Consider the following 72089-nt stretch of genomic DNA (forward strand, 5'->3'; position numbering starts at 1 on the left):
AACCTGCCCATGTCTGCACAGGTGTGAAGTGTGCATCTGATACTAACATCTACGATTGTATGTCACACATAGCAGGTGACAAGTGAATGTATGTTCAATAAATCAATCTCACTTTTGGAAAAGGTGATTCCTCTGATGTTTTAGAAACATTTGCCAAGCCAACGATTAGTATAAATTAGGTTAAAAGAAGAATAATTTTTAGATCATAGCAAGAAATACTTTCAAACACTTCAGAGATAATTGTTTTTGTGAGAGAAAATTACTTAGAATTCATTCAACATGTAATTTTTTTTTATAAAAAAAGTATGTTGTGTGTTCATGTGTGTATATACACTAGAACATAGACTCAAAGATAATATATTACCTGTGGTGTTATAGGACTTTTCTTTAAAAGTTCTCAAGTTGAGACATCTGTCATCACACCAATAGACTTTCATATTTGAGAGGTTTGTTAAATCCACAGAATTTGCAGGGTCAGATTACCAGGCAATATTAAATCACTAAATGTTTTCTGAATTTACGTTTACTCATTAAAAATCCCTTAATTTCAAGCTATGGAAAATAAAAAATGAAAAAGACATATTCTGATTTGACAGAGGGCTGTGTGGGTGTAGTGGATTGAGGAACCAGCATGAACAAATATTTGTACAGATTAGGGAAGGGCATGGAGTTGTATGAGAACCATGAACAGCCTGTATTGCTGAGTAGTATTCCATGGTATATACTTAACCAGTGTTGGTTAATTCATTCCTGGGGTGACTCAATGCTAATAGTAATCCAGCAGATGATCTAATACACACCCATATAAGAGAAAAACTCAATTCAATTTAAGTTGGGGTGAGATGGAGGATGGGAGAGGAAGAGGGGAGAAGTGGAGAGAGTTGGTGTGCTCCCACTCAGTGGGCACAATGTAAAGGTATATGGCACATCTCTTAGGTGTGGGACACAACTACAACAGGGACACTACCTAACAAATGCAAATATTATAACCTAGTTGTTTGTACCTTCACAATAACCCCAAATTAAAAAGAAAATGGAAAAAAATAAAGAACAGTCTGTGTTGTAGGCATGCAAGTTTTTTAAGAATTAAATCACTCTTCACGAATGTGTCGTGTATTTGAAAAGAAATTGTATAACAACCAGTCTTGGAGACGCTACATAGGAAAGGCTCCTTGTGGGTGGGCTTCTAACTCCCAACTTGTATTGACCCCTTTGGAAAATGCATACTAACAATGCACTCTGTGAGCACCAGAGAATGCAGATTTAGAAACCTGAAAGTCCTATGGGCAGAAGTAATAGATACACATCTGCTAAGGCACTTTATAGCTGGACAGCTGATGCATTATTAAGTCAAAGACCCCAGTGGCTGTAAAGGCACCTCCCAGATGAACCATGGGATCACCATGAAGTGAAAAGAAGAGCTAGACTTTCATGTCAATGATATCAAAAAGTCTGAGGAGCACTGAGATTTATTATTCTTCAAGTCTTCAGGTTACCGAATATGTAATAAAGATGAGTCATTATGTTTCTAGCCCCGCTCTATGAGCAACAATGTCATTTTTCGTTACCGAAATTAAGTTGCTCTCTTTGTAAGGATCCATTATGTGCAGCATAAATCTCTGACTTCTTAGAGCTATCATTTTTGTCAAATTTACCAAAAGAAAAGCAAAACCTTTCTCTGGTTTTTTCTTAAAGTAGCTTTTTTTTGCTCATTTCACTTCTTTTTCAGTACTGATTCTGTTTGCAATACATAAAGCCTGCACAGATTTGTAAACATAAAAATTAATACAATAAATCAGAAAAAATAGTTGAAATATCTCAGCTGTATTATCATTTTGTTGTAACATCTTTCCAGTCTTTTTTGTTATGCAAATAATGAATAGTTAATGTGAAATAATAGCACGGACAAACACACATATATACAGGCACCCAAACCGAAAAGTCTATATAAATTATTTTTTGCTTGAAATATATTATAAATATTTCCACATCAATCATGTCGTCTTCAGAACAGAATTTTTAATTGTTGCAAAGAATCTTCCTATACAAATATACCATCATTTAGTTAAATACCCTCTATTCTTACCTAGCATAAATAAATGATAATGGGTATGCTAAATAAATTTATGTATATCACTTTATTTTTCATGTAAAGATTTTTCTAATTTTTCATATTAAAAATGTAGCAATATGTTGTCCATAAACATTTAGCATGCCCACTGTCATTTCTTTATGATAAAATTGCGGATAAAGGGTTTGAAAAATGTTCAGGATTTTGACACACATGGGTAAATCACATTTCAGCTGAGTGTGAATGATTATCTCCTCAAATAGTTTTCAACATTCAATACAGTAACTAAAAAGGGGAAAAATAATTTTTAAATATAGCCCATTGTCTTCGTGATATCTTGACTAGCATCTTCATGACCACCAAAGACTAAACATTTTATTATTATTTTTCCTCCAAAGGTGGGAAGAAAGAAGATGGAACATTTTGAACCTGTTTATGACTCATCTGCATGTCATTTGTAAGGTAGGTGTCTATTTGGGGACTTGTCTTTTATTGATTGGCAAGAACTCTTGAAATGTTGGGGACAGCCTTTCTTTGACCTAGGTGAATTCTTACTGAGATTCACAAAAATGCAGTTCTCCCCATCGAGCATGTAGTACAACAGGGATATATTTTGACATTTACATCAAGCAAATTATTTTAAAAATTAATTTCTAGAACAGGAAAAATTCAATTCGGAAATAAGACAGATTTCACAATTCCGATGAACAAACAGGTCTTAATTGCTATGCTAGAGATTTTAATACCAGTCTTTTAAGTTATAGATAGCAATAAAAAGGATAATTCACTCCATAAGCCTGCTAGCAATCAGAATGCAAATCAGAGGATGAGCTACTGCTGCGTCAGGCAAGCACCAGCGAGGTTTTTAGTTGTCACCCCAAATTTCTTAGCACACTGTACAGGAATATGACTGAGAGCACATGGAAAGCATACACAACAGGGAAACCAGGGTTTGTGAGGATGCAATCAATTTCATTTTTCTTTCAGACTTCTGATCAAGATCGTATTGGTATAGAAGAAAGTCATAAATTAAAAATTATTCTGATAGCTATCCTAGAACAGATGTAGTTAGTACTGAACCACCAAGATTTTTAAATTAGATTTGGCTTCGTGGGCTTAAGTAAGTGTTTCCTTTATCTTTCCTTTCTGTGTGCTTGGATCACTTCAGTGGCTCTTTGGGTGCTGGTACTTGAGTAAAATTTGACTTCTAGGAACAAGGTATTCAAACAGAAAATCGGAACCTAAACCATCCTCCAGAAACCCCGGTTCCACAGTGTTCTTTTATTCAACTTGAAAACTGCATTAATTGGGCTTAGCTTTTATCTTTTCTCCTCATCAATTACTTCTTTCATATGAACAAAACCCAGAAAAATACCTTAGAAGTTCTTCTTCATAAGCATTTCTGAGTTTAGTTCATACACTTGGTTAAAAATATTCATCCTGAGTAGATGCCTAGCAGTGGGATTGGGGGGTCCAATGGGAGGTCTAATTTGAGTTCTTTGAGGATTTTCCATACTTCTTTCCAAAAAGGCTGTATTAGTGTGCAGTCCCACCAACAGTGTAAAAGTGTTCCCCACATCCATGCCAGCATTTGCTACTTTGGGACTTTGTGAGCTGGGCTAATCTTATCGGGGTTAAGTGATATCTCAAGGTGGTTTTGATTTGCATTTCTCTTGATAATCAGGAACAATGAGAATTTTTTTCATATGTTTGTTAGCTGTGCATCTGTCTTCCTCAGAGAAGGTTCCATTTATGTCTCATGTCCAGTGACAGAGGAGATTGTTTGCTCTTTTTCTTGATTAATTTGAGTTCTCTATAGGTCCTAGCTACCAAGGTTTTGTCAGATTTGTAACAGGCAAATAGCTTTTCAAGGATTAAAGGTTGTCTATTTGTTTTAATTGTGTCCTAAGCTGTACAGAAGATTTTCAGTTTAATTAAGTCCCAGTTGTTTATTTTTGTTGTTGCAACTGCTGCTAAAGTCCTCTTCATAAAAATCATTCCCCAGGCTGACATCCTCAAGCTATGCAGAAGAAAAAAATCATTTTATCATAAGAAAGTTTGCACTAGATTGTTTATCACAGTTTAATTTACAATCACCAAGATGTAGAAACAACCTAAATGCCTGTCAACTCAGGAATGGATTAACAAACTGTGGTATATGTATACCATGGAATACTACTCAGCCATTGAAAAAGATGGTATGGTGATTTTACATCTTTTATGTTTACCTGGATTTACTGGAAACACATTCTTTTTAGTAAAGTATCACATGAATTGAAAAGCAAATATCCAGTGTACTCAATAATAATATGAAGGCAGTAGATGATCTAATTCATGCCTACATAGGAGAAAAACTCAATACAATTCAAGTTGGGGGGAGCAAAAATAAGGGGGAGATTGGTATGCTCTCATTTAATGGGCACAATGTAGGGGTGTAAGGCACACCCTTTGGGGGTGGGACACACTACAACAGGGACCTTACCTAACAAATTCAAGTATTGTGAATTGGTTGCTTGTACCTTCACATTAACTTGAAAAAATCATTCGCCCTGAATGATTAACCACATTGTGGTACATTTATACCATGCAATACTATTCAACAATAGAAAGGACCTATTGGTACATGTAACTTGAATGTATCTCAAGGCCATTATGCTGAATTAAAAAAAAATCCACTAATATAAAAGTCACAAACTATATGATTTCCTTGATATATAATTATAGAAATGCAAACATAGAGATGGAGAACAAATTGGCCAGGGGTTAAGGATGGTGGGGAAGAGCAAAGTGGCATCAGACACATTGCTGCAGTTCTATATCCTTTTTTTCTGAGACAGAGTCTCACTGTGTCATCCTCGGTATATTGTCCTTAGTAGAGTGCCATGTTGTCATAGCTCATAGCAACCTCAGACTCTTGGGCTTAAGTATAGCTCACAGCAACCTCAAACTCTTGGGCTTAAGTGATTCTCTTCCCTCAGACTCCCAAGAAGCTAGGACTACAGGCACCCACCACAAGGACCAGCTATTTTTTTGTTGTAGTTGTCAGGCCTGGGTGGAGTTTGAACCCACGTGCCTCTGTATATGTGGCTGGAGCCCTAACCACTGAGCTATGGGAACCCAGTCAAATGATTCTATACCTTAATTGCAGCAGTGGTTATATGAATCTACAAAGGTGATAAAACGGCATCAAACTAGACATTACACATAGTACCAATGGTAATTTCTGGGTTTGATGTTGTTATCATAATTGTATAACATGGAACTATTAGGAAAAACAACATATACAAGATTTAATACTATCTTTACAACTTTCTGAGTCTATAATTATTTCAAAATAAAAGATCTCTTAAAATCCACTCAAATGGGGGAGATAGAGCCTAAGCAAACGTTTACTAGTTTAGAAGCCAATTCTATTTTTGTAAATAAAAATGAGATGAACAAAACAACTATATGTAGAAAGCATTTACTGTGCCTTCAATGGTGTATGTTCATAATTCTCATATTTGGGTTCAGAAAAATATGTACATTTAGTTTTCCCTATCAATTCTATAACATATGCTTATAATATATATATATATTTTTTTTTTTTTGAAGCAAGGTCTTCCTATGTTGCTCAAGTTAATCTCAAACTCCTAAGCTCAAAAGATGCTCTTGCTTCATCCTCCCAAGTAGCTAAGACTATAAGGCTTTTACCACTGTCTCCAGCTTTTTAATACAATAATTTTATAATATATGCCTTTCAATATATTTTAGAAATTATATTATATATTTTTTATGTCCTAGATTCTCTTAGAAAATACATATTATGCACATCTTAATCTACTTAATATCTAATTTTTTTCAGCCAATTTATCTCTCTAACTTTAAGAAAAGTTACCATGGTAACCATGGAAATCTATTGAAATTCCAAAAGGTGTTACCTACACATCTCTGAATAGAATCAACAACCCTGAAATTACTTATACCCCAAATTTTGATTTGAATATAGAGTTCAGCATGTTACCTTTTGAGTAAACTGAATTTAAATTAATTTGATAAGTTGATTTGAAGATATAGATTAGGATGTTGGTTGGCTTTTCCATAAACTAAACTTACATAAATTTGAAGTCTTAATTTAGAAATATACTTAAGCATGTCAGTTGGCTTTTGTGTGTGTATTGTGTTTAATTTACATAATGTGTCCAATTATACAATTTGCATATTCCATCACTTAATAGTTGGATAACCTGGGGCAAATAACAATAACCTCTCTACATTCTGGAATATAGAGATGATAATAATACCTGTCTTATCTTCTTCACAAAGTAAAACACTAAACAAGGGTTATGATTGTTACTAATAAGAATAATTGCAGCAGGGCTATTATGTCAACCTTTGGAGTGTGATTTATCGATAAAGTATGTCTTTCTCACCTCAGAAGAAGAATTGAAATTAAGCATAAACCAATAATTTCCCTAACTAGATCCTAGTAAATATCATCAAATGAAACTCCCAAAATACCAGATTTAACAGAAATTTAAAAAGGCATTCTCTAACAATGACATGCAGCCTGTATGTTCCTGCTGTTATGGTAGCTATAATTTCCCACTCCCATTCATGAATTTATATTCTTCCTTCTGGTACCTAAATTTTCAAATAACTCACTTATTTGAAAACTGTTTGACTCTAGTCTTAGAAAATAATGGCATCATTGCCTATAATATCAATAAAAAGTAAATATTCTAAATATTCAACAGGTAGAGAATGGATAAACAAGGTATGTCTATTATAATCATATGTATAATAATTTTAGAAAAAATAGAAACTAAAAACAAGATATACATGCTCTCATTTCAACTACATAAAAATGGGCAATGCTCCATACAGATAGTTTCTTCTTCTTCTTTAAAAAATTAGTTTTCAAATTTTCAATAACAATAATTTATTACTTTCATTATCAGAAAAAAAAACCCTATTTGATACTGCTAATTGCCATTGTGGTTACCAAGACAACCTCTAAGATGACCTCTAGTGATTCCTTACCTCCTGGTACACCCACTCTTGTGCAATCCCTCCTTGACTAGGGGCTAGTGACTTAGTGACTAATATTAAGACCTAGTGACTTAATAATAATGAATAAAATATGGCAAACATGATGGGGTATTATCCCATGATTAGGTTACAAAAGATCAAGTATTTTATCTGGAGAGCCCATCTGTGTTCTCCTCTCCACTTACTCTGTAAGGAACCTGGCTGCCATGTTGAAAGCTGCCCTTTCACTGGGGACAAGAAGTTGACACCTCTGGACAACAGCCATTAAGGACCTGACACCTGACAATAGCTCTGCGCATGAATTTGCAAGTGGGTTTTCCTCTGCTTGAGCCTTGAGATACTGTAGTTCTGGTCAGCACCTTGGTTACAGCCTGGGGTGAGGTCTTCAGCTCCAGGCATCCAGCTAAGTTATGCCAGGAACCCTGAATCTGACAGATACTATGATATAATTATTGCTTACCACTTTAAGTTGCTAAATTTGGGGGCAATTTGTTTTGCAGCCACATTTAGCTAATATAGGCACCATTGAAAATGAGTAATTATTTTATTATGCTAAGGTTGGTAAAAGTCTATAGGTTTTTCTCTTCAAACATATACTTAGTTTTCATTTCTAGCTATATTTATTCATCATGTAAATATTATTTTCAGCTTTTTACTATATCATATAGGTTTGTGCTTGTGAACTCAGTATCCAAAAATGAACAAAACAAGTTTATGTTACCAAAGATTTTGTAGTCTGGTGGGGGAGAGGGTAGAGAGACACATAAGCAGGTGGTAATTGCAATGAAATGGAAATGCAATAATAGAGACATAAATATAGTGCCATGGGAGCACAATGGGAGGAGAGACTGTCTTTCTTAGGGAAAATCAGAAAAGAATCCACAAAGGATGCTATGTCTGAGCCCAGTCATACAACGTGGTAAGTACACGAAGGGTAAAAATAGCTCGTAAAGTAGTATTGGAACACTGATTTTCAACCTGTGTGCCCTGAGAGGATCTTAGGTGTGCTGTGAATTAAATTTTTTTCAAAAGAAGTTCAAAGCACAGTAAGTATATATATATATATATACACACACATATATATACATATATACTGTATGTGTGTATATATGCTGTATATGTGCATATGTATATATATGTGTGTATATATATACTGTATATGTATATATCTCTATGTATATGTATATATGTGTGTATATATTATAGTGTATATGTATATATCTCTATATCCATCTATATGTATATATACACATCTCTAGGTATATATACATATGCATTACTATAATGGCCATGTTGAGAAACAGCAAGTGAGGGGGTGAGTTTGGAAAATCAGGGGAGTCAAATAATTAAAATATTAGAGGTCAAATAAAGAAATTAAGATGTTACCTGTAAAACATTTTTAACTCTCTCACTTATGGGAGATAACTAATTTTTATTCTATAAAGGTAAATTCAACATAAAGTGGAGAGTGAGTTAAAGTAACAGTGGTAGTAGAGACTAGTTAGGAGCAATTAAATTAATCTACTGTCATAATACCTGCTATTGTTTTAAGACACTGTGTAGAAAATATTACATGCGTTGAGATATCACAGTTAGCTTGCCCAGTAGCAAGATTTCTGTCTATTTCACTTATAAACAAAGGAAGGCTCAGATAAGTTAAGTGATTGGCCCATATCTAACACAACTAGTAGGAAAAAGAAGAATCAAACATAAATTTTAGAACTGAAAAATACAGCATCTGAAATAAGAAATGCACTGAATGGTATCAACAGGAGAATGAAGAGAACAGAGGGAACATACGAAGATGTTCTACTCTGAAAAACAAGGAGAAGATTGAAAAACGTAGGAGGTCCTCAGAGACCTGTGGGAAAATATCAAAAGATCTAACACACATGGAAGTGGAGTCTCAAAGAGAGGGCAGAAAGAGCAAGAGGCAGAAAGAAAATGTCTAAATGATGGCTTAAATTTGTACCACATTTGGAGAATGACGTAAATTTGCAGATTCAAGAAAAACCTCAATAGACACAAGGCAGACGAAATGCAAAGAAAATCTCACTGAGGCACATGACCATCAAACTACTGAAACTAAAGCTGAGGGGAAAAAATTGAAAGCAAAGAGAATGACATGCACGAGGGAAATGATACAAATAAACCATCAGAACCAATGTCGGCCAGCAAACAGTGAGATGACGTTTGTGAAAAGCTTCTAAAATCGCTGGGAAAAAGACCTTCGGGATTTTTTTTCCTGAGAATGGTAAGATAGTAGGATTAAACCTCAGGATAGCACTATGATTTTTCTAACAAGTGTGGGGAGCCTACCTGTAATGTAAACACACGTAGAGAAGGCAGAACACAGAAATGGTAAATAGAATTTGGATGGCTTTGCATGAGTGATTCGATCAAACCATCAAACGTGCTCTCACTCACCGAGACTGCATTTTCTTTCCGTATAAAGCATTTTGAGTTCGGTTTCTGTTACTGAAAACCAAATGAGAGCCTGTTAAAAGAATTATCCTTTGAGAAGTAATCCAAGTATCACCTCCTCTTACAAAGTCTTTCTAATCCTTTCCATTTTTTAATCTCTTGGAACTAGTTTCTCCCGTCCTCAGTACAATACCCGAGTTACAAACACCCAACTGACTATGACTTAATTGCACTTACAAGCGAAGACTACTGCAGGTAATTGGTAGTTGTACTTGTTTCAATTTACATACAAATTCAACTTAAGAACGTATCTATAGAACCTATCCCGCTTGTAAGCTGAGGACTGCCTATGCTATATTACTGTGTCTTCACTGTTGTACCAATCATATTGCATTTTCAAAAATATGACTGTGGACTCCTGGAGGGGAGAAATTGAGTTAGTTTTCCTTGGATCCAGAGAAGAGTTCTAGCATGTAGTGAACCATAAATTATGGTTTTTCAATTAGACTTTACCTTAGGTGACACAAGAGTGTTTCCTAATTGAATGGACCCGTAAAGATACCTTTGATTGAAAGCAACAGAAATCTCCAAGAAATCTCCAGAAATTGCCAATCTTGATCAATGTTAAACAAAGGGGCCAGAGAAGGACAAATACTAAGAAGCCTATGAAGTCGACTCATTAGCAACTGGAGGAATTTTGGTAGAATTAGCATACATGGTCCAAGTCTGGATGAAAATGTGAAGAAAAATATTCTTATGCCTCTTGGTTTCCTCGAGTCTAATCCCAGTGCTGTGCTGTTGTGCATAGCTCTCCTACCATGACTAAAAAAATTACCCAAACCTCTCCTATGCTCTCTTTTCTCTTGCCTGCCTGGGCTTCTGTGATTCTGCTTCTAGTTCAGCATCTGAACCCTGATCCTTGACTTTGCCCCTTCATGTACAGCTTTAGTTTTCCACTGATACACTGATCTTCACACTTACAGCCACCACAGTGGGATGAAGCAGAGTGTCTCTAGCAATTGTGCAGAAGGCATGTTGTGGCTTGGCCTACGACTCTCAGGGGTTAGTGCAGTGGACACCATCCTTACCATCAGAGAATTACATTTACTTATTATGCCATGTATATCACAAGAGAATGGAGCATCGTGAGAAAAGTCAGAGTTTAGACTTTACTGACCATCTCTTCTCATTTTAAAATAATTTCTGACTTTATCACCAGAGAAGAGAGCCACATGTAAAAGGCTGCTTCAAGACCACCTCACTGTTCAAACAGAGACCCGATCTTGGTTGTTGTAATGCCTGCAACTGGTCTCCCACCTCCCATTCCCTGGGAACATCCATTAAACAAACAAAGTTGTTTAAATTATGGTGGAAAGGGTTAGTAGCACAATCTTCTTAAATTTCACTCTCAACCCAGCCAAAATAAAGGGCACACGCTTCTCACCAATGCCATTTTGATTACACAAATCCAGACATGCCCACTTTTAATAGCTAGCAAGGTAAATCTACCCTGTCCATTAAGATTGTAGATGTCATTACAAAATTATATTGAAGGGTATGACACACAGCACAAACATTTACAGGAGGCTAAACTATTTGTCGCCATACTTATTTCTAAATGAATTACCTTGTAGGTGACAGGAAAGCTGAAAACTAAGAAATAAGGGTCAGATTCCTTCTGTGAGATCCCCCTTGTAAAATTATCCCAGGTGTAATAATACCACATTATTGACTTAAGGACACTTCCCAGTGACATGCCATAGCTGACCTGTAATTTTTATTGTACATGATGCCAGCCCTAATAAAATGACACTCGTGAATGTAAATTAAGCCCGCAAAGGGGACAGATTGCATGATTCTGGTTTCTCTCAGATGCCTGTAGGCTATCACAGGTTCCATATGTGAAGTAATTATGTTCACTGAAGGAAAGAATAAATGCTGTCAAATTGTGTACTGAGAGAGAAAGCAGCTATTATATTTCAGGAGTTGCTAGAGCATTGCCCCCAGACAGTAGCAAGATGTATAAGAAAATGAAACGGTGCCAGCCATATATTACACATCTGCCTTTACATTTGTAGTTCCCTTTACATGTATATCATACAAAGACAATAACTTAGCGGGGAATGTTTCAGCTGTCTTCTTCCATGGATTTTCTGTGGAGCCATTTTGGAATACGTAGCCTGGTCGTTACTGAAAGGATAATGAACATAGATTCTTCTCGGTTCCGGTCCCCTTATGTTGTGCTGAGAAGCAACATCCCTGTGGGATCTCTGATGTTCAAACTTCCCTTTTTTTTCTTGAATGGTATCTCAAGTTCAAGCCCTGCCCACAGCTGTTTTCTTTATTTATAGCTGGTGGAAATGGGAGTGAGCTTTCTTCATTCCAAAATCCCCTTTCCCACAGAAGGCATTTATTAAAATGATTTTGGATAGTTAGAATAATGTTTGGTACTCACTGGACCCTTGTATGGGATTTATTAGATGAATTCTCATTCTTTCCTTGTTTAGCATCTCAGGTGAAAAAATGAATGACACAGATCTTTTTTGTAAAAGTGTAGGGTTTTCAGCATAGAGCTAATGGACCTCTCTATACCTTGTGTCCTTGCCTAGAGGACGCATAATGAAGACTAAGTAGCACAGACAACGTGTAGTAGGTCTTGATAATCACTGGAGCAAGAACTTCTTTTTTAAAATTTTAATCCTACCTCCTGAGAAAAGTAGGTACCTCTCAGGATTGGTGACCACTCACCCCTTTTCTGCAGCCCTCTGAAAAGTCCACTGTGCTTCTGGCTAACCTGAGTCTCCCAGTCAGGTTCCTAAACTTAAACTTAGCTTATTCTCCAGTTTTATTCTATAACCACTGAAAATAAAACAAAACAAAATCTAGCACAGCTCCCCAGAAAACTTTATTAAGTCTGGTATTAATAAAATAACAACAAAGAACCAATGCATAATATGATGTTAATAGGTAAGGAACTGGTTATTGGCACTATACAAAGTGATGTTCATTAAACTATACCAGCAATTCCAGACTGGGTAATAAAATAAGCTGTGGAATCTCAGGTGGAATTGATTTAATGTCCTACATCATTTAAGAGATGAAGTTTGGCCATTTCAGTGTGAACAATTCCTGTGCTTGGGAATATGAAGCCTTAAAGATGTTCTATTTCATGCAGTATTAGCTGCTAAGAGTTCTTTATAATGAGGTAAAGTCAAAACTGGCATTGTTAATATTTACCTTGTGATACCAGTTTTGCTTTTAGAACTACAAAGAATACTCAAGTCCCTTGTCCACAACATCCCAGTGTCTGAAGGCAGTAGCCATATTCCCATTACCCCAGGGATTCTCTTCATTAGGAAGCTTTTCCCATTCAATGCTTCCTCTTACAATGTTGTTTAGAAGCCTATCCATTCCTTGAATATCTTCTGGAAATACGAGGGACGCAGTGTTTGGAGAACTTTGCCTCTTTTAAATTGCCCTGCAGCCATGGTCTCTACCATGGCAATACCAGCATCTTGTGTTCTTGGGTGGTTATCAATGAGGCGAAAGCCTATGAGAGTGATATGAAGAAATCGTAACTATTTTCTTAATCAACCTGTTGCTTCTTTATTTCTTTTATTACGTATGATTAGACTAGACTACCAGGCTAGAATTTATGAAGAAATCATGACTGGGATGTCCATAAAAACATCTATTCTCTTGTAGTCAGAAGAGATGTCTTTAGAAAATATATTCTGGCCTAAAAACAGGGTGGAGGCTAGAATGTCTCTGGTTAAAGCAAAATATTTTTCCTAGCTAATCAAATACTGTATCTCACCTCCTTGAAACTAAAAAAAAGAAAAAAACAAAAAAACCCCTAATGGTCTGATTTTTTGTTTGTTTGTTTGTTTTTTGTTTAGCAGGCCCAGGCCGGGTTAGAACCTGCCACCCCTGCTGCATGGGGCTGGCACTCTAAGCGTTAAGCCACGGGTGTGGAAATTATGTTTTCATTTCTCTTACAGTTGCTGGGTCATGTGGTAACTCTCTATTTAACCAATTTTTGACCCCATACTGTAAGAAACTAAAAAATAATGAGAAAATATTTTCCATGAGACAGAACATTAAAAAGCAGCAGATCTAATGCTGCGTCAGGCCTGGGGTGAGGTAAGCAAGGCAAAGTTTAAGTACTTAGTACTTAAATACAAAATAAATACTATTTTAAGGCACCGTTTTAAAAATTCACTACTGAGGGAAAAACCTATGATGGCCAAAATTAAAAATTTAAATAAAAATAAAATCAATATTACTTTTTTTTTTTTTTTTTGCAGTTTTTGGCTGGGGCTGTGTTTGAACCCACCCCCTCTGGCATATGGGGCCAGCACCCTACTCCTTTGAGCCACAGGCACTGCCCAATATTACCATTTTTAAATTTTTCTTTCCTTTTTTTTGTTCTTGAGCTCCACAGCACTGCTACTGATGTCTTTCTTAAACATTTTGTTCAATGTTGCCAGGAACTGTAAAAAGAATGAAGGAAAGAAGATTGAAAAAAAGAAAGAAGAATGAAAGAAAGAGAGAGGGAGGGAGGGAAGAAAGAAGGAAGGGAGAAAGGGAGGGAGGGATGAGGGAGGAAGGAAGGAAGGAAGATATTTAATCATTTTGGTATGACTTCTTGCATTAAAGTCGATTTACAACAATATGGCATCAACATATATTGATTTCGATTCCTGGCACCACCTTTCCTCCTTAAATTTTGCACTGAGATGAATGCCTGATTCAGGTGACCTTGCCCTGAGTCTCAGCTCTGTTGACAACTACAAACATCAGCTTTACACCCTAAACTTGAAGAACAAGTTGCCTTGCAAGCTTCATTATCTAACCACAGCAAATGTTTATTCATCTAGTTGACCAGGAAAAATGTCCTTTCCCTACTTAACCACAGAAAGTTATTTATATTGCATAATGCTTGTATCTATTGGTCAAAATGATGTTCCATACTGTGATAGCTAAATCCAGTTCATGTGAGTAAAATTTAACATTAGGAAGATCAAAAGCAGAGAGCCTAAGTTCAGTGTCTGTCCTTGACTAACTGTGCTCTGTCGAACTTCAGTGCTTTCGTCCTTTACTAACTCTCAATGTTGGCTGGTCATCTGCTGCTCTGTGGAATGGCCAGTGCAACACACATGATGAGAGTGCAAAGCTCCAAGGGACAGCGATGCCTGACCCAGAGCACCACATGGCAGAGATGTGCAGAGGATTCTGCAGCATTAAACGTGCACGATGGGGCGTAGTTGACAGTGTGGTTAGGGTGGGCCAGAGAAACGCCTGTAAGTAACAAGACAGGATAGATGAAATAGGAATAAAAAGACATGCTTGGCCTGTAGGAGTCAATTCTTCCTCCTTTTTCAGAGTGACATTTAAGTTTTTTGACTGAAAATACTTTGGTTTTATATTTGAGCTTAAGGGATAATTCTTTTCACTATTGCTTTGGGGCTCAGTGACCAATAGTAGTTTCTAGTGGCTACTAATGAATATGCCTGATTACCTTTCAAATACAAATAATGATTGGCTTAGGAGTAATAATAGGACAGTTCAGACAGGGAGAGGCTGAGGAGAGAAATATTAACATGAAGGAAAAGACCTTCCAAAGAAAAGTGGTTATGAAAACAAGAATTGCCATAGAAGAATGTGGCATCTCCTTTAATATGGATAAAGACATGGTTATGTATAAATAATTACCTCCTCATGAGGGAGATTGTCATGCCATGAAAGCTTCTGCTGTCTGAAAGGTCTTCTTCCTGCTGCAAGCTCTTCCGGAGCAATGACCCACCTGAGACACCCACTTTTCCTTATAACTGCTAATCATGTTAAGGTGGTTTGTGGTTAGCCCAGTCTCAGTTTGGTGGGACTCCCTGCCCAAGGTTTTTTTTAAAGGGTGTTCTGGGGTGGCGCCTGTGGCTCAAAAGGGTAGGGTGCTGGCCTCATATGCTGGAGATGGCAGGTTCAAAACCCAGCCCCGGCCAAAAAAAAAAAAAAAAACTGAAAAAAAATAAATAAAGGGTGTTCTACTGAACTCTGTTCTACAGTTTGATGGTCAAATTATTTTTGGAAAATACATATGAGCTTTCTTTTTTGGTTTTATTTATTTTTATTTTGTTTATTGTTTGGGATTCATTGAAGGTACAAAGAATTAGATTACACTGATAGCACCTGTTAGATAAAGTCCTTCTTATAATTGTGTCCTGCCCCCCAGAAGTGTGGCATACCCCATGATCCCACACCCCCATCCATCCTATTATATTTTTTTTAATGGCTACAAGGGTATCTGGGAAATTTGGCAATATGTTGTGGTTGATGGTAAGAAGGATGTATACAATGTCCAGCAACAATATTTGACCATAAAGCTCTTTTTCACGATCATTGTGGTGATTTTGGTGAGAGTGAGGTTAAGGTGGGTGAGGATATAGGATACCATAAGTATTCCTTAGCCACAAGTTTGAGAAAATGTGTTCAATCCATTTTCTTATTTCCTTAATTTTAAGAGAATGTGAATGTGCAGAAGTTGGAGGGGAAACCACTAAAATTCCCAAACCCAACCCCATTCCCATTCCTAGCCTCCTTTATAAGTAAAATACAAATAACTCTCCCACATGCATATGTATGATCCATATAAAAACATTCTGTTGCTCAGCTGTATTCATTTTCTTTTGATGCATAACAAATTATCACAAACTTAGTCGCTCAAAACAACACACGTATATTAACCCACACTCTGTCTCATCAGCTCAAACCCAATTTCTCATTTAAGTGTAATTTTTGTTACTTGAAAAATTTTTTCACCTATAAAATAGTTTATCTATGCATAAACTATCAATTATGGTAACCGGCTAAAGCCACACTCATGCTAAAACGAAGTCTTGCATTAATTCCTGTACTTAATAATTTATGCTAAAACTTGAATTGAATTCTTCAAAGCTTGCAAACATTAAAAGCTATTTCTGTACTTGAGTGTCAAGATAGAGTAGTGGTAGGGCTCAGGACATGACCCTCCCCCACTGAGAGTACCCGGTGAGCCACACATGCAGGTGGAGCTGTGGTACCCCCTATGACCTGAAAAGATCAGGAGTCAGACCCCCACTTAGATATAATTAATTGGTTATTTATTTTACCTGCCACGGGGGCTGCTGCTTCAAGAGGCAGTCAGCAGCCAAGTGGGGGGGTGAGTCGTCTTTTATAGGTTTTGCGCAAGCATATTACAGAAGCGAAACATGGCTGGCTAAGGGGGGTTACAGCTTGGGTAGTCACGGATACAACAATGGTCACCGTAATGTAACAATGCTTAATACAGCTTTGGTTGACAATGGATACGTCTCATATCACAATGGTTATGGTTATATAATAATAATTAATCAAGTCTCGGTGAGTTTTCCACCATTGTTCATCTACTGAGAACTTGGGGGTTTTGTGAAACTTGGGACTTTTCTTCCTTGTTGTGAAGCTTGTTCTTGGCAACCCTAGGGGGAAGGAGGGAGCCTGGGAACGTGGCTGGGAAGGCCCATGGGGGGGGGGAATGGGAGAAAGCAGGGGCACCTGTGGGGAACAGGAGCTTAGGACAGAGCTTTATCTGAAGTTCCTTTATCTGATAAGGGAAGTTCCTCCAGAAGGAAGGCAATTGTCTTGTGCCTCTTCCCCATAATCCTACCAAACAAGGAAGATTAATTCCTAAGAATGGAGACTGAAGGGCAATTCTGCCTATTCTGAGGACTGATGCCCAAGAAACTGTCTGCATAACTAGATAGCCTTGGTTCACTGTGTGTTTCCTTCCCGTCCTGAACTTTCCATAATCATTGCACCCCAAAGTCCCCAAACTCCTCATTTCTTTATGTAGTTCAAAATGCTATTTAAGCTTCAAGCATCTGGTCCTCCTTTGATTCTCATACTCTGTGAGATTCACATGCATACACATGTAATTGTACACCTTTTCTCTTGTTAATCTGCATAGTGTCAGTTCATTTCAGTAAATCTGATTATTGAACCTTTAGAATGTAATAGAGAAAGAGGCCTGAAAAAAGGAGAAAAATATTTTCTGTCTCTTAAAAACACCCTTCTGAGAACTCAAACCACAGGACAGTGGTCAGGAGAGGCAGGGGAATACCCTTTGTTCTTTGTGCCTCAGGGGAGGAGATGGATCCAGAAGGTTCCTGATGTTGTCTCAGTTGAAGATGGGATTAATTGAAACCTTTAAAAGCTCTGTAATTCTGGGAAGCACCTGTGGCTCAAAGGACTGGCCCCACTGGCCCCATATACCACAGGTGGTGGATTCAAACCCAGCCCTGGCCAAAAACTGCAAAAAATAAATAACTAAATAAAAAAGCTCTGTAATTCTCCTCAGAGGCAGGATGCTGGTACTTTGAGATGGGAGTCTAACAGCCTCCTCATTTGGCAGCAAATTAACAAACTTTTGTTCTCATCTCTTCAGACCACTTGTACTTATTCTTTGGGTCAGGGACAAGTGCCCAACTTTTGGTAATGAGAGGGTGGAAGGGAAAGTTTCCCTTGCTCCTATGACAGATATGAAGGAGAATCTCCAGTAAGTTACATAATTATGATGAAATTTGATATGCTTAAAAGTTTATATTAACTTCTGATGAAAATTTAAAACACATGGTGACCACCAGCTCTCATTTCCTTTTGGTCACTGTGAATGTCTGTAAATCGGGAGAACCACAGCTAAGATGACGTAGCATTAAAACACATACTTAAACGGCAAAAATCACCTTTGAGCAAATGACCCGTGGACTCAAATTATTTACTGTATTATTTGTTGTTGTTAATCTCACCGAGACATTTACATCAGAGGAGAAGGCCTAAATAAATACTTGGTAATTGTATGTATCTCCAAATTAGTGATAAAAATAATTATTTAATGCTTAGTTCAAAACCTACAATTATTGAAAAGATTTTTCCTCCAAAAGAGAGGAATTCTGCATCTCCATAACATTGTTTGTAGCCAATTCAGAGCAATAGCTGGTCAAGTGGGCAGAGTTCTGTGCTTATGACCGTACACACACATGCCCACACACATTATGAACAGTGGTGTGAAAAGACAAATTCCTGGTCACTGCAATGACATCTTGTTTTGTGGGCAAGAAACTTTTCTCGGTTTAAGTGCTTGTCATAGAGTCACAGGGCAGGGCTTGAGAAATTTCATTTTAAGAATGGATGCTTATGTCTAAATGTTCAGATTTTCTGGGTATTTGTTTTAGGAGCTGAATCCCTGACTGTAAGAGCATTCTTACTTTTCCGACAAGAGAATATAATTTAGTTCTTTCAAACTACAAATAAATAAATACATAAATAAGGCTGCCACTGAAATTTATGTGGTTTTAGCCCTTACTGTTCAAAAAAATAGAGACAATAGTTTAGTGAGTTTCACTGAATGAAACGGTTGGAGCTAAAAAAGAAATACCAGGAAGATTAACATGGTAGCAAATACGGGAACAAAAAAGATAAGCAGCCAGGCTATTGTTCATAATTTTAGGAAAATAGTGGGGTACTCTTGTTTAAAGATAATATAGTGAGATTTTAACACCAGTTACTACAACTACCTCACTATATTAACTGACCTTTAAATATGATTGTCCTTTTCATTTGACCAAATGACATTTACCTCATAAAAGAAGCTATTCATTCATTTTAGAAAACCAATATATGAAAATATGCTAAATTGACATTTAGAATTATCTCAAAACACCTTTATGATAACTTATGTTATTTCCATATGATTTAAATTTGAGATTTCGAAAATGTATTTTAAATCCATTTAAAATAATAGCCAGATATCGGGTAGCTATTAGGGTCATCTGATAATGAGATTAGGATTTTTCTCAACAGCTAAGTAATTGCTTCTTTTTCCCCTGCTGCAGGCAGGTTGAGCTTTCTGCCCTCTGCAAGATTTACACCTGTAGCGTGTGAGGTAATGGGGCAGCAGGCTGACATTCTATGCACTGCACCATTGTTTTATTATAAGAACTGCGTTTCTATGTTGTCCTGATAATTTGGGAAATAGTAGGAGCAAAGTGGCAGAGTGATCAGATTGTAGGCACTGGCTGACCCGTGATCCAGAGCTGTGGATCTGCCAGCTAGAGTTTTGCCTTTAGGATGTCTTTTTGTTTGGCAGGAACACAGCCCGCCTTCCTCGTAGCCCCCTCTGCTTCCCTAGTCTTACAAGTCACGTGGAACGCATCAAACAGAACCATTTCAGCGCCTTAATCTGACATAAATAAAAAGACTTCGGACACTTTGTGGTTATAATTATATCAAAGAGAGCACAGGCAATTTTACTTTCTGGTCTCATGGACGTTGAAAAATCTAGTCCTTGTTAGGAAGCAGAATTCAATTGGCGGTGTATTCGTGAATCTTATCCTTTTGGAGGAATTTTTTTTTTCCTTTGTACAAAGTTTAGCATACTTCGCATTCGTAAAGGAATCTTCTTCTCTCCCTCCCAACACATTCAGAAATAGGAGATAAACAAATATTAATAGATAGGGTTCAGATTAAAAGTCTACTAAAAAAAAAATCAGACATCTAGTCTCTAGAATCTAAATGGATTTAGTTATATCAATCACTGCTCTATTTTGGTGCTGAGTATAAAATCTGGGCTAACAGGTACAGCCAAGGAGGCCTAGTGAGCACTTTTAATGTACTTTGTTAACCTAACAAAGCCTCGGGGATATCTCTCTCTCTCTCTCTATATATATATATCTATATATATATCTATATATATTTATATATATTTATATCTGTGCTACAGGAAGAACTCCTGTTGCTCTTCATGAAAAGAATGTCTAATTTTAAACACTTAATGAGCTTGGTGGGGTGATCCAAGGTTCTAAAGATTTCCATAGACTTGGAGCTAATGAGAGCCAAGTTGCGGGATGATTTGTATCAGTGGGAAGCTCTGCTTTTCGCTTGTCTAAGGGATGGAAGAGAAGTGTATAATGGCTTTTGCCTTGAGGCGATTCTCAGGCTAGCTTTTCACTTAAGTAAAAGTCTTCTCTTTGCCCCCGGGGCTTCCTACAGAACAGCTATAGATAGATAGAGGCCTCCTGAAAGGTAAGACTATTTTTAGATACACAAACAACTGCTTGAAAAGAAATACTTTCGTCAAATCTTTTTATTTGGAGATAGACAACTACAAATTTGTTTAATTTCATTCACATCCCTCATTGCCATCTCTGTCTTTTTTTTTCTATTAACTGACTTTAGTCCAACTAGTGGAATTCAAAGACAGGGCTTTCTTTCGTAAACATTAAACGTATTCAGTTGCTTTTAGCTTTCACTGTAATGTATTATCCAATTTATGATACCTAAATTATTTCCTCTTGCCCTTTGTTGTGAGTCATTTCTGTGAGTTATTTAATATCCAATTGGTACAAATTGGAACCATGGAGTTTTCATGAAAAATAACCAGAGCCTCTCGGTGGGGGTGGGTGCTGGTATTAAATGTAGTGATATTAACAGTATAATGACAACAGGCATAATCAGAATTACTTTGAGCAGAGCATTATCCAACAAGACACTGTAGGATTAAGTCATTTTAGTGGCATTAAATACTTGTCATTTTATTTCCATCACTTTGCCGTTGGTGGTTGATTAGGATTAGGAGATAGATTAGTCTTTTTATGGAAATGTTTAAATGCATTCAAGAAGTCCCTCCTAAACGATGGGCTGAGTGCTACACTCATTTGTCTTTAATAATGATGCAATTATTGTGCCAACTAATTAAAGGAGATACTGATATTTTTCAAATATCAATAAATGGTATAAAAAGATTGTGAACTAAAATAGAGGCTCAAGCCCCCCAGCTGACTGAATGGATCCACTCTTGGCCAAGGGGGACCTCAGGAATACCCTGAATCTGAGTTGCTGGCCCTAAGAAGAGAGGTTAGACAGGCCTCCTCAGAACCCTTTCTCTTCTTGGAGACATCCTTTGTAACTCATTAACTGGCCTAGGGCTGTAAAAGGTAAAGTTTAAACCATACCTGCAGGTCATCAGTCTACTCCACAGATGACTTGAGTTTTAGTAAATATCCAGTGCCTTCTCTCTGCTTAACAGACAACTTTATCTTAAGACATTCCAAACCTTTTTAACCAACTACATATCAAAGAATATTCAAACCTACCTGTAACCTATGAATCCCCCCTGTGTAGAGATGTGCTGCCTTTCCTGGCCAAACCAATGTACCCATTCATGTATTTACTTAGGGTTTTCAGTGGAATTCCTGGGTCTGTGAATGTATAAAATCCAACTGTAACCCAGCTAATGTGGGCACATTTTTTCAGGACAGCTTGAGGCCATGTGCTCTGGACTGGTCACACATATTCAGCTCAGAATAAATGTCTTTAAATTATTTTACAGAGGTTGGGTCTTCTTCTAATAAAAAAAATTTAACAGGCAATGACAGCTGAAGAAACAGGAGAGAGAATTGGCCCAGAAAGAGGCATACTTGCCCTGCAGACCTCCAAAGAGCTCAGTCTCAGAGATGCCAGATATGAGGAGAAGGCAACCAGCAAGTGGTGGGTTAATGAAAAGCCCGTTTACAGAGTGTTTGAACTCTACACCAGCAACAAGCCTATCCAGGAGTACATAGTAGTTAAGGCTTTTGCCTAAGAAAAAGATTGGAGGCTTCTTCTCAAAAGAAATTAAATGAGCTATTTAAGAAGAACTAATACACCTACAGTGGACACTGAACACCAGAGAAGAGCCCTGGTGTTTGGGTTTCCTAGGATACCCGTCAGCAAATCCTTCCCATATGCATTGTGTTCTTAAATAAGATTTATAAACTTCATTCTTCAGTATGAAGTCAAAGATCATCATTTTAAGAAAACCAGTTCCATGAAAGTGAAAGACTAAAATAAACACCTAGGGAAAAAAAAAAAAAAAACACCTCCCTAAAATAGTCTTTGTAATTGTCACTACCAGCTTGGCAGCCTGTTCTCGGTTCTTGGTGTCGTGCTCTTGGTGGAAGAATAACCAGACCCAACCAAAGCAAAGAAGCATGAAACAAAGTGTGTTGAGAAAGAGTGAGCTAGGTTTTTAAAGAAAGAGCAAGATATATTTGCTACAGAAGATGAAAGGGCCCTCTGTACTAACAAGAGGCCCTGGTTAGGATCTGGGATCCTGTTTTACAGCTGTCTAGATTAGGCTCTCCTCATGGTTCAAATGTCACCACCACTTTGTTGGACAGCTAATGACATGATAATTAGCCTTAATTGCTTTATTTAAGATCCTTTTCTGGGCCTGACTGTGTCTGGACTGCCTGGCCCTCCTGGGGAATTCTCTGCAGTGACTTCAAGGAGGAACAGCACCCTAGGAGGGCTGGAGGGCTCCCACTGTCTACCTTACAGGACTTGAAGATATTTAAAAAGAAACTGGTAAGTAAAAAGGAGAGGTATGAGATGATAGGTAAAAAATAATCACAGAATGAGAGATCTCTTGGGAAGCAAAACTATGGCTCTGAAGTACAAAATACAAAAGAAGTGTTGGGATTTAAATACACATTACTTCCCCAGAACACAGAATGAGAAAAAGAAACATAAAACACATCAGAAAAGGTAAAAGACATAGAAAACCAGTAGAAATTGTAGAGAGAATAAAATAAGTGGACAGAAAATTATCAGAATAATAGAAAAAAATTATCATGCGTAGAAGGATGAGCTGGACACAGTGAGTACTCAGCACAGATAATGCAGAAAGACCTAAAGTCAAGCGTATCATTTCACAGCAATACTTACAAGAGAAGATTTTAAAAGCTTCCAGAGAGAACCACTAGGTCACAGACCAATGAATAACATCAAATTGGTACAAAATCGATGACAGTGTATCTGAGTAGGAGTCCCCTTGCCTCACTTCTCCTCAATGTAGAATTACATATATCCCATCAAGCCATGGGTTAGATGGGAGAGAAAGCTAATGATAGTTTTCAATATTGGAATACGGAAGAGTTGACACCTCACATGCTTAGGGAGTTACTTGAGAATGGGTAGAGCAAAAACTGTACAAATCCAGGGGAAAAAAGTTCCATGGAAAATCGGGAACTCAACCTAAAACAAAACCAAACCCTGACTTTGACCTAGCCTTTCCACCTCTATAATCATATATCATCTGTACTTTGTAATAACATTAAACTTTTTTTCTTTCCTCACTCCACTTCCCAACACATCAGGAAATCTCATAGACGCTTAATAGATCCAGAATTTATCCGCTCCTCCACCCTTTCCGTGCTCTGGCCACGTTATCTTCTTTGCAGTTTGGGGGGCAAACGAATCACGGTGTCTTCTCAAAGCCTTCACACCAGCTGTTTCCTCCGCTCTTCCCGCCATTACCCATCTGATGCTGTCTTCTCTGGGGTATCTTCGAGTGTTATTTTACCAAAAAGCCTACCCGACCATCTTATTTAATAGCAACTCTTGTTGTTCTTTCCATTCCTTTTTTTTTCCTTCACAACATTTACCACCCCATGTACCGTACTGTCTTCCCACCTGCATTTCAGTGTAAGCTTCATGAAAGCAGGGACTTTCGCTCTATTAACTGTTGAGCCTCTAGCACCTAAATATATGCTCATTGAATAGTTATTGAGTGAGGAAATGAAAGACATTTGGGAAAGGGATGAAAAGGAGAATCCATTGCCATTCCATTCCAGGAAAATTTACACAGGATTGTGTCATTAAAACTGTGGAGAAGGGATATAATTGCTGTAAACTCCCTGACTCTGAAATGGACAACACTTACATACAAACAATGTTCCAAATGGTGGTCCATTGTTTTTGTTAGGATCTACCCACGGACAAATAACAAAAGACTTTCCTATGGGTAAAAGCAGAATCTAAAGAAAATCCACCTAGCTGCTGTAAAAGTAAAGATAGATTGTGAGAGATGTTTGGATTGGAATCAGGAGGAAAAGAGAAGGGGGGTGTAGCAAAGGTAATATCATTGCTTCAAAGATGTAGACTCAAGAGCAGCTGGTGTGGGATAAAAAATAGAGGTTACAAATACTAATTGACCTTGCAAGGATGAATAGGAACGAAATGAAGAATCACATTTTAAGTATTTTGCAATATTGAGTAAGGGGGATGTGCTAAGTGGTATAAATACATTAAATTCTTATCCATCACAGCCTGAGATAAGAGATGACCAATGTTTAAAGTAAGTGAGTAAAATAATAATAATAAAATAAGATGGCAGCCTGAGCATTCAATTTACTGGGCAAGGTAGATGTGAAAAAACCAAGAGAACAGAACTCAGGAATGGTTATATACAGAGACTGGGAACAGCAGAACAGGTGTGAGGAGGGGAGGCAAGCTGAGTGATATCCTCTCTATCCAATAGGCTTGGCCCAGGCACTCTGGGAGGCCATGGCAGTTGTATTGCTTGTGCTCAGGAATTCCAGACCAGCCTGAGCAAGAGCCAGACACTGTCCCTGTAGCTGGGTGTTATGGTGGGTGCCTGTAATTACAGCTACTGGGGAGACTGAGGCAAGAGGATTGCTCAAGCCCAGGGGAGTTTGAGGTTGCTGTGAGCTATGATACAGTGGCACTCTACCCAGGGTGACGGAGTGAGACTCTGTCTCAAAAAGCAAAAAATGCTTGTATTAATTTAATAGACATGAAAATAAAACTTTATTTTAAAGAAGCTTTCTGTAAGGATAGCATGATGTGATGGAAAACATACGACTTGGCCACTCAGAATGCCCAGAATCAGTGTTTTAGTGAATCGGCTGCTAACTTTCTAGGTGACAGAGGTGAGTTATTTAACAATGTGAAGCCAGTTTCTTCAATGAGAAAAAGACTCAGAACTATTTTTCCATAATTCTGTGAATTTTTTTTTCCCATTCTTGCATCTGGGAAGCTCCACAGCAAATAAACATGACGTGAAAGAGACCCCCCAGGTGAACATTTAACCCTTTGGTAATTGCAAAGAAAGATGCTCAGAGTTTGACACTCCCTTTGAAGCTTTTGCAGGTACCTGAAACCACACTTTGGGGGCAAAAACAGGTGTTTTTTGTTTTTTTTTAATAAAATCATGCAAATCTTTCATCATGTTTTTCCCTTTTAGAAATGTAAATCTGTTGTTTATTGTTTGGAAGTGAAAATGTGAACTCAGTAGCTCAGACTAACAAGGTTAATTTTTTTTTTTTTTTTTTTTTTTTTGAGACAGAGCCTCAAGCTGTCCCCCTGGGTAGAGTGCCGTGGCATTACAGCTCACAGCAACCTCCAACTCCTGGGCTCAAGCGACCCTCTTGCCTCAGCCTCCCGAGTAGCTGGGAACCCACCACCTTAGGTGTACGTGGCTGGCGCCCTAGCCGGTTGAGCTATAGGCGCCGAGCCAACAAGGTTAATTTTGATAAACAAGTTTGCTTATTTTCTAAAAGGCAAAATATCTCTTGTTTTATACCACCCGCCACATAATATTCTGTATTTGGCTCTCCAAGAAAGAGACAAACCATCTATCCTACCTACCAAAGATCACAACCCAGAAGGGCGACACCTCCCTCTCCACACCTAAAAACAATTAAGAATTGAATTAAGGATTATATTTGGTGAGAGGCTCAAATAATGGTGTCTATACAGTGTATCTAATTTTCCAGCTTTTTTATGGCTTCTCATTAAATCAGCGGTTCCCAACCTGTGCATTGCGACCCCCCAGGAACTGTATTAAAGGGCCGCGGCATTGGGAAGCTTGAGAACCACTGTGTTAAATGCTTTCCTTTTAAATTCTATTCCAAATCTTGCTGTTTTGTCAGGCCATAAAGTAAGTTGGAGAGACACATTCGTCCTTGTGAAATACTTTGCAAGAGTGATGATTTCCAGTGGCTCTATAGTTAAGAGATTTCTTTTTCACACCCAACAACAAATATCATACCACAGTCTAAACTACTGCCCTGTGTGTTGGAAGTTCAAGATTATTCACAAATACGTTCTTCCATTTGTATTCCTTCAAGATGACAATAAAGATGAATGCCGTGCATTTTAATGCCAGATCCCAAACAACCAGTATGACTACGTGATGTGTAGATCTCACGCTGCTTGACAAGAAAGATGGTATTTGAAGATTCAAGCTAAATATCTAATTTAGTTACTACTGAAAAATTTTGAAGTCTAGCTGGTGCTCAGTTTTCAGTAGATACCCTTTTCATTTGACTTTGCCATCATATAAGCTGATTGTAGAACAAATAGCCAGCTAATTTTAAAGAATATTTGTTGCTTTGTCTACCATCTGAATAGCTCAGATGGGGTCCACAATCCTGAGACCAAGGGCCACCCTCAGACACGTATACTTCAGAGGCACAGTGTTTTGGTAATGACCTTGGAGAAGTAAATAGTAATCATTCAGAACCTCTCAGAAGAAAAGCAGCAGAATCTCTCCTGTAGGTTTTCAGAATTACTAATGTCTTCATTATTTCTTTTCTGGGAAGGATCATACTGGAAAGATTTGATTAGCAAATGAGCCATTTTGAATTTATAAGGATATTTCAGAACTTTCCACATTCCAAATGGCTTTGAGATATTAGATTGCCAGTTTTATAGTACATTATAGGAAGTATAATACATCATCATTATAAAAGTACATTAGACATTTAAATGCTTTGTAAATGAAAAAGTACTGTTATTTTATTATTACAGCACTAAGAGTCATGTTCATGTGGACACATAATATACTCATAAATGGATGTAACCCAGTGATACCGTAAAAAATGGTAAGCCTGGTGGCAAATTTTCTATTCCTCAAATCAAATCAGGAGGTGGTGATTTAAGAATATCTTTTTTATTATTATTTCTTATAGCATAACTGTGTACATTAATGCAATCATGAATATCTTGAATACATTCGTACTGAGTTATTGATTAAAAGGCAATGAGGGTTTTTCACATAGAACACTGGCTAAGATCAACCTTTCATCAATTTTGGCTGCTGTTACTTGCGATTTTTTTTCTTATACTTTTTATATTGGACATTGGTTGTGGCAGGAAGAGTTAGGTAAAAAACCCTACAAGCTCCTATCCAAAAAGTAGTCCATTTAAGTTGCTGAAAGTTAGTAAATATACTAATCTGAAATTACATTACCTTTAGTAAAAAGAATTATTTCTGCAGGGATTTCTTGGTTTAAAGAGTTTTATTTTATCTCAATTTTCTACCCCAGAAAAGATCTTTTGCCGACCAAGGAATAATTTTCGTTTTACTTTCATATTCCATGCATGTAGAAACTATAAATCAATAAAAGAGATACATAAAATATTTGTTAAAAGTTAGTAAATATTGCCGGGCGGTATTTCTGAGTGCCAAACAGTGCACGTGCTCTGGGGCTTTCCCTCATTTTCCATTCCGTTTGCTTATCTCTCTTCAGCAAAATAGCATTGTTATTAAGGATGACATTATAATGGAAAATTATATTAGCCCTTAAAACTCTGTTCTCCTTTTTATGGGGACATAAACAATGACATTATGATTATGTGATGGTCTCATCTGTCTCCCATTCTACACGGAGGGTGTCCTCTGCGTGATGTCAGGCTGCTCCGGTGGCAGCAGCCTGTCAGGGCTCGGTGGTTAGAAACCCCGGCCTGAGGCAGCTGAGTTTGGGAAAGGACAAGACCTGCCCGCGGGAAGGGGCAGGTGCTGTCCTTGTTCACCTTTTCACTGCAAGAGTAGACGGAGGGCAGCTTTGGTGTGTGTGAGACAGTCTTACTCTGATGCTCTGGGTAGAGTGCTGTGGTGTCATAACTCACAGCAACCTCAAACTCCTGGGTTCAAGAGACCCTCTTGCCTCAGCCTCCCGAGTAGCTGGGACTCCAGGCACCTGTCACAATGCCTGAATAGTTTTTCTATTTTTAGTAGAGATGGGGCCTTGCTCTTGCTCAGGCTGGTCTGGAATTCCTGAGCTTAGGCAATCCACCTGCCTCAGTCTCCCAGAGTGCTACGATTACAGGGGTGAGTTACTGCACCTGGCAAGGGCGGGAGGGCAGGGCAACTTTTGGTCATTGATGTCACACACATAAGGTATCTGACTGTTCCCTTCTAACCAATAAAGGTGAAGAATCCTCTACTGGGCTTAAAATGTTATTTATCTACTTTTTTTTTTTTAATGTATATAGTATGTTGTTTGTTTTATTCATAATTTGATTTAAATTGTTCAGCATTTTGACTTTTTGGGAAGTTTGTGTAAGATGGAATTATACAGAAGTGGGGTAAGTTTTTGTTATTACATGTCACATATATGCAGAAGTTCACTTCTTTCTGTTTATTTATAAAACCCACCATTATATTTGACTGAAAATCTAAAACTACTTCTTTTAATTTTTTATAAATTATTGGACAATAGGAAAAAGAATCAAGAATACATTTCAGTCTAATATATAAAATGTCCTATGTTGAATTTTGCAACTACAGATATTCAGAGTTTAGGGTTATTTCCTTAGTTAAAACTAGTACTGCTGAAAACTCTACATACCTTTTTGGAAAATCCAGACAGTGACAATTCACTGGATTAATGTTTTATCTTCTGCTAAGTGAAGATATAGTATGATTTTTTTTTTTTTTTTTTTAAGAGAAATGGGCTCTCATTCTGTTTCCCAGACCAGCCTCAAACAATCCTCAGCCTCCTGGATAGCTTGATTATAGGCATGTACCACTGTACTGTACTCAGCTGCATTTTCTTTTTTTCTTTCTTTCTCTCTCTTTCTTTCTTTCTTTCTTTCTTTCCTTCCTTCCTTCCTTCCTTCCTTCCTTCCATCCATTCTTTCTTTCTTTCATTTAAACATAAGGTAAGTACAATGATATGAATGTATTTAAGAATACTGCACTGTATGCTTAAAAATGGTTAAGATAATAAATTTCATATTATGTCTATTTTACCAAAATTTTAGAAAAGTGAAGTAAATGCTTTCAGTATTATAGAAAAGGTACTGCGGATGTCACAGGGGGCAGGCATTTGGGAAGGTCTCCTCCTGTAGAGCACTGATTTTCAACCAGTGTGTTGTAGGAGGATCTTAGGTGTGCTGCAAAAATTTCAAAGATTATTAGTTAAATTATTTTTAAAAGAAGTCCAAAGCACAGTAAGTATATTCTCTTTTTTACTCTTTTCTTTTTTTGACCAACATAATTTAAGTGTGCTGCAGAAATTTAACTATAGGTTCAAGTGTTCTGTGAGATAAAAAGGATAAAAAACACTGGTGTAGAGTCTTAGAAGCCAGCAGCTGCAAGGCGTCTTGGCCACCATGCACTGAATCCTTCCTTTATCATCTATGAGAACAACTCAGCCCCAGACGTAGACGTAAAGTGAATGGTCCCAAGTGGGCCCCTGGTCACATCACTGGTAGAACAGCAGGGGACTAGAAACCAGCCTCCTCGCTCCTAATCTTGGCTCTCTCTGGTTCATCGGCCTGTCTTTGTCAGTAAAATAGGCACTTGCCCCTTTTCTTAAAAAACAAGAACAGAATCACATATATACTCGCTGTATGTGCATTTAATCTCGTCAATTTGATCATCTCCACTTTATCTTCATTTCCTCTTTATTTACTTTTCCCAATAACTTTTCGTTTATTCTGTTCTTATACATATTTTCTATTCCATTTACCTCTTTTCATCACCCTTAGAACGCTAGGCCTTGTAAGATGGCCAGCTGATTATTTGTGAAATAGGCAGGACAAGAGTGTTAATAAAAGCCATTGTTTTATAGTCATTATAACTTATGGATGGCATAAAATACACTGTAGATCCATGTGATAGTTTATAACAAACTTTCATATATATTTTCCATTTCATTTGAGAAAGTAAGACCCATGAAGGAGGAGAGTTGGCTGATTTTATTTACATTGCTGTGTCCCTAGTTCCTAAAATAGTACCTGGAACATAGTACTTGTTCAATAAACGTTCGGTGAATGAAGGGAGGAAGGAAGGAAGGAATTTGCATCAAGTTCATTTTAGAAAAAGGTATTTACTCAAGGACATGTGAATTAGTGACAAAGCCTGGATTCAGGCCCAGAGCTTCTGGTTTCAAATCTCCTGCACCTTGTAAATCATGAAAGTTTGACTTGCAAAGTATGGAGAAGTGATACGAACAAGAGCAGGTGTAGGAAACTTCTGGGAATACTGCAAAAAATGGCTTAAGATTATTGCATCTTAAGTCATAATTTTGCAGGCACCAGTGAAGAAGGCGATTTGGACAGAAGCAGGGAAATTGTGAGTAGGAGGATGGGAAATGAAAAACTCAAGACAGGGGAGTCAGAATTCAGCTTGCAGGAACGTGTCACTGAGATGGGCTCAGTAAATTGGACGAAAGGGTCTTGATTCATGCTTTACCCCTCCCTGTGTGATTCCTCTGCAGAAGGAGCTTAGACACCCAGGTCTAATTTCAGCCATAAATGAAGTCTGAACAAAGAAATAAAACAACAACAAGAAAAAACAATCCCCAAGCCCCTATGTAGTTCCAAAATATATATTTATGAGGCTGCTACATCAATAACACTAATTATACTGTAATTGACAAGAACTGAAATTAATGTGATTTTGTGGAAATCTACAATCAATCTCAGGCCTCATTTCTGTGAATGAACGCACTCTGAACAAAATTTCAGTTAGGGAGCATATTTCATTCTTAGAGTACTTGGCAAAATGGCATTGGGGAGGAAAACTGTAAGATGTAATAGTATACTTCAACCCTCAACTATAAAGGCAATAAAGCCAGTCCATTCAGCGCTGCCTGCTTATAAGGCAGCTTCTTAATGGCCATCCAGTGAAACTGGTTCTGTGAGTTATCAGGTCTTACTTCTAACCATGAGAAAATTCTCAGGACGGCAGCCCGAAAAGTTCAGTGATCTCAGCATCATTGTAATATTTCCCCAGCTAAACATAGAGGCACAGTAAAATTGAATTATTTTCTGTTTAGATAGCAGGTGTAAATGAGAGAGACAAAGGACTTTTCTCCCGATCTGCCTCGGCGTATGGAAACGAAATGGATCTTGCATGGTGCTGAACGTGAATGTTACGTTCCCTCTCTGTGTGGCTAATTTTGAACAACCTCGTGCTCTTGCTTCATGTTTTCAAAATCTGTCTCACTTTCATTGTGTGAATTCTTATCTGGAGCGTTGTTCTCATATCGTGGAACTGCGATGGAGCTAGACCTCTTGTTTGTATTTCATAGACTAAACAAGAGCTGCTGAAAATAAGGGACCATATTCTAAACATTCAATTTTAGCATGGAAAATACTGTTTACGCAGTCCACAGTAATGGCAGCTGTTTCAGCTATTTAAATAGTATAATTACACATTTCATTCTGGAGGATAACAGGAACAGTTAGTTTACTAGGAAATCTCAAATTGAATGTACCAGTTCCTATATAAATATGTACAGGTAACCTATCAATAGTTACTGCCAATTATATCTGAACTATAATTTGGTCTTTATTGGAGCAGCGCTGCTTGAAAAGAACACTTTTTTGTCGAGAATGTTGAACCTTTCTCAACCCCCCCTCACCCAAATGATGAAAAAAAAAATACAGTTGTCAGCATAATGTCTTGACATTCATGGTGCCAGCCTGTCTTTACTGGTGTCAGATGTGAAAATAAATAGATATTAAACTGTCAGTCAATGAAATTGCGAAGTCAAGAACAGCTCTAGCTGTGATCCTGTGTGTTCTATTTGATGGACACAGGTGTTTAAGTGTTATGAATTCAACAGGGCCAGGGAACAAGAGAAACATTTTCCAGCAGTTTTCTATTTGCTAAAACATCTAAGATGAACTTCCCTTCATCTGGGAACTTCAGTAGAATCCAAGAAGCTTGAGGAAGTGCCAAGAATTCCCACATTGTTTTTAGTGCTAAAATGTGAAAAAGCCTGAATTCCTGGAGGGACATTCTGCTGTTGCCTGGGTATGGAAGGCCTCCAAAGCCACGTAAAGGGCAGCTTCATTGGCTTTGAATACACAGTTGTGACAGACACCGGACACCCACCTGCTGTATTTATTATTCATAAGACACTTAAATCTAATCATTTGTCACTAATAAACATTAACACTATTAAAAATTAACAATCATCTTACAGCATGCTGAGACTAACTCTTCCTTCTCCTTGATGAGAGCTAGAGAAAAGAATATCACATTCACTTACAGCTGTTTACCTTTTGTTGGTATTATTATTATTGTTATTATTAGCTTTATTGTGATGTTGGTCCACGTGAGAGATCTTATCTACCTGATGATAGAGAGTTCTCAGTATCATTAAACTTGCTTCTCAATAGGTATCATTCAATCATCCCATAAGAAAGTGTTGCTTTATAATGGCATCATAAAAAACCCACTATACTTGAATACTAACCAGTATTAGTAGCAGGATGGAGAAAGAACTGAATGCTCATACTCTAAGATGCCTACACTCTGTCACTGGCAGTTCACAGAATAGCGTTCTCAAAAATTCAAGACTTGTAGCAGGTGATTTTGGCATGAATCAGCTGGTTTAAATATCTACACTGATCAGATTAAAATGTTGCTGAAGGGTGCTAAAACACCATTTATGCACCTGTGATCATTAATTAAAATTATGTGTAGAAAATCCTAGGCGAGAGTCTGATACTTCTCTTGTACTTATAATTCTGTTTTGGTGTCTGCTTCTCTAAGGATCTGAACCAACACAGTAGAAAATGCAGTTTAGGACGATTACTCCAGTAATTAGCATTGGAAAATGGAATTCGACAGAAACAAGCCTTACTGGATCAGACAAAATGCTTTACTTTGATTTATCTCTTTAAACCAATGTTCCTATTCAGGCATTCCCCAAATTGGGAATGGATTATGTTTGTAGTGGCTTATAACTGAAAGCAAGATGACTGCAGATGATGGAGCCGAGCACCCAAAGAAGGTGGCGATGCAGGAATCTTAAAGATGAGCCTTAGTCTCCTATTTATGGGAATAAAATCTTGCAATGCATTTCCTTTCCCATTGAAGTTCAGCATCATTATCTCATCACCTCCGTCACCTCTTCTTTGACAACAGCCGCCCACAGTTCTTATTTTTACCTCCTCATCTCCCTCTCTATGGTTGACTGCAAAAATGTCCACAATTCCTTACCAGCCTCTGCACCCTCTTGCAATATGCTGTTATTCCTCTCATTAGGAGGTAAGGCCATTTCCACTCCCCTTGAATCTAGTTTTCTTGGAAGTGGTGATAATGTGCCAGTCCCATGCCGAGATCTCGAGTCCTTGGATGCTTCACCAACTCTCCTGAAACCCTGCAGAGATGCCACATGAGCAAGCCTGGGCCAGCCTATTGGTTGATGAAAAACACATGGCCCAAAGGCCATCACCACACCAGCTGACCACAAGACAACTACTAGAAGCTGATTGGCAGCTGACTAAAAATAGCATGCACAAGTCCAACTGAGTCTTGAAAAAGCACCCAGCTGAGCCTGGCCTAAGTTACTGTCCTGCAGAATTGGTTAAATTATACCAATAACTAACTAATGCTTCCTTTTTAACTCATAGAAATGTAGCATTGGGCTTCATCAACGAACTGGTTTTATTGTAATCACTAGCTAGCTACTACTATTGTCAACTTAAATTACCTGATTATAGTTCTCATCCTGTGCCCCTTCTCTGATGAACGGTATCTCCCTTTTCCTGAATCCTGGCAGGACAACCTTCTTCCCGCCTCCCTTTGATAAGTCTAGTTGTTCCCTTGCATTGCTCTGACATCCTGGGGTGTCTTAGGGATCTAACCTTACTCATTTTCTCTACCTTTATATGCCACCCTGGGTGATCTCATTCCCTTGGATGTCCTCAGCTTATACATATCGCAACTGTATCTAAATATGTATTGAGACAGAAGGGGGTACAGAAAGATGGCTGAATAATATTTTCTAGTCATTGTTCCTTTGCAGGATCACCAAAAATCACCTTCCATGTATGCAAAAGAGCACTTTCAGAAAAACCAAAAGTCAGGTAGGCCATCACAGTACCTGGTTTTAACATTTATCAAGGGAAGAGGCCTTGAAGAGGGCAGAAAAGGCCTCAGCTCCTCCATCTCTTGGCAGTGCTGTGCCAGCACCAGGTGGAGAGAGAATCTGTGTGCCAGAGGGAGGGAGACTGAAGTGACTGTGGGACTTTGCACTGGAACTCAGGGGAACATGGGACCAGCAGGGGAGAATCAGACCAGCCTGGCCAGATGAAAATTCTCCACCCCAAGTGAAAGAAACTTGAGTTCCTGCTGTCCTACCACCAGTTGACAAAAGCTGCCTGGGCCCCAGAATAAATTTGAAAGGTAGTCAGAGCACCAAGCCTGCAGCTCTGGGCCACATACTACAGCTGTGCTGGCTCAGAGCCAGTAGAGCTTGGGGTGTGAGTGACCCAGTGACACCACAGCAGTAGCCATCAAGCTAGTGCCAATGTCACCTCCCCCCTCCTCCAGGCAGTGTAGCTTGGGGAGCATCTTCCTCAACTTGGAAAAAGGAAAGCCGTGCAATGTGGCTACCAGCTCAGCCACAGTAAAACAAAGTACCAAGCAGACTCCTGAAGCCCCTGATTTTAGACCTTTCTTCCTGGATAGCATTTGTAGAAGAAATGGGCCAGAAGGAAACATGCCATTCTGAAGGTTCATTTTGGTGTATAGTGCAGTTTAAACGTTCTGGTTCTCTGTTGATTTTCTGTCTGGATGATCTGTCCAGTGCTGAAAGTGGAGCGTTGAAGTGTCCAACAATTATTGTGTTGGGTTCTGTCTCTCTGTTTACCTCAGATAATATTTGCCAGTCACTGACTTCTCCTCTCTAGCTATGAAAGTCCTAGAGGCCAGCTTCCAATATTAATTTGCTGCAGCTTCTACGTCAGCACTTACTGCTTCACCGTCCACTTGCCTTAAAACTCATGAATCAACTTCTCTATCATTAAACTTTTCTTCTTCACCTTTCTCACCTCTCAGCCTTTGTAGAATTGAGAAGTTAGAGCCTTGATCTGGATTAGGCTTTTGCTGTCTTAAGGGAATCTTGTGCTGGTTTGATCTTCTACCTAGACCATAGAAACTTTCTCCATATATAAGCAACAAGGCTGTTTAACTTTCTTAACATTTTTCGTGTTCACTAGAGTGCCACTTTTAATTTTCTTCAAGAAGTATTCTTTTGTATTCACAACTTTGTCAACTGTTTTGGGCAGGATGCCTAGTTTTCAGCCTTTCTTGGCTTTCTTAGAAGCTTGATAATATGTAGCTTTTAATTTTAACTGAGAGATGTATGACTTTTCCTTTCACTTGAACACTTAGAGGACATTGTAAGGTTATCAATTGGGCTAATTTCAATATTGTTGGATTCGAGGAAACAGAGAGGACCCAGGAAAGGAAAAGAGATGGAGGAATTGCTGGTAGGTGGGTCAGAACACAAACAAAATTTATCAATTAAATTTATTCCCTTATAGGAGTGCTGTTCATTGTGCCTCAACACCATTATAATAGTAGCATCAAAGATGACTGATTACAAATCACCATAATGACAGAATAATAATTTAAAAGTTTAAAATATTGCAAGAATTACCAAAATGTGATTATATATACAAAGGGAGCACATGCATTGGAAAAATAGTGCCAATAAACTTGCTTGATGCAGGGTTGCTACAAATATTCAGTTTGTAAAAAATCTAATTTTCTGTAAACAATATAGAGTAATGCAATAAAAGAAGCTATGCCTGTATTAAATGTAATGACCATGCTTTTTTAGCATCAATTCCTAATTTGTCTGCCTTGTATCTTTGTTGATTCTAAGATACTTTTAATGTCTCTAACATGAGGTGGTATCTTACAATTAATAGCATATCTTAGTTTAACTGCTAATTTTGTTTTGTTTGTTTGTGCTAGCATTTAAATATGGTGTGTGTTTAATTTAAATGTAATATTTGTTTCCTGATCCCTTACCTTTGCATGTGCTATTAATTTTTTCTAGAATAACTTTCTTTTGCTAACTTTTAAGTAAATTTTAGGCTTTTCTGAGTTGCCCAGACATTTTCCTTCTCGCAGTTTCCTATGATCCCACAGCTCATTTTTTTATAATTCTCTACATTCCTTAGAATCAGCCAATTGTACGATTAGAAAGGAAAATGTCCACACAAGACTTCTGACACCTAGAACTTCATGTTCTAGGGGGTCTCAAAACTACCCTCCATTTCAAATATTCTCCAGAAGGACAGACCAAACTCACTAAAAGCTATGACATTTGTGGTTATGATTTATTACGGGGAAAGGTTCAGATTAAAATCAACCAAGGGAAGAAAAGCATAGGGCAGAGTCCAGCCAAGAACCAAAGAGGTTCTGGTGACTTCACCCCATGGAGTTCAGGCACGTTGCCTTCCCAGCATTCATGTCTGGCAATACATGTGGAATATTGTCAACTCAAGAAGTTCCTGTGAACTACAGTGTCCTGAGTTTTAACTGGAGGTCCACCATGTAAACATGATTGATTCATTGCCCACACGGTAGATGTCAGTCCCCAGATCATCTATTGACCCAAAGTCCCTACTCTAAATAACGTTGGTCTTTCCATTATGGTCAGCCCTCACCCTAAATTCTGTCTGGTGTAGCCAGCCCCTATCTGAAATAATACTGTTACTTTGTTCAGCATGACTTCATGCAAAGACACTCCTCTCAGGAATAACATTCCAAGGGGTTAGAAGATTACTTCCCATAAGCCAAAGACAAAGGAAATTCTCCTTTGGGACAAATTTAGGTTAAATTCTTTACTATACTTATGACATACTTTCTACAAATTATTATTTGTTGACACATACTTGCTCTGTGGACTGTATGTTGCCAGAAATGAAGAGCACCTGCTATAAAGCTAGATGGATCTATACTCAGATTCTAGATCCATTGCTTCCCTGAAGTGTGACCTTAGGCACTTTATAAACACTGGTTTTCTTATCCAAAAAATAGATGAAATTATGCTAACAGTATAAGATTATTCTAAGGATTTAATTAGGTAATATATATGAAATATTTATCACAAAATATGGCTATGGTAATTACTTAATAGACAGCAGCAAGTTACGTGATGATTATTTTTTCTTTTAATAGCCACATGGTTTGTAATCAACACCCTAATCCTTTTATTAGAAAAAAGGAACAAAAATAAAAGAGGAATAAGTAAGTTTATCTAGCTGAGGGACTGAAAACATTTCATTAAACATCATATTTCTGTTATCTGATGTGTATTTAATCCATGAGCAACTAACACTATGTTTTAGATTATTATTTCTTTTCTTAAAATTGTTTTATTTTTTTGAGAGAGAGCCTCGCTCTATCACCCTGGGTACAGTGCCATGGCGTCATAGCTCAGAGCAACCTTGAACTCTTGGGCTTAAGCAATCCTCTAGCCTCAGCATCCTGAGCAGCTGGGAGTACAGGCATCTACTATCACACCTGGCTAGTTTTTCTATTTTTAGGAGAGACAGGAGTCTCACTCTTGCTCAGGCTGGTCTTGAACTCAGCAGCCTCAGCCTCCCTTGTAAGCCATCTTGCCTGACTTAGATTATTTCTAAAAGAAGGCACCTATCCTTATTAGGATATTTACAATGCTATAAAAGGAAAACTCTAGTTAACATGTATTACCTTTATTAAAGAAAATTAGTCCTTAAAATTAAAACAAGAACATTTATAAAAGCCAACTGAAATTCTGGAAGAAGTGGTGGAGTATAAAAACAACTCACAGATTTTGGATGATTTTACAAAATATCTCTTCCATCTTCTCCCCTCTCCTAAAGCAGAAACTTCCCAAAGACCTACATCAAGGGCATATCCAGCTCTGCTTGAGCACTTCCAATGCAGACAAGGAAAAAGAAGTTTTGTCTCAAGATGGATTGGGTTTAAAATATTACTTTAAAAATCTCTTCCTATTTTTCAATTCCAGTAAAACTGTAAAGGAGGTAACATGAAATTGTTTGTTACTACAAAACCCCACAAATCCTTGCTAAAATGTAACAATTGTGATTGTAAAAGCTGAATTTTTCAGAAAGCTGGGGACAATCTTTAGGGACAAGAAATGTGGAAGAAAAACAAACACCGGAGTTGAAAGCAAATGAGCTGTTGCTGAAGCTCCATTAAGAGATATATTGGGTAATCTGCAAATTCTTGGGTTAACATCTGTGTGGAAACGAAGACCAGAGATGGACCTATCAAGGTAGAGTGGACACTGAGACCCACCCCAAATTAAAAATCATTTAATAAAAGGAATATAAGAAAGTTAGGGGAAGGGAAAGAAATTTGCTGCCAGCACAGAAAATGTGTAAGGAAAATTGAAACTTGCTCATTTTGGCCTAGGATCTTGGTGGAAAGAAAGTGTCCTCTGAGATTTCTTACTGTGCACCTACCATCTTCACAGTGTGGAATTTTATTTAGAATATGCCCAGGAATCTAGAAATCCCTAAACTTAAAAAAAAAAAAAAAGTAACACAAAATTATTTTCAGTCTTATCATACTTCTGTGTCACCAGTAATATATGCATTTAAATTCACTCTAGAGGGACATGCATTTCAACCAGTCAACACAGACAAAGTCCAGCTAAATATGACCTTGCAATTCAGTACTCTAAACAAACAAGGAAATAATCAATTATGAGAGAGAGTCAGCAGGCATAGTATACATTAGTATTAAACCTCTACACTTTTTGGATATAGAGCTAAGAAAGTATAATATAAACATTTTAAAATTTATCGAAGCATAAAAGAAGGACTTAACATAAAAACACTATAAGAGACCATACTAAGAAAAGAAGGCCTATATGAAAAAGATCCAAATAAAACCACTAGCAAAGAAAAATATAGCCAACAAAATGATGAATTTTGGAAGGGAAGAGTTAAGAAGCATCTTACAGGCTGCTGAAGAGGGAGCAGAGAAATGAAAAACAGAGCTGATGGAAAGTCAGGAATGTTACAAGTGTCTTTTGCCTTATAACATTCAGGGGTTCCAGAGATTAGGGATGTGGATCCCTTTAGGGGTCATTACTCAACCTACCACAAGAGGTAATAATTTTCAAGATTTCATGAACTATAATGATAAACAAGTCCTGAGTGGAATTAAATCAATGAATTAATAAATAAATACATATATTGCTATAGATACATCACAGTGATACTGCAATACATAAAATGAAAAGGAACAATAATAGTCAAAAGATGTTAGAATAACAACAACCTTATAGGTGCGAGAGAGAAGTAACTGTAAATGTATAAGTAGGTTCTCATTTAAGAGTTAGTGTGGCACAAAACATTTCTTGACAAAAATTGTTAGATTTATTTCCCTCATGGATCATGAAGGAGGGGATTGTAAAAGAAAAACTTTAAGAAGAAGAAACTAAAAAGGAAGGTGTGAAAAGACAACCTAGGAAGAAGAAACTAGAAATAAACAGTGGCAGGTAAACAAATTAGTGAGACGCAGGCCCATGTAAATAATTATTGATGGTATAATAAGTTCAGTGACTATGGGGAAAATAAAGTATCAAGCAACTATCCATAAAAAACTGAAGGGTTCTAAGTTAATGCATTAAGATCTTAGTATTGTTTGGTGGTAGATAAGGATTACACTTCAATTTAGAATAATCACACATCAAGGTATAGTAAAGTTTGAAGAAGACCACTAAGACATCGAAATAAAATGTGCATCTTCTCACTCAGCAGAGGAGATAGAGGGAAAACCATAAATGTTTAGTAGCTAGAATCCAGGAAAGAAGAAAACTTCTGCCCTCTCCTAATAAGTCATGATAAATAGGAAGCAAAATGTAAGATGACAGAAATATATCTAACTATGTCAATAAACAAATAAATGTAAACAAACTAAATTTAACAGTTAAAATGAGATATTTTTCAGATAGATGTACTATTAACTTCTTGTTATTTATATAAGCCACACTTAAAACATATAAGCATAAAAAGTTAAAAGTAAAGAGATGGAAAATATAGAACAGGCAAATTCTAATGAAAATAAAAGCTACGGCAGCTCTAGTAATATTAAACAGAGTTGAAAACGTTATTAGAGGTAAAAAGGGTCACAATATCACAGGGAAAGGAAAGATTTACCAAAGAAATAGAAAAACTCTGAACGTTCCAGTGTCTGGTAAGAAAGCCTTCAAATACATTAGGAAACAAAATGATATAATTACAACAAGGGACTAACTAATCTTCAATTGTATTGGCCGAGTTTAACAAAACTCTCTCAATAACTGGTAGGTCACACAGAAAATATGTAAGTGTCTAGAATAGCTGACTAGCCTAGCAATCAAGTACACTCTAACGAATGTATGTATTTGCAACCCTGGGCATTATTGTCCAGCACAAATGGGACATTTATGAAAACTGACACAATAACCTTCAAAGCAAATATCGCTGATAGAAAAATATCAATACAATGTAGACCATGTTCTCTGAAACACAATGGGACAATTGCCTCAGCACTACACTCCAGAACAAAAGGATCGCCAAAGCCATTGCATCATCATTTAAATCAATAACAATTATCATTGAAGCAATTTCAGGGAAAATCAAACACAAACACTTAAGTAATTCATAGGTCAAAAAAAAATAGGTTTTTACCCATTTCAAAATTGTTTTAAAATAAAAGATTACACGCCAAACCTTCTAAAATACAACTAAAGGGATTGAGAGAGATTTTTATCTTTAAATGTTTATTAATAAAGAAAAAAAAGGCTTAAAATCAGTGAGTTTAAATTGACGCCAATTTAAAAAAATTGAAAAATAAGTTAAACCTAAATGGAAAAAAAAGTTGGTGTTCATAGATTAGAAGACTTGATTTTTTTCTAGACTTACCAACGAGAAAAAAAAAAAATAAGTTAAACCAAAGAAGTATTATAAAGGAAATAATAAAAGTCAGTCCTAGTGGAGCATACTTATAGTTCCAGGTACACGGGAGGCTGAGCTGGGAGGATCGTTTGAGCCCAGCAGCTGAAGTCTAGTCTGAGCAACATAGTGAGAGACCCTGGGTCTCAAAACAAAACAAAACAAAACAAATAAATAAATAAAATAATGGAGTAGAAACTACTGAGGCAGAAAGTAGGGAAAATAAGATTAAAGTTATTAAATTTGCTTTTATGAGAAAGATATTAAAATAAGCCAAATTCTTATGGTTCTAAATAAAGAAACATAATTGAACTACAAAGAGAAAAGAAAAAAAAAAACAACTAAGAGTAAATTATAAATGTCTTACCCCCCAAAATAAGTGAGGTGATGGTTATGTTAATCAGTTTGATTAAAGCATTCCACATTGTATATTCAGATCATCACATGCATACAGTTATGAGTTAATAAAAATTAAATTAAAAAAGAAAGTACAAGGAAAACTCTATGCTTCTACATTTGAAAATGTGCATAAATTTCCCAAAATTATATAACTTGCCAAATCTGACTTGCAAATAAGTTAAAGATTCAGAGCGATAACCATTAAGTAAATGGAATCGCTATTTCAAGATATACCTTGTTCATCTATCCACATAGATGAACAGACCTAAGCGGTTTAAAATAATCTACCAATATTTGACAATATTTCATGCAAAATATTTCACAAAAGTAAAAAAAGAGAAAATGTTTTCTAACTATTTTTAAAGGCTATTAGAAGAAATGAAAATTATACCCTGTCATCAAAAGGGGTGTACCCAAAGAAGATAAGGATAGTTTAATACTAGATAATATACATGAATGCAATGTCTCACAGTGAAAAAGTTAAAAAGAAACAGCCATATCAACAGATACAGAAAAGCACATCATGCATTAATGATGAAATAAAACTATTATCAATATAGGAATAGAAGGATATTTTTAACCTCACAAAACTATATTAACTAAAACTCTAGCAAACATCATACATGGTGGTAAAATATTAGAAACTTTTTATTTTAAAGTCAGGATCAAGACAGGGGTCTTCCTATCCCTGCTTCTAATCCATAGTATCCTAGCGGGCCTAACAGAAAGAAAGAAGAAAAAGAAATAAAATATATATGGATAGAAAAATCAAAACTTTACTTTTCAGAGACCATATGATTATCTGTATAGAAAACCTAAAATAATTTACAGGCAGACTGTTAGAATCAATAAGATTGTTAAGCAAGTATTCTAGACACAAATTCAACATTGAAAAATGAATTAGAAAATGTAATGCTACAAATCGTCATTTAAAAAGGGCACAAAGCTGAAATGAACACAGTAGCACAATTCACAAAAGGATTCCCCACTTCTGTGGATAATAACAAAGGCATAGTGAAGACCCAATGCAGCGATTCAATATATTTGCAGGTGGAGAGTAACAATATTGGTAAGTCATTTAGTTTCCTCCAATTAATGTATTTATTAAATGCAAATTCAATTTAAAAACTGAATTTTTCATGGAATTTGCCAAGCTCATCCTAAAATTCAAATGGAAATATAAAGGCCAATGTTATCCAAAAAACACTGAGGAAGTACAAGGTGGTAGGATTTGCCATATCAAACTTCCAGAATTACTGTAAAGCTATGATGATCAGACATTGTGGCATTGATATAGAAAAATATTATGAATATGAAATAGATTTCCTAAAAATAGACCCAGGCAATTTTTTATGACATAATATAGTAAGAGCAACTTACTAGTAATATATATTCCAGAAGGGATATTGCATAAGAGAAGGTAATTGAAAATTTAACAAACAGGACAACTGATTATGGTTTAATTACATCCCTACTTCATTTTATTTATACAAATTAATTGCAAGTAGATGTAAGATCTAAATGTGAAAAGTATAATTTAAGAAAGTAAAAGAAAATACAGGAAATAGTCTCTTTATAGTTCAGGTAAGTCACAATACTTAAGGGGAAAAGGTGATACATTTGATCACATCCTAATTAGAAATGTTGACGAAATGATAGTGAAAACAAAGTAAATAAAATGTGGCCTTTAGCTTCTACCATTTACCTAAGGACTTCTAAACCTTAACTACTTGTCTTCTTTTTTACTATCAAGTCAACAACACAAATCGTTAACACATTGTATAACTTTATACAAATTCCATTCGAAATAATGTACTCAGTACTCATATGAAGCCAGTAGGTGACCTGATGCTGCCCATAGGGATGAAAAACTCATTTCAATTCAAGTTGGGGGAGGGGTAATGCTGGAGGGTGTGGGCGTTGGGGTGGGGGTATGTGGCATAATTTTTCTGTGTGGGATGTACCACAAGAGGGACTCCACCTGAGAAAATCAAATATTTTGAACTGGCTGTTTATACCCTCACATTAACCTGAAATAAATTTACTTAAAAAAAATTCTTTATTGAGCATATGCTCAAGGGTTTGTGGCAAGCTTGGTGGTGGTACACTCACGAACCTTATCTGTCCTCCCACCCGTTGCCTTTGGTGGTTACAATTAACATCTCCAATGACAGACATCCTGTTTCTGAAGCTTTCAATTCTTTTGTGAAGATTTCCGCGAGAGAGTTTTGATTTCAGATCCTTGTGTTTGTGGAGTTCAGTATGGGACTTGAAACTGTGCTGAGATGCTTCTACTGGATAGAAGTGTCATCCTACTTAGCACCCTGGTTACATAACATGCTCACCAGACTCCTAACAAAACGGCTCTACCAAAAGGTTCCAAACACTTCTATATCATTTGCTACAATTCTCTTTTTTCTTGGCTAGCTCATTCTCTCCCTTGGTAATTTTCTTAATTGAGAGTTTACTTTATTGGGTGAATTCCCAGCTTGACTCACATTTGTTATTCTGAGAGAAACTGATTATTTACACCTACGTTTATTATACATGTATGTTTACTTTAAAAACCAAGGGGGTGTGCACGGGAACATATGTAAACACGGTCCATGTATATGTTCACATAATTGTTTTCCATACAATTATACATACCTATACATGAACAACCTTGAAAGAAAACCCATAGATTCTGCTCCTGCTTTCTTCACGCCATGAACTTTCCACTATAATCTTGTTTCCCCCTACAGACCTGGTCCTAATTTGTCTTTTCTTTATCTCAAAATTCCTAGGCTGTCAAGCCAAGTTACTCTTGAAAGGACTTGGGGAATTGCAGTCAAGAAGAGGATATATTAAAGTACCATTATTCAAACAAAAAAATTTAATACAAACGTTAACAAGGTTTCTCCCAAGGAAGGGGTGTTTATGGTTTCCTCTTTTCTTTTCTTCTTAACAGCACAATTATGCTTCTACATACAGAGGTCAGGTAGAACAGAAAGCGCTGGCTGTTGAAAGAAAACGTGGGAGAATGAATCGAATCCTATTCTCCAAACATTAGACTCACAACTTCCCTGTGTAATTTTAGACTCTTTTAATTTTTCACCAGTTTCAAGGGGGAGTTCAATCGTGAATGATGGCAGTAGCTTTTTCTTTAATTTCTGACATCTAATCTTTACTTTAGGCTCTGCCAGTCACATCTCACTATGTCTCATCGCATGTGCCCTGACACAATACATCATGGCCAAGGTGATTCAATATCGTGTGACATTTAAAAAAAACAAAAAGGATATTAAATAGTAGCAGAAGATGGGCCTGAAACACATCAACGTGGGCCCAAGAGGCATTGTTCTTCACTAACAGTTTACCCTCTCAGAGCCTGGCTAGAAGAATTATTATTGTCCTTTATATATAAACATCCTTATCCAAATAGTCTCCTCTTATGTCTAATATATGCATTCCTGTCATATGAAAGCTACTTGCTTAAGCTGCTTTTCTGTCTATTTGTAGTCTGTTGAGACACACAGTCCCCAGCAGGAGTCCAGCTCCATGATTCATTGCCTCGGATTTCCTATGGAGCTTACATGATGCTTGCTCAGCCCCATACGGTTTTGTATCCATTATAACCAGGGACAAGTAAGCAGGGCTCAGGAGTCTGAGCATCTATCTAAGAACAACTCCCTGATGCCTCGCTTTACTCAGAATAAATGAACAATGAACTCTTTACATGCTAACCCCATATGGGGAGGAGAAATTATAGGAGCTTGCTTGAGTTAAATAAGGGAAGAAGCATTTAGAGTGAAGCTCCTTAAATGAGCAGGTCAATAACTAGTTTACAGAGACCAGGGCACCTGGCTAATGGGAGAATAAAGAATTATGCTTGTCACCGAAAAAGAAAGATGCTGTCCTGGTTTAGTGCTAAATAATTACATTCATTATGCTGAGAATAGCGCTGCAAGTGGTCGGGTGCACTAGTTAATTCATTAGCAAAACTAATCGGCAAACCACAAACAACAATTGGGGGTAAATTCAACCAATTCCAATAGAAGGTTTGGCAAAACAGTACTTTCTTTACACTAGAAAAGGAAAATTACACTGGAAAACCTCATATGTAATTATATATATTTCTTACTTTGTCCAGAGTTTCAGTATGAGAGAAGTAAATCATAGCTGAGGAAGAGAGAGGCTGTGTGTACAAATTGATGGCCTCCCTAATTATTTCACAAGACGTAAAATGCGCCAGAGTTTTATTCTTAATTCTAGCACTGAACAGAAAACAGACCGTAACAGTAGAGGATGCTATCCTTGCTCTATTTGACCTGTGATTGTACATTGCATAATAAAATATAATAGTGTTATGTTTATGTATTATGTAATAACTACAGTTTAATTCTTGAGTGCAATAACAAAACTGAGACCATCTAACCAAAAGAACCTTGAAGTAGTTTAATTTATTAGCCAAACTGCTTAAAGATAGAGTGGTTCAACTGTGACTGATGCAAAACTCTGTTGTAATTAGAATGGTTTTCATTCTTTTATGTAATTTATTTGTAAATTATTTTATATCAAATTAACATGAAGGTGCAAATGATCAGGTTACATTGTGTTTGCTAGGTAAAGTTCAAGTTGTAGTTGAACCCTCCGCACAGGGGGTGTGTTGCATACCCTTACACTGTGCCCACTAGGTGACAGCTTACCAGTCCCCCCTCTCCTCCCCACTCCACTTCCCCTGCTTCCTCCTTCTGCCTCACTTGAATTTAATTTTGTTTTTCTCTCATGTGGGGGGTGTAGTTGTTTATCTATTGGTTTCATATTACCATTGAGTACATTGGATACTTGCTTTTCTATTCTTGTGATACTTTACTAAGAAGAATGTTCTTCAACTACATTCGGGTTAATGCAAAAGATGCAAAGTCTCCAATCTTTTTAAAGCTGAATAGTATTCCATGGTGTACATATACCACAGTTTATTAATCCAGTCATGAATTGATGGGCACCCGGGTTGGTTCCATGTCTTGGTGATTGTGAATTGAGCTGCTGTGAACATTCTAGTGCAAATGTCCTTATGGTAAAATTATTTCTTCTTTCTTTTGGGTAGATACCTAGTAATGAGATTGTAGGATCAAATGGAAGGTCTGCTTTTAGCTCTTTGAAGATTCTCCATACTTTTTCCCAAAGTGGCCATATTAGTTTACAATCCCATCAGCAGTGTAAAAATGTTTCCCTCTCTCCACATGCATGCCAGCATCTGCAGCTTTGGGACTTTGTGAGGTGGGTCTTGCTCACTGGGGTTAGGTGATACAAATTTTGATTTGCATTTCTCTGATAATTAGAGATGAGGAACACTTTTTCATATATATATGTATGTGTGTGTGTGTATATATATATATATATATATATTTTTTTTTTTTTTTTTTAGCCATTCACCTGTCTTCTTTGAAGAAGTTGTGTTCATGTCTCCTGCCCACTTATAAATGAGACTGTTTACTTTTTTCTTGCTGACCAGTTTGAGTTCTCTGTAGATTCTGGTTATCATCCCTCTGTCAGATTTGTAGCATACAGACATCTTCTCCCATTCTGCAGGTCGTCTGTATGCTTTAGCTGTTCTGCCTTAGCTATGCAGAAGCTTTTTAGTTTGATCATGTCTCACTCATTTCTTTTTGGTGTTATAATTGCCCAGGGGCTCTTCTTCATTAAATATTTTCCAATATTGTTCAGAGTTTTTCCCACACTTTTTTCTAGAGCTTTTATTGTTTCATGTCTTAACCTTAAATCTTTTATTCCATGAGAGTCAGTTTCTTAAGAGGTCCATAGCCTGTTTTAGTCTTCTGCATGTGACTGACCGGTTCTTCCAGTGCCATGTATTAAATAGGGGTTCTTTTCCCCAGTGAATGCTTTTGTTCATTTGTGCATTCAAAATGCATCATAACTTTAGACAAAATCCTACAAAAAAATAATAGTAACTTACCTTGGCTGAGAGACAAGGAGCAGTTTGACTATTATGTGGCGTTAATACTCTCCTTAAAATGGATTATTTTCATGTACTTCTGGGAAGAAGACTTCGCCTTTTCCTTTAGAGAGGAAGAGAGAATGCAAACACACAATGGTAGGAAAGGAGGCAAGATTGAGGGATAAAATCTGAAGGGCCTCCTGAGCCTACTGGCTTTATGCTGTGTCACCACAGAGCAGCACTATTTGTCTAGAATTTCAGAAAAACAATTCAACTAATCTACTAAATTCCAGACAAAATCTGTGTCAGGATATTATAGAGTCCAAAAAGTCCTAGATAGAATTAGATAAGATTAGGGAGTTTGAGCTTTATAGAAAAATTGACAGGATGGTCCAGAGATTTCCTGTATTCACCCAGCTCCTAGACAAGCTCAGTCCTCTGCTATAAACACACCCCACCAACGTGGTACACAGGTTATAGCTGATGAACCGGCACATAGATATCATTATCACCAAAGTCCATAGATTACATTAAGGCTCACTCTTGGGGTTGTACATGCACTTGAACAAGGATGTAATGACATGAATTCACCACTCAGAATCATGTAGAGTATAGTTTATCGGCCTTAGAAGTCCTTCTTCTCTGCCTATTCTGCCTCCTCAGGAGGAGCACAAGGATCTATTTACTGTCTCTATAGTTCTGACTTTTCCAAACTGTCAGGTGGTATTTAGCCTTTTCAGATTGGTTTCTTTTAGTTAGTCAGATACGTTTGTGTTTTCTCCATGTCTTTTCATGGCTTAGTGGCTCTTTTTTTTTTTTTTTTTTTTTAAGGGCTGAACAATATTCCCTTGTCTGAATGTGCCACAGTTTATCCATTTCCCTACTGCAGGACATCTTAGTTTCTTCCTTTCTTTCCTTTCTTTCCTTTCTTTCCTTTCTTTTCTTTCTTTCTTTCTTTCTTTCTTTCTTTCTTTGTCTCACTTTGTAGCCCTCGGTAGAGTACGTGGCATCACAGCTCTCAGCAACTTCCGGCTCTTGGGCTTAGCTGATTCTCTTGCCTCAGCCTCCCGAGAGGCTGGGACTATAGGTCCCTGCCACAAAGCCCAGCTATTTTTTGTTGCAGTTTAGCTGCAACTGGGTTCAAACCCACCACCCTCTGTATATGGGGCTGGCGCCCTACTCACTGAGCCACAGGCACTGCTCAGCTTCCAATTTTTGACAATTATAAATAAAATTGCCATAAACACCTGTGTGTAGGTTTTTGTCTGGATAGTCAACTCCTTTGGGTAAATACCAAGGAGATGGATTGCTGGTATGGCAAGAATATGCTTGCTTTGGCAAGAGACTTACCAATCATCTTCCAAAATGACATGTTCTGCACTCCCATCAGCAAAGAATAAGAGTTTCTGTTGCCACACATCTTCCCCAGCATTTGGTGTTGTCAGTGTCTGGACTAACAGGAGTGCAGGGCTATCTCATTGTTTTAATTTGCATGTTCCTGGTGGCATATGATGCACAGCATCTTTTTCAAATCCTTCTTTGTCATCTGCACATCTTCTTTGGTGAGGTGCATTTGCCTCATATTTCTTGTTGGTCACTTAATTATCTATTTGTTCTACCAGACTGTAAATTCCTCGTGAGCGCACATCCTTAGAACCTGTTGCACTTCCTGGTGTATAAGGGCAAAGTCAAAGGCAAAGGGAAGAGGAAAAATATTAAGAGGAGAGAAAGTATGACTGAATAGAGTTTATAAAATAATATTGTTGGTAAATAAGTTTATAGATGGGCATTAAAGCCACTATTATTAATAGGAAGCATTCAGGCTAAACTGATAATGTGTATATTTTCTTGTTCCATATGGCTTGCCTCAAAAATCAATGTAATGCAAATAAATTATGCAGATAGGTTTGTTATATGTGCTTCAGGTTGGATATATGTGTTTGTTTTTTCCCACAATAACTAATGTAAAGGTCCTGGGAAATCTATCTGAACTATTGGTTAGAAATTATGCCATATAATGTCTATCAATTTGCAAAATTAAAAGCACTTTCAGTAAAGACTCTAAACTTTTATAGAGGTTCATAGTTTTTGCTTTTGTCACTGTAAATTCTTTTTTTTTTTTTCAGTTGGGCTTTGAAGTACATTTGGTTTGGGATTTCTTAAGCTTCATAGAGTGGTTACATATATAACCAGTTCTTACTTGGAATATTATATTGGGAAGTCTGCTTAGTATCTGAAACAGGCAATAGTATCATTATTGCACCTTCAAAAAGTTACTGTCTTTGAAAGGAATGTCTTACAACAATAAGAGAAAAAGAAAGAGAAGTCACGAGGGATTGCATAGTTATAAGAGCTTAAATGTACTCCTATATGTGAGCAATTATTCTCACCCAATTACCCCCAAACTATGGATTAGGTCCCATTATCACTTCCTTTTTCATGGTAGTTGCTCTTTCAAGAGAATGTAAATACACTATGAAGAGTTTTCTCTAGTTCAGGTAACTTTTCTCATACATATTAAAAGGAAGGATGATGAGGGAAATTCGAGTGTGAGAGACCGTATAATTATCTCAGCTAACTGCCTATCTCTGTAAGAGGATTACTACACATCACCAGACCATAATGTTTGTCCAAGTTCATTGCCTTGGTCAAAGAGATGTTAGTGGAAGTGAGCTATGTTTCCAGCTGAAACATGAAAGCTGTCACGTGTCGCATCATCTCTTTTTCTGTCTGCGGTGATGCCAATGTTTATCAGATTCTGGTTCTTTTGTGAGCTGATTGTCAGAATGAGAAGGCCCTGGACCAGAGGTGCCTCTAGTTTTTGGAAGACACATGACAGTAGTACAGAAAATGTTTACTGTTGTCAGCCACTGAATTTTTCCCCCATTCATTTAACAACAATTATATGAACCAGGCCTGGCTCTAGACACTGGAGCTGTATCAGTGAACAAAGTAGATAAACAATCTTGCCCTCATAAAACTTACAACCTATTGGAATGGTACAGACAACGAAATAACTAAGTAACATTATATTAAGAAATAATACTATAGAAAACAAAATCCATCAGAAAAGAACAATGGATAGGATTGGTAAGGGTTTCATTTTTAAATAGGGTAGTAAGAGTTGGTGTTATTGAAAGGTTTTTTTTTTTAATTTTTAAAATTATCTTCACTTTTTTCTAACTTTCAAAAAACTTTTCATTCTGGAGAATTTGCGAGAGCACTGAGATTTAACATTGTTACCACAATATAAATCAGCAAAAATTAACTGGCACATTTAGAATTATAAAATATTCCTACAAAAATTTAATTATGTATTTTTGAAAAGGAGAAATGACATGTATCTTCACGGTTGAATGTTGACTTTGAACTAAAAAAAATATTCTTTTTTTTTATTAAATCATAGCAGTGTACATTAATACTATCATGGGTACAGTGTACTGTTTGTGTATACAATTTGAAGTACTTTCATCCAACTGGTTAACATAGGCTTCATATCTTTTTCTTAGTTATTGTGTTAAGACATTCATAGTCTACATTTAGAGAGATTCACATGTACCCTTATGGGATGAACCATAGGCGTGATCCCACCAATCACCCTGCCTTCAACCACCCTCTCCCCTCCCAGAACATATCCTTTCATGATATGGATGAGCCACCTGAGATTAAGGAAAGAATGAACGAGGCAACTAGACAGGCAGAGGAGGCTCAACAAGAAGTAGGAGTCTCCTGCTGGCTTCTACCTTCCTCTTTCAAATTTCAATGGACAAAAAAAGTGAGTAAGGGTTGACCAATATCATCAAAGAGCACACACTTGCGGTTATGTTCTGAAGAAACAATAGAAAACAGGAGGAGTTCTCTGCCAGGACATGGTAATACTTTTCTAAACAAGAACTCAGTCTGAGAATGTATAATACAAAGTTTCTCGGCTTGTGTTGAGTTGTATGTCTGAAAGAACCAAATGCCAGCAATAGAAATGTAGACTGCTGAATACTTCTGAGCAGAGATGTTGAAAGTTTTTATGAGTGTTATTAATGGAGCATAGTTATATATTTTATCAACATATCTTCAATAAAAATCTTTAGAAGTACTTGAGAAAAATACATACAGGTAACAAATATAACAAAGGATTAATTCTTGATGTACAAAAACTTACTCAAGGCAATTCAAATATCCTAAGAAGGTAAATGAAAGAAATATAATCACCTGGGACTGCAAAGTAATACCACATTTTTGGAAGGAAATATGAAAAATCCTCAAAGAACTCAAATTAGACCTGCTGTTTGATCCTGCAATCCCATTACTGGGCAGCTATCCAAAAGAAAAAAGGATCATTTTATTATAAGGACATTTGCACTAGGTTGTTTATCACAGCTCAATTTACAATCACCAAGATGTAGAAACAATCTAAATGCCCCCCCAACCAGGAATGGATTAACAAGTGGTGGAATATGTACAGAGAATACTATTTGGCCATTAAAAAAAGAGGGATACTTTCCATCGTTTGTATTAACCTGGATGGAGCGGGAACACATTCTTCTTTTAAGTATCACAAGAATGGAGAAGCAAGAATCCAATGTACTCAATTCTAATATGAAGTCAGTAGATGAGCTAATACATGCCCACATAAATGAAAAACTCAAATCAATTCAAAGTGTGAGGCAGGGGAACAAAAGAGCAGGGAGAGCGGAGGTTGAGGGTTGGGGGGTCACCATGTGTGGGACACCTCTGGAGGATAGGACACAAATAAGAAGGACTTTACCTAACAAATGCAGACAGTGTAGCCTAATCCTTTGTACCCTGAATAAACCTGAAACAATATAAAAAAAAGAAAAGAAAAAGAAAGAAATTTGGTTACCTAAAAAAATTCAGGAAAAGATTAGACTTAAATAGCAATCAAAGAAATGAATGTACATTAAAACTATGAGATAGTGGTTTTGTCTCTCATATTAATAAATAACAAGGCTAATATTATTTCCAGAAAGAGTGAGAAAGAAATTCTATGTATAAATGAAACATGTATATAATATTTTTGGAAAATTATTAAGAAATAATCAAAATTTCCAAATATTGCCAGTAAGTACATTTCTAGGATATGTCTTAAGGAGACAATAAAAAAATCTAACCCTGAAATGTTATCTTTTTATTTGCTCATAATAATGAAACACTGGCAATATGGTTATATGCTCCAAAAGAATGGTTAATCAATGTTTGCAGAGAAACTTTTCTGACAATTTACCATAATCACCTTCTATGTGAAGTTAAACAAAGATACAAAATTATATAGACATTATCACAATCCTCTCCCTTCTCATCTGGAGTCATAAAGTCTAGAGTAACTGACCCATGGTTGCCCAGTCCCCTGTTAGTCTTGCCTCCTTTCCTTTGTAGGTTCTCTCCAACAGAGCATGCTGTGGGAAGCGACCAGTGGCTTAGGACCCTCCTCCCAGCTGCCACCTGGATGTTACAGGGATCGTGGTTAACCAGTCAACAATAGTGCTATAAGGAAGGTGAAGCAGATACCTGGATGGATTCCTAATCCCTTAACGTGCACAGGGATTGAGCTGCCCAATAACCATAGACTGTCAAAAACAATAGGGATGATCTGAGTGATTGGTGGGATCTTACTCTAATACATATAGAAATACCACATCATTATATTACTTATTTGGTTCTTTGTGATTTTCATCCTCACTGGAGGCAAAGCCCAATGAGAACAGGGGCTTGATTTTGGTCGCTATTACATCCCAATATCTTGAATAGTGCCTAGAACACAGTGGGTGCTCTGTGAGTAAATAAAGGAAAGATATCACATATTTTTATATGATGGCAGAGGTTTATAATGTGGCAGATAGATGTTTCAAGATAGAAACATCTTGAAAGGAATAGCAAATGATTCTTATCTAGAGGATTAAGGTTACTTAATGAAACTTTTTTAAACACTTAATAAAAAATTATGCTCTCTAGTACATACTTAGAATTTACTGCATGTTTATGATGGTTTCTATCTTTTGTATCTTTCAACTGTAATATAAAATAATTTTTCCTCTAATATAGTTAGGACTTTCAATTAGGACTTTCCTAATTTTCATTACATATTTGTAAAGAAATGATCTGAATTTTCACTTTAAATTCCACGTAATTAAAAAAACAAAATATGAATAACAACTAAACTCAAAGAGCAGATGACACAAACCATCCTGAGGATAGAATAGTTCTAATCCATGTTATTTCATAACTGCAATTATACTACATGAGGGTAAGAAAAAAATAAATAATCAAATGCCCCCCAGATCATGGTACAAAATCAGCCCTTTATGAATTACCTCATTGGTATACTCTGAATGAAGTCCATTGTTGTTATTCATGAACTTGAAGCCCTCTCTATCCCGGTGCTTCTCCTTTATCCACTGTCCCAGGATTCCTAGGCCTAGGTCTGGGCGTCACTGGATGGACCATGGGAAGTAAGATGCAGTGAAAACACACAGGCTGTAGAAGCAGGGAAACCTGTGTGCCTGCACTTTCTAGCTGCTTGAACTTGGCAAGTCATTCTTCAGAATCCCAGCTTACTTGGTTATTAGGTGAAAATGATACAGTAAATACAGGAAATCCATAAATTTAACATTCAAGGTTTCTATTAAGAGGGAGAAATCTCTGTAAGGTCTCAAGCATGTATTAACTTGAGAATACCTTCCCTGGAGAGTGAGTCTAGCTAATCGATGAGCAAATACACACCTACCATGTGCTCACCTCTAGGGCTCTTCCTACTCCCATCCTCCCACCTTACAAAATTATAACTACTGGGATTGAAGCCTCAGAAAGCAATGCTTCAAGATGGTAATGTAGGAATCATTCGAAACAGCTTTCTTATTCTACATCCACAGCAAAGCAACTAAATGGCTTATATATTTTGCCTCCTTCCATCGTAACTCTCTTCATTTCTACTCTTTTCAATAATACTAACAAATTTATTGAACTTACTATTGACCACACACTCATAAATGTATTAATCCATTTAATATTTATAGCCTTAGGATGTGGGGCAGGTACTATTACACATTAACCCTATTTTTCAAGCATCAAAGCTGAGACACAGAGGAGTTAGGTAATTTGCCCAACACCACATAGTTAGAGAATGTCAAATCTGGGAATCAGATCTGGGCACTGTGGCTCCAGAGTCTGTGTTCTTGGTCATTACCCTCTGCTAGGACTGCCCTGGCATGAGCTAAGACCATTTCTTCACCTGCATTGCTGCAGTGGCCTTTTAATTGGTCTCTCTGTGTCCACGTTTGCTTCCCTACAATCCATTCTCCATCCTACAACTAAAATATATTCAAAAATTCACCTTCATTCTCATAACGACCTTCCTAACACCCTCACATGGCATCTAAGATTTTTCTCCTAGGCAAAAAGTGTTCATGAAGGCATAGAGTCCCCAGCTCTGTGGGCTTGGGTCTGATAAATGGAGAGTTGAAAAGAGTAGATGATAATGTTAGAAAGTATGTAAAACAACAAATGCGAGTATGGAACGTACAAGGGATGTTTCCACAGTCACCAAATTCAAGAACCAAGAGCAAAGGCCCAAAGGCAGAGATCAGGGAACAACAGAGATGAGCATCAAAGGACGGCTAAGGACAGTGTGGGGAACATTTTTGGCAAATATCCTAGGACAAGATCTGCTGTCCCTTGCTGAGTTTTCTCATCTCTAAGGGGGTAAGCGAGTGAGAAGGGCTAGTTAGGGCTGGGTTTGAATTTTCTGCCAACACAAGGAGGGAGCCACATGACCATGACCTAGAGTACTGTTTGCAAAGTTCAACTTTCCTTTAATAGATTCGTAAGGTAGTTATTAGGGAAAAACTCTATAATGACATTGTCTAACACAAAGTAGATTCAGATTGTGGCTATTGATAACGAGTACAGTTTGGGAGCAAGGAAGGGAAAGCTATTGGTAAGGGGCATAAATGATGGGGACAAAGAATATTTATATATTTGGGGGTGAAGTTCTAACTCCAACATACAGTGATCCTATGGTCAGATTCATAATGTGGCAGATTTACAAGTGAACTCTAGAGTCAACAGGCACAGAGTGGGCATATGGTTGTCTCTGTTTCATTCTCAAGAGTTAGAGATTTGCAATGGACAGCAGTGGGTCCTGCCCATAAAAGCTTAGATCTGGCCAGGTCTAAGCCTTTATACCGGGACACACTGCTGGCTATTTAGGATTTTTTTTTTTTTTTTTTTTGGCCGGGGCTGGGTTTGAACCCACCACTTCCAGCATATGGCGCAGGCACCCTACCCTTCTGAGCCACAGGCACTGCCCCATTGCTGGCTATTTAGATTTGGCTATTTCACTTTATACTTTAACATCTGTAAATTAATGGTATGTCCAGGGCTAGAATGGACAGAAATCCCAAGTCCTAACCTCCCTTAGTGCCCAGGTGCTGCCAATGGAGGACTAAGCTTCTACCACTCACATCATAGAAATGTAGAAGGAGGTGGCCAGCTGTGTCCCGAGGACCTCAAGTAAGTGGCCCTTATCTAATCACATGTCTTGTGAGTGCCTGATAATTTTTGTGTGGCAAAGAGCTTATTAGTCCTTGCCGTCAGCCTGGCTTTTGTTCCCATCTAATACTTATCCGTTACTAGCTGTAAGACTTTGGGTAGGTGAGTTACCTTCTCTGAACTACAGTTTATTTCACTCATAACATGGGAACAATGACAATTGCCTCAAAATATTGTTAGGAAGATTAAGTGAGTATGTTAAGTTATCTTATTGGGAAATGGATTTAGGGGACCCCAGGACCCAGAACACTCCCATTTGAGGGCTTAGCAGCAACCACACGTCTGTGCCTGTCTGAACCCTGACCTCCCCTGCCTGGCAGCACAGACTCTGTGTCCCTTTCTACCTGATTTTGACCTCACCAGCGGCACTCCTTTGAAGAAGACCTTGTCTTATTTCTTTTTGTCACTCTCACTGCTTAGCAGAAAAAAAATTGAAACTATAGAAAATCTTTTATATTTTTGTCTAATTAATCATTCAGTTACCTAGCTGCAACTATTGTATATTTCCTAGGTAAATATCTCCCAAACACATATTTTTTTCCTGATTTAATTCCTTACTGTCTCATCATTGCCCTTGTGCATGAAGACAAACCTCTTTAGATGACTTCATGGCAAACTTTACAATTTGGTTTTTGCCTATTTCTTATGGTCACGTTCTCATTTGCTATGACCTTAAAATACAAACCACTCTACACTCTGAATGTGTCCTGTTTATCTCGAGATTCCGAGCTTTTGTATAAGCTGTTTCTGCTTTTAGCAATGCCTGTCCCTCCTTTGTCTGGCAGCCTTGTTTCTATGGTAATTGAAGATCCGATGCTGCCTCCTTTTCTGGGAGGCCTTTCCTTTTCCCCAAGCTGAGTCTGATTCCCCTCACGGTACTTCCTATATGTTCCCACTTCACATCCCTTCTTGAAATTGTGAGCTTGCTCGGCCCTCTCTTCCACTGAGCCTGTGAGCACTGTGCAGACAGGGGCTCGCTCGCTCCACTCATCTCCCCCATCATTATTCATCCAGTGAGTAGCCACCCCATAAATGTTTGTTGAAATGTTCTGCATAGAGGCAATGAGCCCTGTGAGCACACTTGGTCAGAAAACCACATTCATGAGGCTGAGGGTTAGCTTGACCACTAAGAAGATCTCTTAATCTGTCAAACTAATAAGTACAGATGAGCACGCAGCCCCTGAACCAGCCGCTATCTCGGAAACCAAGAGAAAGCGTACATAGAAACGAAGGCAAAAATCCTCCTGGTGGATGGAAGACGGCATTGGACACTGAAATACTTCAGTATCCACTAGATCCCAACAACAACAGAAAGGACACGCATAGACTTGTCAGAGAATGAAATTCCAAATCTGGTGTTTGTGGGGGTAACATAGGAGTAGGGCAGAAACTCCTTAGGCAGGTCCAGGAGCTTAAGGGCAGCGTGGTGATTGATATCAGACCCTGGCCATCTGAACAACAAGGTCCCCAGCAAACCTCTGGCCCAGGACTCCCTGAGGACAGATGGATTTCTAAGACGCCTTCCACGCATTGGTGCTTATGTGTCTGTGACAGCAGTTCGTGATTAACATTGATAGCCTGACCTCAAGACACGGCTGGTCACATAAGAGGGTTTTCAACATTTATTTTCCTCCTCCTACTTGGGAGTAGACCCTGTTTTCTCTGTCTGCAGAACAGAATCTATTATCTGTCTCTCTCTCTCAGTAAATTTTCTGCTGTTAGTTCTTTTACTCTCGAATTCATTCCCACGTGAAACCAAGAACCCACTTGGTGAGTTGGGTGGCCTTCCTCCCTTCACTGGGACACTTCGTACTTCAGGGGGAGAAAACCAACAGAACCTGACACGACAAAATGTGTTTTACTTCTGAGCATCGTGAACCAAGCAGCAAACAGATAGATGTCTGAGACTGAAGGGATGGATTGCAACGCAGAGGGGCTTTAAGCAAAATCTTCACAAAGGACCTCTCTCTCCCAGGATTTCATTCTGGCTCCCCAATGTTTCCCAATGTGGTGTAATGGTGACTTCCTTCAATGAAGTTGCCTTTCGCCTGGCTGAAGGCACGCCAGGCCTTCTTAGAGTTGCTTGCTCAGATCAGAGCTGCCAGAAGCCAAGGTCCCATCTGGGTAAACTTTACACAGCGCTCATGCCACCCACATTTAAATGCAATTAGTGCCTTTTGATAACAGTGGGGGAGTTTTCAGAGAAAAGCTCACTGATTGTCCGTGGATGGATCAGATTTCCATTCTGTTTTATATTCAATACCTTATCCTGCTCTCTGCAGAAAATCTATATAGAAGGAGAAGACATTAAGACCAAAAAATAATTGTCAGAGTGGATAATAAAGAAGATATTAGACTCACATATTCAAGTTTCTTTCCAAGGCTAAGCTCATAAATTAATTATAGTTGCAAATAGGCCTTCTTTTGTACAAAAATGTATAGGAGATAATTTTTTTCCCCTGCATTTCTGCTTTCCATTGAATGTGTATTTACATCTTTCTGCTTCTTTTTGTGAATCTCCAACCCAGGGACAGGACCAGGTCCCTGTTTGCATGGATCATGTTCTCAGCCCACTGCTAGTTATTTAAAACAAACTATGCTGATCTACACTCTGAATTTTACTGACAAAATTTAATAGTAGAGCTAGACAGATAGATACACACATACATGTGTTTACACATGCACAGACCACCCAGGAGGGTAAGAGTGGCATATAATATTTCTCTTTTATGATTTCGCCCCCATAAACAAACCTAGTAGATGAATTTCCAAGAATATGAAGCTTCATATAGCTGTTTGGAGAGGAATCAACGGCCTGTTTACTGCACTTATCGACAATTTGTGAAAGAAGAGACCAGAAATCAGTCTAATTACCAGAGTGCCAGTTGTGCTTGTTAACACCAGCTTTGTGACCAAATGTTATTCCACAGTTGTCACATCACACGAGGGTTTCATTACTAACATAATAGTGAACAAGATCACATGAAAAGCTATTGATTGATCTGCCACACAAAGGAAGGACACACTTGTCTCTATTATAACACGTTACATCTTTGCCTGGGTGCCGCAGATGTAGCCAGCCATCCCTCTTGCTGGAGAAGTGTAATTTCGATACCGGCCAGCTTCTTTACGTGTTTGTCAGTTAGGGCCTCTTTTCTATTTGCATGTGTCATCCGTGGGCTGAAGAAACAAGAAATTATCCCGCTACAGCCATTCCTGATCTTTAAGCAAGACGCGATCGATTTCTCTTGCATTGAATCCAGGAGATGCTTGGGGTGTGCACCGTGTTTACTTTATCAATTGTCATTTCTGGCAATAAAAACAAATGGCTGCTTTGGGTTAGGTTGGTTTCGTGCATTTTGCAGGGAACGCAGCTATATAATTAGGCAACCCAGAAAGGATAAAGGCGGGGGAGTCGGCCCCTCTTGTCCCTCTTCCCTAAACGGTCAGAGTTGGATAGAGGAAAGCGCCACGTGGACCCTAATGAACTGAAGCTATTACCATCACCACAGTCCACCAGGGCTTGCATTTTTGGCCGTCTGTCTCACAAAAGCTCAACAAATCATTTCCTTCAGTCCAGGTTTTTCCAAAGGGGCAATCATCTTTATTTTGAAATAAAACCAATGCATATCACAACCCGGACGCGGAATTGTTTTATCATGGGGAGCCCTACCTAAAGGAGCCGAAACCACCTTATCTGACGATGAGTGATTTATCAGGCAGAATGTGAATCCACTGCTCACTGACTCGATTTTCCTGTTTACGCTTGTTGAACAGATACAATTTAATGAAGAATATAAAGTACTTAAAATCTGTCTACCATTAATAGTTTAATTAAACTGACACATACTTCAAAAACAGGGCGACAGAAAACATTAATTTTGGTTATAAAGGGCATGGCATTATTAAAGTGCAATTAAAAACAGCATTCACTTACAGTTAGCAGCTAAAACAATTTAATTATTTAACACTGGATTGTCACTTGTGACTAACTTCACCTCTTTGATGTGGGAATGTTCTGTGTCCCTGTTGATTGTTACAGCTCATTCCCTCGAATTCCAAATGGCGTGGTGTTCTCAGAGTATCAGCCTCTACATTTGGAGTCCCTGCTGGCTAGTACGCATTGCAAAGTATGAAAATTTAACCCGCTGTTTTGCAGTGTCAACAGCTACCCTACGAGTAACTTGTGAATTTATAGCATATGTGAAAAGTTTCACCTACTCTGAAAACATTAACCAAGGTTATGCTTTCTTTCAAGCACTTTGAATGAGATGCTATGTAATAAAACCATTAAGAAGCAGGAAACCTACAAATTTGCACCTTCCTATTAATTTGAAATAAAAAAAGTAAAATATGAATACTGGACCTATGCTGTTCAGTTTCCAGTTGAAAATCCCAAATTTCTACGTAGATGATCTAAGGCAAGGTTTGTAAGCTCTACGTGTCTCCTCATCTGGTGACGCAGATAATAATAGCAGTAGTGTAATGATGTTGTTTTCAGGGCTGACTTCAGTTAACAGATTGAAAATATTTAGAATGCTGCTTGACACCTACAAAGTGCTCAAAAATGTGAACTGCGATCAAGAGTATTATCATTAACTTACGAATATACCAACTAAAACCTATAAAGCATAATCTTAAATACTCAAGGATAAAATAGGCAATATGAATATCCCATAACGGAGATTAATCCAACCTTCAGGAGATTACTAAACCACATGAGAAACAGTCTCTACCCAGTATCAAAATTGCCAGAAAAGTACAAAAACACATCTACTACTTTATAAGGTTTCTCTGGATACATTTCATATGCACTTTAGTATATTTATGTGGAATTGAAACATCTGAAGTTTTGGATTTACCTCTGAGGGGAAAACATAGTGTAAACATGGAACCTTTCCAGACCTGACTCCTTCTGTTACAGATGAGAAAGCTGAGGCTCAGAAAAGTTACAGAAGGAGCCACATGGTAAACACCAGATGAAAAACTGGCGACGGAGGCAGAATTAGAACTGAGGTCTCTTGGCAACCAAGCTAGTATCCTTTCCATTACCTCCACTGATCACACTCACCATTATTCTTCTGCATATGGGTGAGAATAATGGATATGAGAAATAGATGTGAAAATGAGCCCCAGAACTTGCCTTCATATCTGTCAGTGGTCTGAGACTCCAACATGACAAAAGTTCTGCAGAGTGAACCACATGGGTGAGATATTTGAAGAATTGCCACACAGGTTATTAGGAAAACCACTAAGGATACTTGAAATGTAGCTGTTCAAGGGCCAAATACACACTGATGGGACCATAGCGCGTAAGAGTAAACAAAACAGAACTTCTCTTTCATGACTATACTCTGGCTACCAGAATATAATGACAGTCCTCACCGGAAAATACCTAAGAGTTGTTTAGTGAAGAGAAACTTGGCAATGAGAAGACACCTCGGGTAACCCATTGAAAGAAAATACATATGAATGTTGTATTTCTGTCCTCAAAGGTAACTGGCCAATGGTCTTTGTATACTCAAATATAATGTCTGAAAACTTGGCAGGTAAGAAATAACCCCAGGTAAACTTGAGCTAGCATCCAGCAGAGAGGAGTGTTATTACTGCCCTATTACTGTGAATAGACTTTAACTAATAAGTCAGCATTTATTAAGCCTATTTATATATGTCAGTAACTGTCAGGCTCCTATTTCCCACCTGGTTCCAAATACCTGTGTAGACCCGACAACTCTGTGAGATCAGTCGAAGGCTGGTCCTTATGCACAGTAACCACAGAGGGGCCACACAGATCTGAGTTCTCAGACTCTCCCCCTTTTTTTTTTTGCTGCTGGGACAAGACATGACACCTGGACTATGTCCAGGTCCTATCTTTCTTCATGCTATATTTTTGGGCTGGGTTCTTGACCCCTAATCCGTATCCTTCTTGAACTCCTTCCAATCCAAGACCTGGCTGTTCTAACTTACTGCTGCCTTCTGCCTAACTGAGAGCTCAGGCCACTCCCTGTTTCTCCACATGTCTGCCTGGTAAGATTTATTCCATGCAAAATAAGGGGAAAGTGTCAGCAGAAAAGATAGAGTAAAAACACCTGCTGACATGGAGGCGTGCAGGCAGGCCTGGGTGAGGAACAAGATCGGTTCTGTAGGTTTGCTCTTCAGCTGCTTTTGTGTGTGAGTTGAAACAGGTGCATTTACCTGTTGACTGTAGTAGCCTCCACTGGAAAGTGTGAGTCGTATGTCAGGAGGATGTTTTAACTTGGGTCCTGACTGTAATAGTCCCGGCTCGTAAGTGTGAGTTGTATGTCAGTTGGATGATTATAACTCAGGGACGGCCTGCGTAAGATGGATATATAAGAAAGTATTGAATAAACAGACAAATCTTGTAAATTGTTCAGTTGCACGAGATGACACAGGACACCAGCAGAGGTCCAGAAGGAGGGGCAGCTACTGGGTTCCGGTATTGGGATGGGGCTTGCCAGAGTCCGCAAGACTTGAGCTGAGATCAGAAGTGCTCAGTGTCTTCACACAGGCAGAATAAAGGCAGGTGTTCGCTGCTTTTGTTGACCGAAATACAAGCGAGAGAAATAAGAGAAATTAAGGCACAGAGACTAGAATGAGCTTGGGGGGGTTAAAGGATAGAGACTGAGGGGCAGGAGAAAGACAGCAGAGACTAAACCAGAAATCGATGTGGAAAGGTAGGGGTTAAAGTTGGACACGGTATATGGAGTCACACGGATAGTTTAATGACAAGCCTTTCTATCTGATTATTTCCATATCATAATCTATGAACAAAATAAAAGCAAATCTCACAGCAATTGAGCCCTATTGGATTTCTCCTGCAAATCTAGATTTCTCCTACTGCCTAATGGGTACAGCAATGAACTAAAACAGGATGTACGTTATGGGGCTTTCTGGCTGTGCTGCCCTTCCTTGCTCTGTCTTATTGAGTATGGGGAGCTAGGATGATTGCACAACCCAATTCCTAGCAAAAGAGGCTAGGTCAACTGATTTAATTTCACCCAGATACTCTTGCAGGCTCACTCAGTGAATCAAACAATAATCCTTTAGTTAGTGGATCAATAAGAAATTAAGAAGCAATTAAAGAGAAATGAAAAAATAAAACCCTGAAACTTTACATTGACCTGGTAGTAAGGGTTTTTTTTTTTTCCTACCAGAAAAATCAAGATTTAAAAATAATGGAGTGTGTCACACTGTTCTTGCGTTCTCCCTGTTGGTTTGAAAATTTTGAAAAAGAAAAAGTTCAAGAGAAAAAAAAATGGCAAAAATAGAAAGAACTTTAAAACTCAGACAATAAATATCAATTACATTCGTATTAGAACATAAAATGTCTTTTCTACCCACCGATTTAAGGAAATAGCTAAATGGATTCAAACATAGTTTATGGAAATAGCTGACTACGTAGAGCTGCTATAGAATAAGAATCAGTTTTCCAAATAATCATTTCATTTGCAGCACTGAGGCAACATCTCCAAATTAAAGCTTGCTTTCCACTAAGATCATTTCAGTTCCAATCCCTCTCCAAATAACCCAAGCTTCAATGAACTGTTTATTCACTTCATTCACAAAACAAACAAAATTAAACAAAAACAGGATTAAAAAAGCAAGAGGCCTTCTATGGTATCTAGTTTTTATCTTTCTTGGGTCTAGTAATTACAGGGGCAGTCTGAGAAAAAGAAATACACACTTTGGGTCTTATTTTCCCAACTGAAGTATTGGCTAACCTGTGATAAATTGCTTAACCCCACTGGATCACTGGATCCACCTGTGTTTAAAAGGTGAGGAAGAGTTGCTGCTTACCTGTGGAAAGCTTCAGGCTCGCGTGAGTGAGCACGAGTCTATTAAGTGCTCGGAACAGAAATACGATGTCGTGATGAAATAGTGTGATTTTTGACAGCATATTTTTAATTCAAAGATCAAACTCGGAGGGTGGGAAAGGAGAGGATCACCCATCACAGCTATAAACACAAATGTGAAACCAGGGTGGCAAGAATGTTAAATGAAAAAAAAAATGCAGATGTCTTCTAAGGAAGGACCTAGAAAGAAGTGAGCAGGTGCTGTGACGGGTCCTCGAGTGGGTGCTCCCATCATGGACTACGTCTCTAATTTCCCTGCTTTGAAATGAAACATCAAATTACTAAACATTACCGGTAGCACTGAGGGCTGTGGGGTGCAGGCTGCAGAGGTGCTGATGATGGATAAAGGACTGTATACCATAGGTGACTATATTTCCCCTTTTGATTTAAAGGTGTTTTATTGAACACTATGTGCCATGTCTTTCTTTATGTTTCGCACTTAATCCTTCACATAGAGAGGTATTCTGTGAGAAGCTGCATGGGGTGCTCAAAGACCTGCACACCATCAGTAATGCAATTAAAATTGGCATTTATAAAAGTATATTTTGATTCCTAATCCTGTTTTTACAAGTGCAAAATCACATTAGAAAACAATGTGATGCTAATTAAAGCTTTGTCACCCATAAGACCTTAGTGAATTGCATTTGTAATAGGCTCTGATGCAGAAGCAATTTCTGCCGGGGAAACTTAAGCAGAATATGTGACTACATTTCTTGTTACTCTATTAAAATCAATGCGACTGTTGTGTATGTTACTGTCGTGTTTTTATCTCCAAACTGAGCTGGAAATGTCATGTCATCTGAAGTTAGATTCAACCACTAAAAAAAGTATCGCATTATATTTGCATATTTTAAAAGCAATCAAAAATCCAGGGATACTATTGATTTTCCTGATAAAGATTAAGAGGTCTGTTGGAAGCATCAACATACGCTTCCGGTCATACACAGGATCCTGCCCTGCAAAATCAAAGGCAGCTATGGGGAAAAAAAAAAAACCTAAACTAAACTAATTGGTCCTTGTTCTGAGGTCTACATAAAACTTAGCTATAAGGTTATCAATTCAAAAGGAAATAACTTTTATGCAAATACAACTTGAGGATATGAGTTTTTCTAGGAATTTCCAGGTCAGCCCTAACCCACTCATAACGTGGTATTCATAGTTAGTAAAATCCTGGATCTAATGGATACTCAAACGTGAATTTGGATCAGTTCTCCTTGATTCCAGGAGCCATCTTTAGACTTCTGATTATGGACAGAGAAGGAAATCACATAGATCAGAATCTGAAACCATCCAGAGCTTCTCTTGACCTTTACAAATATTTGGCCATGAACCTTTCTTACAAGCTATGTTAATGAAGATGTCCATGTGCTGTGCAATTTAAATAGCCCTGGGATTGTGCCATTTTTACGTTGAAAATTCCACTATAGCAACAAGTAACAGAACTCATGGTATTTTTAATGACTTCCCTAAATCGCCTTGGTTAAACCATTGAGAATGGTGCTAAGGCGACCTGGAGGAAACCAAATGAACACACATAACTGGCATCTGGGACAGTAAATTACAGGGAACTTTCAAGCTCTTAAAAGGCTCCCAGATTCCTAGAAAGTGATAGTGGATTAAATTATTTTTATTTTTTATTATTAAGTAATTCATTTATTTCTTTTGAGACAGAGTCTCACTCAGTAGCCCTGGGTAGAGTGCCACAGTGTCACAGCTTGCAGCAAACTCAAACTCTTGAGCTCAAACCATCCTCTTGCCTCAGGGTCCCAAGTAGCTGGGACTACAGGCTCTCACCACAGTGCCCTATTTTTAGTAGTGATGGGGTCTGACTCTTGCTCAGGCTGGTCTCAAACTCCTGAGCTCAAACAATCCATCAACTTGGCCTGCCAGAGTGCTAGGTTTATAGAAGTCCACCACTCTGAGCCTTAAAATTATTTTTAAATATTCAGATCTGAATCTTTGAGGTCTTATTTAAATTTGTGGTTATAGTTGAATATCTAAGTGGTAAAAGACTCTCCAGTCCATCATGCCTTTCACCTTTCTTTCTACAAGAAAGAAAGAAAGAAAGAAAGAAATCACCTATCTTTTGATCTCTCTTGATCTTGATGAGTCAAAGAAATGGGTATATGGAAATACAAACATTAGAAGGAAATAAAATGATGTGACTTTCCAGAAAGAAGTGCACACTACGGGTAGGACAGCAAAGAGGTCACCCTTCAAAGTGACCAGAAACAGGGACGCCACAGTGAATGAATATGGACAACTTACATTAGGGGCTGTGAATCAGAGAATTTTGCACAAAGTAAATAAAAAGAGCCAGAGAGTTAATGGCAGCATATGAACAATAGGTGAAAAAGAAAGAAAACATCAAATGAATCCACATATTTAAAAGAAAGAAATGCTTTATGGTAGGAGGGATAGAGCAGGGGGGAGCCAGGCAGGAGACCAAAGAGAAAAAAGTGCATATTTCATCTTGCAAGGGAGTGGTGGCCATTGAAAACACAACCCACAATTACAGTAAACCCAATAAACAAAGTAAATATAAAGAGGAGGAGAACTGGAAATAGAAAAAGGAAATTACGTGGTTATTTTCTTCCCTTTAAAGCGACACTTTGCCTTCTTTTGTATTCTTTTTTCAGCCTTTTATTTCTCTTCAAGAGGAACAAACAAGCAAAAATAATTTACAATCATAGATTATCCGTACCCACAGTCCATCTGTTTAGTTTAACCACAGCAGAATGTGTGAGTGTTTGTATCTAGGGAGAGACGGGTGGGCACGATCGCGTACCAATGACACAATCCAATGTATAAAACCCAGACCCCGTTCAGTAAAATTTCCACTGGCTATATCATAATCCTGCTTGAAAATGCTCACAGGAATTAAACTTATGGAGTCCCCCTACTCCTCGTCCTTTTATTTTTAAGAAGTCAATTGTTTCTGGGATGAATATTCACAATACATGTCCCCACAAAGGACAGCTAATGCTTCCAAAAGTGAAACTGGTAAACAGCCACTGGCAGTAGAAATTTATGGAATTAGAAAAACCGGACTGGTTAGAATACACGACTGCATTCATTGTTGCAAAATGATTGGATTCATGTCTCATCAAATTTACATTGTGAAGACTGAATATAGTATGATTAGGCATTATTTTAACAACTACATTAAAATACAATTTAAAATAAAATGGCCCTTCATATCATACTAATATCAGTGTTTTAAATAACAAAGGGGATTTTTTTAAAGGAAAGGATTAGCATTTCGTTTCAATCAGTACGAGCAATGAGATTCCAGTTGGGGTCTCAAAGATTCAGGATTTTATTAATATTCCAGAGATGCATTTGTGTTGCCTCTGGGTACACTGAAAAGCCACTTAAACCGCACTTAAAACAGCACTACAGGATCAAATTGATGTGCATCAACCATTTACAATAAAACTTGATTATTATAAAGGCATACATATTTGCATAATTACATGTTTGATTTTTTGATAATGCAGCATACAAGACAAAATGTTGCTTCATGTAGAAACACATCATCAAAAAGCACCATCTGCTGTAGTATTTAATGCACTGCACACTGATCAGAAATGTGGAAGATGGATTTCTGAGTATCAAAAGGAAAAAACAGCCTGAGTTGTATTTACACAGGCGGTATGGCTGGCTGGATCATGTAGAAAGGAGGAATAAAATTCAGGCAAAACATGGCATCAAAAGATAAGACCCCCATATCTTCGAACACAGAAAGGAGCCCTTTCAGGCATATGGGATAAGCGGTTCGGATGTCTGTTTAGATGATGTCATCCTTGCATTTAGTAAATTTTCAGATTCTAGATTCTATATTTAGAAATGAAACCCTTTAGAATAATTGCTCGTGAATAGGGTGCTCCTTGGAGAGGCTTCCATTATGTGTAGCAATGTATCTGGACAGGAGAAAGACAAAACTCTTCATTTTTCATTGTGCACTAAAATGAGGAGAGTAACAACTCATCTTCGTGGATTTACGGAGGAGGTTTTCCCTCTTCTTCTTCTTTTGTTATGGTCGCTTAATGAGTGCTTAAACAAGCTTTCTAATTTCATGTGGTGTTTATTTCAAGACTGCATCAAATACAAATACACAAAAAAAATACAAAAGTTGGAGATCCATTTTTCTGAAAGGACTCTTCATAGGAAAAGAAAACAAAACCAAGAAAATTCTCACAAAAAATAGTCAGATCAAAATAAGCCTTGCAAATGCTCTCAGGGCACTTCATGAAGAAGAGAAGACACACTTATTCATGGGATGGACAGAAGTACCTGGGGACGAGGGTGATTATGTTGTCTTAATATTGGTGAAGTATCATAAGGGCATAGTGTTGAAAATGGAGTTGCCCTTCTTCTCAAGGAGGAATGACTTCCCCCTGGGAACTCCATTACTCAAGGCCTATAAGAATTACTTAAAACCACAAATGTTCTCATCCAGGTATCTTACTGTATGAATTCCCAAAGATCCCGATTTAAGAAAAGGAATCCTATAGCTGAAGAACAAGGGATGAATTAGGGAAATTGAGAAATAGTAAATTTGAATTAAATTGTTAGTGCTCGTTCCAAGCAAAAAAAACAAAACAAAACAATAAAAAATCGAAACACTTAAATACAGTCTTATATTTGAACAAGTCTTGGGAACTAGGAAAATAAAAATTTAATGATACTAACAGTTTTATCTGATTAAGAGACCTAAGGATGGAGAAGGGAAATGTTCGGATGAGAAGTTCTAGGAGTTTTTCCAAAGGAGGAAGGAACCCGAGAACCAAGAGAGCAAAGAGAAAAAAATCAAATATTAGAAATGCTCCCACTGGGGAACTGATTCTGGGAAATTTTAAACCTAATGCTTCTTTGATTTTGGCAATTCTGTACTCATTCTGTTTCCTATCTAAAACACACTGCAGGAAGCTGTCATATCGTTGGACCAGAGACGGGCAGGTGGGAATCCTAGCAGGTCACAGGGGCCTCAGAGGGAGCAGCTGGCTGCTCTCTGTGGATGTCCCATGTGCTGACTGTGGCCTGAACTTCAGAGAGGAAACACATGAGGGTCACAGTCACAGTTGTCCAGCCGTATTTCTTATAGCTGTGCCCAGAGATTCAAAGCCAAATCAGCTGTCTTTGTAAGTGAAAGTTTTGACTGACGCTCAATGCTTTTCTTTTTTTTTAGACGGAGTCTTACTCTGTTGTCCTGGGTAGAATCCTCTGGTATCATAGCTTACAGGAACCTCAGACTCCTGGGCTCACCCAATCCTCTTGCCTCAGCCTCCCAAGTAGCTGGTACTACAGGTGCCCACCACAATGCCCAGCTAAATTTTCTAAATTTTAGTAGAGATGGGGTCTCACTCTTGCTCAGGCTATTCTCAAACTCTTGAGCTCAGGAAATCCATGTGCCTCAGCCTCCTAGAGTGCTAGGATTATAGGTATGGGCCACCACGCCTGGCTACTCAATTTTTTCTTTCTTTCTTTCTTTCTTTCTTTCTTTTGTTATTTATCATTATTATTATTATTTGAGACAGAGTCTCACTTAGTCACCCTGGGTATAGTGCCGTGGCATGATAGCTCACAGCAACCTCAAACTCCTGGGCTCAAGTGATTCTCTCACTTCAGCCTCCCAAGTAGCTGGAACTACAGGCACCCAAAGGTCCAGGTAATTGTGTTTTTTGTTTGTTTGTTTTTAGAGAAGGGTTCTCACTCTTACTCAGGCTGGTTTCGAACTCCTGAGCTCTAGCAATTTACCCACCTGAGCCTCCCAGAATCCTAGGATTATAGGTGTGAGCCACAGTGCCAGTCCTCTGATGCTCAATTCTTAAGGTCTGGAAAAACATGCATGTGTGTATGTGTGTGTATATGTGTGTGTGTATGCGTGTGTGTATGTGTGTGTATGTGTGTGTGTATGCGTGTGTGTGTGTATGTTGGGAGAAAAGAATAAAAACATTTGCAAAATATGTTCTGAACTCACTGGAGAAAAATAGAAATGTATTTTTTTAACCTGTAAATATTAGTATTAGACCCTCTCTGTGGGGGGTTCACTGTTGAGTTTTGCAAGCTTCATTGTTACATTTTTAATATTTTTTTATTATGAAAATAGTCTATGTAGAAAACACATCGCCTACGGGAAAGAACAAAGAAGAAAGTGAAAATGATCAGAAATCCCACTTTCCACTTAGCTTCTACATTTCCTATGGAAAAACTACAAGATAGTCTGTAAATGAACAAAATAGCATCGATTCATTTAAAACTCATTAAAAACAATTAACTCTTTTGTGATGAAAATAAATCAACATTAAAATAGCACTGGAAAATCACACAGTGTCTATACTTTGACCAGCACAATCCTGGCCCTTCTTGGGCCAATACTCCTTTACACTGTGTAAAGAGTTCGCAATTCGGCTCGGCGCCTATAGCTCAACCGGCTAAGGCGCCAGCCATGTACACCTAAGGTGGTGGGTTCGAATCCCCAGCCCGGACCCGCCAAACAACAATGACGGCTGCAACCAAAAAAAAAATAGCCGGGCGTTGTGGCGGGCACCTGTGGTCCCAGCTCCTTGGGAGGCGGAGGCAGGAGACTCGCTTGAGCCCAGGAGTTGGAGGTTGCTGTGAGCTGTAATGCCACGGCACTCTACCCAGGGGGACAGCTTGAGGCTCTGTCTCAAAAAAAAAAAAAAAAAAAAAAAGAGTTCGCAATTCCAGAGAGAAGGGGCCCCAGACAATTCCCCAGAGAAAACTCCCCAATTCTCTGGGGAATCAGGGTCCACATTCACTGGCCAGAGGCCCTCACTTTTTCCCGGAGCATCCCCAGATTGGGCTGCCTTGCCGATGGGGACACTTTCAGGTCTGCAGGCCAGCCAAGGGGCAGCTGATGGCAGATGACATGGAGAGAGTATGTGCCTTCTGCATAGCCTGTCCATGGGGCGCTCACATGGCTCTCTGTGGTGTGGGAACAGTTTCAGGTGATAAGAAAAGTGCGCTGGGCCCCAGGACAGGCACAGGAGTGGAACAACAGAGTCTGAAAATTCTACATTTGAATCTGGCCATCTGGGGCATTTTGAAGGTGCATATTTATTAAGGAAGGAGACAGGGACATATTTCCCTTTATAGTTCATCAGCTTGATTTCTATCCCTTAACGATTTTGGTTCCTGGTATGTTGGCCAACATTGGTACTTCTGTCTCTGAAACTGCAAATATTAGGAACAGGCCTAGTGGCAACCAAGAATCCTTTAGTAGGATTCTTTTCTCCAAGAAAGCAGCAGTGGTTTAATTCTGAATATGTCCACGTTTCCTCCTGGAAAACAAGTGGAGCAACAAACAAAAGAATGTACAAAACTAGCCATGCATTCTATTTATACAGAAAGAAGGAAACAGAAATAAATCGATGATCTTTTAAAGTAACTGAGACCATCGAAGCTTATAGACGGCCCTACAGAACACCGGGACAGAGTGGTGAGAAAGTGTGAGCAGGCTCAGGGGCTGAGTGGAAGCAGATCTTAGAAATTCCTAGAAAACATACGAGCACACACACACACGCGCACACACACACACATCTCCTGAGAGCGAGGCTGAGAGAAAATAGGAACAAAACACAGGAAGAAGCAGAGTAAGAGGCAAGGAAAGTCCCCGGTAGACTCCAAAGGGAGCTTGGAAGGCTATATAGCAAAACAAATAAATAAATAGCAAGTAACTAAATAGACAGTCTTAGAAGAGACGTCTTGTGCCCACGATCAGCAGTAGCTCATGAAGGAACCAGGAGAATGTAGGACTGGCTAGGCTAAATTAACTTCCAGAACAAAAAAAAATCTATCTCTGTAGCAACAAAAATGGTGGTGCTGACTCACAGAGACTCCAAGAATGTGCTACCCCTTTCTCCTTCTCCCTCACTCCAGGAAACTCTAATTCCAAGTCCAGAAATATCCAACT

The sequence above is a fragment of the Otolemur garnettii genome, unplaced genomic scaffold, assembly GCF_000181295.1.
Source record: "Otolemur garnettii isolate 467f Iridium unplaced genomic scaffold, OtoGar3 scaffold00010, whole genome shotgun sequence".
Taxonomy (NCBI): Eukaryota; Metazoa; Chordata; class Mammalia; order Primates; family Galagidae; genus Otolemur; species Otolemur garnettii.